The sequence below is a fragment of the Neovison vison genome, chromosome 1 (genome assembly GCF_020171115.1).
Source record: "Neovison vison isolate M4711 chromosome 1, ASM_NN_V1, whole genome shotgun sequence".
Lineage (NCBI taxonomy): Eukaryota > Metazoa > Chordata > Mammalia > Carnivora > Mustelidae > Neogale > Neogale vison.
Genome location: NC_058091.1, coordinates 270,463,086 through 270,535,174, shown reverse-complemented (window position 1 = coordinate 270,535,174; position 72,089 = coordinate 270,463,086). Strand labels below are relative to the sequence as shown.

General features: G+C 38.8%; 1 pseudogene; it reads right to left on the bottom strand.

The window, feature by feature from the left end:
• Positions 1-19,115: 19,115 nt before the first annotated feature.
• LOC122892827 lies at positions 19,116-20,180 on the bottom strand (annotated as a pseudogene).
• Positions 20,181-72,089: the final 51,909 nt, after the last annotated feature.

Below are 72,089 nucleotides of genomic sequence, written 5' to 3'. Positions count from 1 at the left end.
TATGTATATAAAAATAAATCTCTTAGGAGGCTTTAGTTGCAAGCTATGGAAAACCCTATGACACAGGTTTAAAATCCTAAATAAATTTGTTGATTCCAGTAACCAAAAGCCCAGGAGTATCTGGCTTCAGGTAAGGTTTGGTCTAGTAACTCAACAATGTGATGGAAGACTGTGTATTTTTTCTGTTTCTGCTCTTCCTTTTCCAGATTCAACCTCATCCTAAGGCTGATTTATCTTGGGGTCTCAGGATAGTTGTTATAAATTCCTGGGTTTTCACACATAGTCTTATATCCCCAGCAGAAAAGAAAGTCTTTGCCTCGGCATTCCCAGCAAATAATCTGTGATTCTCAAACTGATTGATCAAATTTACATGACCATCTCTGTGTCAGTCACCGTGGCTGGGATGATTGAATGTGCTCACGGGCTTAGCCCAGGTCATGAGTTCCACCCAGTCTTCCCTATACCATATTCAACTCCCAGTAGAAAAGAGACTTAATGTAATAGTGTTCCCAGTTCATGCTGCCCTTGGATCTAAGGTTTGATTTTGTCTATATTCTAAGGACAACAGAAAGGCGCAGAGATTTGTAATCTTTCTAAATCACTTCCAGTGACACCCAGATGGATGGATGAATGGAGTACTCAAAGTTTAGTGAAATGGTTTTGGCGGATGTGAAAAATGAGCATTTCTGAAGGTTAAGGGCAGTCGAAACCCAAACAAGAAAACTCACCTCTGATGTTCTAGCTCCTAAACCCATTTATCTAGATGAAACTCTGACTTGTCCTCAAGTCTACTCTATTGTTTGTCAATAAATTCACATGTACATCTCCTGAAGATACAGGTTTTCTTCTTTTTCCAATTAGGTGCAAGTAACAACAAACAGTAATGATGGTGATGAAGATGATGATGATGATGATGATGATGATGATAAGTTTATTAGCTTGAGCTATTTTTTGCTATAGTAATAAAAACCCTGATTAGCTTAAGAACAAAAACAGGTATACTGACTCACTTTTCCAGCAAGTCCAGTAATAGCCGGAGCCAGGTTTCTGCATCTTCTGCTCTTAAATGATTCCATCTGCAGGCAAGGCATGATCATCATTCTCAAGTCATGCATAGTGATTCTAGCTTGCATAACTCTATGAATAGTGGAACACTTTGCAGAGCTAGGGAACCAGGTTTGGGAGATGATCATGGATTTGGGTGTGGACTTGTTGACTTAGCAATACTTTAGAGACCTCAGGGAAGATACAGGTCTTCTCTAAGAAAGGGTGTCTAAGCTGAGTTTTGAAGGATGAGCTGAGCATCTGCAGAAGTGGCCTGGGAAAGAGAAGAAAGAATTCTGGGCAAAGGCCTTGATCAGGGTAGGTATTGAGGACATCTTAGAAACTAAAAGAAAACCTGTGTGGCTAGGGTAGTAAACAAGGGACAGAGTGGCACAAGTTGATGTGGGGGGAGGCACCTAGAACCTAGCTTATACAGAGATATTTAGGACTTCATATCCCAGTTTTCAATCCTTATAGAAAGAGAGTCTCTTCTCTGGGAATGTAGATAGAGAGGATGACTACAACTGGACCCATTTAGGATACATCATCATGCTGTCTGGTGGCAGGGGAATGAGACCCATTAATTGACTTTCTCTAGAATTTGCTCTTCATCTGGATGTGGGATGGTGGTGAGGAATTGATCAATAGTTGGTTTCTCTACATAAAAGACTAATTTCATTATTTTTTTTAAAGGCTAAGCCATGTGGGGCAGTCAAAACAAACATGCAAACTAAACCTCTAGAATGTTTTCTGCATTGATTGTATTTACAACCACAACATTTAATAATCATGCATTGCATTTTATTGGTTGTTAATAGTGTGTCAGAAACTATGATGAGCACTTACATTATCTAATTTAGAAGTCACAGTGACCATTTGAGTTAACCGTTACTATTATTCTTCATTTTATAGAAGAGGGGACTAAAGTCCAAAGAGGTTAATTAGCTTCCTGAGGCCCCAGAGCTGGTAAGCAGCAGTGCAGAACTACTATGCAGGTTTAGTCTTCGCACTGGAGTGGCAAACTCTTTAAACTATGGAACTGGTTCTTAGCAGGATTCCCACATCTCTCCAGCTTAACTTCAAGCAAGATCTCCATGACAACTGCAGTGCTAGAGTGTGGAGGCAGTAAAACATATTGCTCAAATCTCTGACTGTCCCAGTTGCCATGCTTTGAAACATATCACTGTTCTGGTGCTAATGCCATACTTCCCCCTTGGACTGCTCCCAGCTGATGACTGGGCATGGCAAAAACAATAAGACAGGCCCATTCCTGGGAGGCATGGGACTTCTCTGATGGGCAAATTTTGTTCAAGGACTCCATATCAGCTTTGCCTAACTTTCTTGGACTTGAAATGCAGTTTAAGACTCTTCCATTCAACCAACATTGGTTCATTCCTTTGTTCCTTCGTTCCTTCCTTCCTTGTCATATGGGACAGAACTGCATGTACTCTGATGGCTCTCCCGGCCACCTTTTTCTACACAGGTATTTTTCCTAATTAATCTCTTAATCTCTTTTAATTAGTTCTGATTTATTGTGTTAGTTTCCTAGTCCAAAGTCCCAACTGGGTGGCTTAAACAACATAAGTTTATAGTGTATCACATTTCTAGAGGTTAGACATATAAGATCAGGGGTGCCTGGGTGGCTCAGTCATTAAGGGTCTGCCTTCAGCTCAGGTCATGATCCCAGGGTCCTGGGATTGAGTCCCACATTGGACTCCGTGCTCAGCCAGAAGCCTGCTTTTCCCTGTCCCACTCCCCTTGCTTGTGTTCCCTCTCTCTCTCTCTCTCTCTCTCTCTCTCTGTTAAATAAATAAATAAAATCTTAAAAAAAAATAAAAGAAATACAAGATCAAGGTTTTGGCACGGTTGTTTCCTTCTAAGGGCTGTAAGGGAAGATCTGTTCTAGTCTTTTCTCCTGTTCCAGTAGCTCAGGTATTCCTTGAATTGTAGATGATCGCCTCCCTGTGTCTACGTCATCTTCTTTCTGTATGTCTGTTTTGTGCCCCAAATACCCCTTTTTAAAATCTTTTTTTAAAGATTTTATTTATTTATTTGACAGACAGAGATCACAAGTAGGCAGAGAGTCAGGCAGAGAGAGAGAGAGAGAGAGAGGAGGAAGCAGGCTCCCTGCTGAGCAGAGAGGCTGACGTGGGGCTCGATCCGAGGATCCTGGGATCATGACCTGAGCCGAAGGCAGAGGCTTTAACCTGCTGAGCCACCCAGGCGCCCCCCAAATACCCCTTTTTATAGAGATACAGTCTTAGTGGATTAGGGTTCACCTTAATGACCTCATCTTAATTTGATTGTCTGCGAAGATTCTAGTTCCGAAACAGATTACATTCGGAGGTATTAGGGGTTAGGACTTTATCATCTTTTTGAGTGGAGGGATCACAATTTAGCCGACAGCATGCATTTGAGTGTGTCATTCTTGGAGGACCTGGGCTAACATCCAAGGGAATTCAGGAATTTCAGTAAGTCTGTTTACATTTAAAATCCACATCACTTTTAGAGCTACCATTTGGCCTAGGTGTATTTTTGAGGATGGAATATCCTGTATTCTTTAAACCATAAAAGTGCTAGACATATTTAAATTAATCTAATGGAACATAATTATACTAATTAGATGCATTTAAACATTTCATCAGAAATACCCCACAATATTAATCTTAGCTATTTTAAGGTAGGCCAGAGATAGAATAATTTTCCTTTAAATTTTCCTTTTTTTGAATAGTAGGGAGAGTTTATTTGTTTTAATTTTGCTTTTGCACAAACTGTGTTCTTTGGAGTACAGGCTCTCTGTGAAATATAATAGATATTAAAAAAGAGGGGTGTCAGATTTGTTTAGGAAATAGAATAAACTGGGGATTCATTCATTCATTTAACAAACATTTACTGGGCATCTGTCTGTGTCAGGGATTGTGCTGACTAGTGAGTATAGTCATTACTATTGAATAAGGTAGGGTCTTTATCTATCTGGACCTTATGTCCTCATGTCCTCCAGGGCCTTTTATTTAGAAAAAGCCCAATAATCAAGTAAGTGAACACATGAACAAAATAAAAGAGGCAACAGGATAAAGAGAGCTGGGATTTGTCATCTGGGTTTCAGATGGGCTTATGGGAAAGGCTTTCTGGGAGAGCCAGTATTTCAGCTGAGACCTGAGAGGTGGGAAAGAGAAAGCTGTGTCAGTAGCTGGGCAAGTACAGGGAGCAGCAATTGCAAAGAAAGACTGAGGCAGCAAGGAGGTTGGCTGATTGAAAGATGTAAAGTTGGGAAAGTGTGGTTGTGGACAGGAATTGAATATGAGAGCAGTGGTTTGGGTTTGGGAAGGTCTGCAGAAACCAAATCACGGTGGGTCTGGTAGGCTATGCTGAGGAGTCAGCATTTTATTTTAAATGCAGTGCACATTGGCACATCGAAGGCTCTGAGGAGTCCTGCAATAGGGTAGCCCATTTGACAGCTATGTCCAAGTTTCCAAAATGTGTACGACCAGATTGTTCTGCTCATAAGTGATATCTGATGGAACATTTGTGTCCCCTGGTAGGCAGACTCAGAGATGCTGATTTAAAGTGATTGCTGCTTTAGGAACACAAATGTTCCATGAAAGTACGTCGTTGGGGCACCAGTTGCTGTAATAAAGGTGAAATTCAAAAATATAGGAAAGGATGTTTATATTTTCTGAACTTCAGTTGCCCGAGTTCGTATCCTAATTCCACTATTGAGTAATTATACCCTTGTGGGTAAGATACTTCTGTCTGTGCCTCAGTTTTCTCACTGTAAAATGGAGGATAATATTAGTTATTTCACATGGGTGTCAGAATTAATTGTAAAATTACATGTAAAGTGGTTTGAATGTGGTAAGTGTTCCATAAATATTATTTTTATTATTAATAGCCTAAATGTGTCAGTATTTTTCCCCCAGAATGTCAAGCTTTCTTTCCTGATGTTAATGAGCTCATGCTTAAGAGATAAGACAGTCTAGGGAAAATTTCCTTTTTTTATTGAGTCAACTCACTAAAACAAACACATGTATAGACATCTTTAACAAAATAATGGCAGGTCTCATTTAAATTCCACAGTAAAATAAATAAATGCCACTTGATTATCAACTTCTACACTTCCTGTCTCTGTTTTCCTTCCTTTTGCAAAACTACCAAATATAAAACATAACCAAGTTGGGAAATTGTGTGCTTATTCAGCACTCATGTGCAGATGAGTACTGAAGTGTCAGTGCCCAGGCATGGATCCAGGTGTTTCTCTTGAAAGGAGTTTGTGAAGCCCTAAAAGTTTCTTCACTCCATTTTTAGCAACAGACATGCTCTCTTCATTGGTCACTTGTCAAGGATGCCAAGAACTTCTGAGTTCTGCACTCTCTGTGCAGGCTGGCTGCTTTGACCTAAATGAGCCTCACTCAAGAGCTAGAAGGACCCACCCGGGCAGGTAGCTTGGGGAGAAAACTGAGTACATAAAATGATCAGAAAACCAGTCGATTAATCGTGATTTCCCTACTTTCAAACAGGAACCGAGAATTGTTGACATAATTTTGGTCCATTAAATTTTTTTTTTTTAAACCTGCCTTGCCTAAATGGATTTAATGTGGTTTTTTTCTCCTGACACTTATCAGCTTGGGAAAAAAAGGAAACTTAATTGCAACATTTATGTATAATTGCTGGGTGATGAATGCTTGAGGAATTTTTACTTTGCAGACATACCAAAACAAAAAATCATCCCACAATCAACATCTCTGGGTGAAATGAGAGATCCTCTCCCACATCCTGTGTGTGAGCATTTTGGATTTAATTGCTCCACTTCATTTGTCATGCTATAAAACAGGCCTCCAGAGAGATTCTCTTCAGACAAGATGTTCTCATGGCCAGGGGTACAGAGTGAGTGAGTCAAGTGAAAAAAATCCGTCTCTAACCCAACGTGTGTGCCACGTTAAGGCTTGCATCTTCATCTCAAGGGGATTAGATTTTGGGAGTAACACTAATAATGCATTTGAAGTAATTGTGGGCAAATACCAGAAATTTGAGATAATTGAGTGTTTCCTAGGGTAGCAAAGACTTCAGGTATTAATTGATTCCTAAAGAAGGAATTTTAATAGAGCTGAAATACTATCGAACAAAAAATACCATGTATTTTTTTTTAAAGATTTTATTTATTTATTTGATAGGCAGAGATTACAAGTAGGCAGAGAGGCAGGCAGAGAGAGAGAGGAGGAAGCAGGCTCTCCACTGAGCAGAGAGACTGACGTGGGGCTCGATCCCAGGACCCTGGGATCATGACCTGAGCCGAAGGCAGAGGCTTTAACCCACTGTGCCACCCAGGCACCCCAATACCATGTATTTTCAGTCAGCATTTATGATCAGTCATGTCATGGGTGAGAGGATGAAGTAAGGCAGGGTCTAGAGTGCTGGTCCACTGTTCTCACATAGTTTGCATTTGCATTTGGCTTGACTATTATACACGTGTAGTATTTTAGAAATCATGGTAACTGGGCAAGTGTTACTTTCAATTATACACCTTCATCCTGTCATCTTACATCCCGCACTTCTTGGGTTCCCTGCAGACATCTGAGTTTGCACCAGTTAAATACATAAACCACAAATTGGTGGAAAGAAGATGGGATTAAGCTAGATGACATTTTAAACAACTTCCTTGGTACTCTATGTTCTGAAAACTTGGAAGGGATCAGCGTAAACTGGGATGGCGAGGAAGACTTTGCAGAGTAGGTAGGTAGACCTGACATAGATGCTAAAACGGAGGCAGTATTGGGACAGGTGCATGTAGAACAGCCTGGGTGGCAGTAGCTGGTGGCCTGAGCACAGACAGGCTCTGCAGGAGGGTATGAGGGCATGTGGACTATATGGAAGGAAGCTGAGATGATTACATTTGAACCAGACTTGGGGATACCTTCAAGGTCAAAAAGGTTCCAGGACCACATAGTAATAATGAATAGAGCCGAGACCAGACCTGAGAGCTTTCTTTGCAATTGGTCTTGGTTGGATACCACTCTGCTTTTGTAGCACTAAAAGGTATTAAGTTTCAAGTTAGGAAGCCCAACAAATAACATTAGCACCAATTTTAGACCCAGGTTCTTGAAAAATACAGCAGGTATATGTAAATATATATGTGCATTGTTTTAAATTATCTGTCTCTTTTTACTAACATGGCAGATGATTTTCTTTTTTTTTAAATTTTATTTATTTGACAGAGAGAGATCACAAGTAGGCAGAGAGGCTAGCAGAGAAAGAAGGAAGCAGGCTCCCTGCTGAGCAGAGAGCCTGATGCGGGGCTCTCTGGGATCATGACCTGAGCTGAAGGCAGAGGCTTCAACCCACTGAGCCACTCAGGTGCCCCTTAAAGGTTAGGATAAGTTACATTTATTCTTTTCTTTTTCTCATCACATAGGTAGTTCCTACCCAGGCACATCCATATCACATTATGATGGGAACAGAAAGAATTATTTATTCTGGGAATCCTTCCCATTTTCTCAATACATCATTTTTATTTCATTGCTTGATTTATGTACTTGTGTAGGTAAAGGGTCCTGGCTATTCATTTCCATAAGCCTTTCCTTTTTCTGAGGTTCTGATCCTTCTTCTCCCATTTTATGCATATGAACTACATTGTGGAAACACCACCAGCAGCTGTGGACTTTTTCTTCCATCTTATGGCCAACGGCTTGACTTCTGAGTTTCTGTAATGATCAAAGGGCTTAATGGGCATTGGATTAGGATACTTTCCATGGCAAGTGAGAGCACAAACACGTTTAAACAAAAAATAATTTACTGGCTCACATAACTAATGAGTTCAGGATGTCACCTTAAGCATGACTAGCGCTCAGACGGTTTCAGCAGGACTTGGTCTTGCTCCATCTCTTGGCCCTGATTTGCTCTATGTTGGCGTCATTCTGAGGCAAGCTCTGCTTACACAGAGGCCAGATGGCTTGCAGCAGCTTTAGGCAGTCATCTTCCTAGCTTCAAGTCAATACAGAATAATTTCTCTTTCCCAGTGACCTATAATTGGGTCCCATCGGTCAGTCCTGGATCACAGTTTTCCACTAGAGTCAGGAATGTGTTCCACCACCAAGTCACTGAGAGTGAGAACGCATGTGAAAGTGCACCCCCTTCCCCCCCAGTGCTAACACCAGAAGAAGAGGGGTAGTGGGCAGGCTGAGGTGTGATGATGACTTTAGAAAGATGAATCAAGACTTGGGTCTGGGTCTTAGCCCTTCTGGAACATACAGCCAAACCCCAAATTTCTTTTAATGTTCACCATGTTTTACCTTAAAAATTCATGTGACTTCTCTACAGTATGTGTTTTAAAATAAAGATAATGTTTCGATTACCAACTGACTAGCTTTAACATTCTAGGAAGGGACATCATTCAATATCCTCTGGTTTCAGAGGTGCTTCCCTGCATTCCACAGGTTCCAGCCTGAGAACCACTACTTCATACAACCATCATATAATAAGATGGGCATTAACGTCTTTGCTGTTTCGAGTGAATTGCTTAAGACTAGAGAAATAACAGGTAAAACTGGCATACAGCGTAGATATCAAGAGAACAGGCTTTTGGTCACATGCCCATGAGTTGGAACCCTTCTTCACTACCAACAATCTGTATGACCTTTGATAAGTTACGTCTTTGAGCCATGGTTTCCCCATTGGTTATCACCACTCATCCTTCCAAATTGTGAGGACTGAGTTAATCCTCATGAGACCAGCATAGGGCCTGGCGGAGAGAAATTCTCGGGAATTGTTAGTAGTTAGTATCAGCATATTATAATATCATAACAAATACCATAATTAAAATTTTACATGAACTTATATACATAATAAACTTTCAAAGTGATTTTACTTCTACCAACAACCTCATACTGCAGTTTCAAATGGAAGCAAAAGATGGATGATAGATTTGTTATTTGTTTTTCCATGACCTGCAGCTAATTGAAAAAGACTCGAGATATAAAACAAGGAAGCAGAGGAGATTGCCTCTCGAGTGGAGAGGTTTTATTTTCATGCTATTAGCGTAGACTGGCTGTAATATTTTCCTGCTCTTTAATTCCTACACAGTTGTCATTAATTGCACACTTATCTTGCCTTTAATGCCAGCTCTTATTTCTTAACCAACTCTTGCACAAAGCGATTAGCCAAAATACATCTTTCCTTCAATTTTCAACAGAAAGTCCACCTGCTAAGCATTTTTTTCACACTCTGAATAAAAACAAGCGAAAGAGAGCGGCAGGAAATGGCTTAACTAAGGCAGATTATCAGTCAATCACTGGTGTCTTTTAACTCTAAGAGCTAATGATCATTTCTGGCTTATGAAAATGCCCACCACATTTGAGATGATAGCTACTATTAAAAAGAAGGTTACAGCACATTAAATTGTAGAAATTTAAAAAGGCTCCATAGGACTCCTTTCATTTAAGCTCTGGAGACCCTAATCTCCTCCAATTTTAAAGTGTATCTTTTCACTTGCCTCTCATACTTCAAATAGCTCCCTCCATTTGTTTGTCCATTTAGTGTGCGTGCACACAAACACATTCACACACTGCCTACGTGCTCCGATTTTAAAGATTTCAAGTGGCTTCTATAAGGGTGCATATGGGCAAAGTCAATCTGAGCATACAGAAAGTGTATGCGATGAAATCCTTCCCCAACTCCTACACAGTTCCTGCAATGAAAATACGAATGATTCAAATCAGAAAAGAGTAATTCCCAAGGGAGTGCTTTGTCTTTTAGACATGTTACCCTCAGAATTTCAATCATTTCAGGTGTCTTCTGAGTGAGGGGCATGGGGTTCTGAATGTTCAAAATGTGTCCGCCTTCGGCCCGTTCTTCCTCTTTTTTTTTTTTTTTTTTAGAAGAGAGGGTATGATGCCACAGTTAAAAGCTCTGGGAAGCTGGGAAGACTTCCCAGACTGGGAAGCCAGCTGGCTTGAGTCCAACTCTTGGGTGCACCAACTCCTAACGGTGTCTGTGGGTGAGTTACCTAATGCCTCTCTCCTTCAATCCTCACATCTGTACTGACTTCAGGGGGCCATTGCAAGGCCTAAATGGGTTCATCCCCGTCAATAATTGGAACAGTACCTGGCACACAGTAAGTTACTTTAAGCACAGCTGCTGATAATAAGAACAGGCACAGGCCTTCAGAGGACATGCTGGTGAATCAAGGTTTGGGTCTAAGACTGAATGTGCCATTTCCTAGCTGTGTGACCTGGAGCCTTCAAGTTTCTTAACTTTGCTGGGCTTCAGTTTCCTCACTGGGGAAGGAGTGTTCTCAGAATAACAATAATGAATTACAGTTTGGCCTGAGTCTGTAGTCAGAAAGAATTGGGAAAAAGTCTGGACTTCAGTTCTCATTATTCATTGATTTGGTCAAATTCTTCACCCTGAAATCCACATTTGTTGTGTAGATTAAATGAGCCAATACTTACAAAGGGTTTAAAATAGTATGGGGCACTTTGCCGGGGCTAGATAAATTTTCACTATTACTACTGCTTACTCATCTCACGTGAATATTTACATTTGGGAAATAATAAGAGGGTGCTTGCTTAATCAAGGGACCTGGGTGTGGCACACCTGGGATGTCCTTCCGAGGATTCACACCCTGTGACATTGTGGCCCCTGATAGGCCACACAGTATGATGTAAGCTGTTGTTAGGGTGTGGCATTCTTTGCCTGTGAGTTTCTTCTGCTGGCAATGTCCATGTGCCTGTCTCCTTGAAGGTCCTCTTTAAATGCCACATGCTTTTCCCCTGAAGACGTTGCTGCTGCTCAAAGCTGACTGTAATCTGTTACTGCATTAAACTGCTGCGGCTCTCAGCACTCCTCACCTTAAATTACCATTACTGTACATATTTTCCCCCCTCAAGGAGACTGTAATTACTGTGAAGGCCTGCTCTATGAATGATTCATCATTGTAATCTCCTCATTGCTGGAACAATGCTTGGAACATGGGGGAAATTGTGTCGATATTCGCCAAGCTAATGAATAAGTCAGTGAATGAATGAAACTGCTAATGGTTGGATGATTGTGGGCAAATTTAGCCTGGGAGGGAATGGCACTAAGCATTTGCCTTTTTCCCTTTTCGAGTATCAAAACCACAGGCTCTGAAAAAGTCCTTGCAGCTGGGAGGTAGGGCTGGAATCTGGGCTTGTGAACTGGGTAGGGTTTGTAAGTCCTCGACTTAAAAAAAATTCATTTGTTTAAAAAAATTCATCTGTTTTTAAAAAAATTCATGTGTTCAGTACATTTCATTTAGCACATGTTGTGGGCTTTAGCCCTCTTGCTGAGTGTAGAGAAGCCTGTGTTTAGCAGCTTATTTTACTGTGGAGTCAGGGGACATCAGAAATGGAAGGGGCCTTAGGATCAATTCTGGATCAAGACTTCTCAGATGGTATGATGAGGAATGGTAGTGCCCGTGAGAAAATCATAAATAAATGAATCAAAAATAAGACACATATATTGTACTTAGCTTGGAGTAGGCTATATTCTATACCCCTCCACTTTCTAGATGAATGATTATAATGATAATAGCCATAATAATTGAAGCTATTATCTATTTAGCTCTTAGAACTGACCTTATAAGAGCTTTATGGGGTAGACACTATCATCCCTTTTATTTATTTTTATTTATTTAAAGATTATATTTATTATTTTAGAGAGAGAGAGAGTGCACAAGAAAAAATATTCCTTCATTCTTGATTCTGTAGCTGGTCTAATAATTGACATAAAACATAAACTGGAGAAAAGGAAATAAAATTTCATACACACATCTGGGAGAGCCCCCCCCTCCCGCCCAAAGGTCTGAGATTCAAAGAAGTGACCAAAGCAGGACCTCGTCTAATCTTATCCCTAGCAGGTTGTAGAGTTGGGGCTAGAATTACCCTCTTGACCCTTCCTGAATTCAGTTCTTTTCTTCCCCCGCACCGCCCGATATCTGTTGCTGCCTTCTCTATTCCTCTATTCCATTCTTCCCTTCCTGCTTCCCTTCTCATCTCCTGTCCTCTTTCCCTTCTTACTTCCTCTATTTTGTAAAATAGCCATTAAACCCTCTGTTATTAGGTTACTTGTGAGTTTTGCTGGTGGTCCCTCAGTTCAGCAACCTCCTAATACTTCATACCAATCAAACCCCCACAGTCTTTCAACAACAGAACTCTATATGGTAATAGCAGCAGGTGGGCTCTTCCTGGGATCACGTTCTGTGTATTGTGTAGGCTGCAAATTGAAGCAAGTTGTCTATTGAAGAACCAGAATAATGCCTAATTAAACACACAAAAAAATTTAGTTCTTTCTCCATTTTCCTTCTCTAACCATATTTTTTCAAACAAAGCTTAGAGAAGCAAGGCTTGTTCTACAGATCCCTATTCACTGATTTATCTCTTTTTTTTCTCTCGAAACCCTCTGTGGTTGTTTTAAATTATTTACTGAAAAAGAGAGAGAGAGAGAGAGAGAGAGAGAGAGAGAGATGTTTTCTTAACTCTTCCCAAATCTTAAATTGGTATTCTGTAGACTTCTAAATGAATAATTACTCCATCCTTTTGGAATTTTTTTTAAAAAAGACTTTATTTATTTGAGAGAGTGCACATGGGCAGGGGCAGAAGGAGAGGGAGAATCCCCTAATGATAATGGGGAGGGGGGGCTTGATCCCAGGACCCTAGGATCACGACCTGAGCTGAAGACAGACACTTAGACTGAGCCAATCAGGCCCCCCCTTCATCATTTTGGTATTTGAAATAAATTTTTTGAGGAAGAATCTAAACAGTATTCAGTGAGAATCTATTCTTTAGCCTCATAAAAAAAGACGTATAAAGTCTAATCATAGCACCTGGCAGGTAATACAGTAAACAATACATTATAGTGGTGCTTTCCATAATTAGCAATGGTAGTAAGAGTAGCAGGAGCATTAGATTATCTAGACTTAACGTCAGACATTTTAACTTACTAGCTGTGTGACATAGAGCAAGGAGCATAATTTCTTTGAGTGTCAGTTGGAAGGACGGAAATCAAAGGAAGTTATTAGTCAAGTGTAAAGTACTTCATCAATGTTTTATAGTTTAAAAACTTTAAAATGTCATCCTTTTGCCTTGAATTACACCTTTCAACATTCCAAGAAAATCTCTTCTTTTGCTTAGATCATAAGTAGAATGCTGGGCTGACATTATATTTTAGGTTGCCAGATAAAATACAGGGCACCAGTTAAAATTCAATTTAATAACGATTTCTTTTAGTATAAGTATGTCTATGCATTAATACTCAAATATTATTTATTAAAAATTCAAATTCACAGGGCATCCTGTATTTTATTTTCCAAATCTGGCAACCTAATTATATTTTAATAGACAAGTTTACAGACTGCAGTACAATTCCTTGATCTGCTATTATCTGTGCCCTCTTAGAGATGAGGACACTGACTAGTGGCCTCTAAAATTCATTTCAAACCTGAGGATTTGATAACTGTGATAAGACAAGGAAGCTGGTGGAATCAAACCCACTTCTAATCCCCCAGTATCACCACTTCCTACCTGTGTGGATTTGGTTAAGCTAGCCTCTCTAAGCCTATCTCTTATTATGTAAAATTTTCTTCTTTCTAAGACAATTACTTTTCTCCTCAGTGGATTTGCATTATCCATTTTTAGTGCTCATTTCTGAACTGCGTTATCAAAATTCGAATTTTCTCTCTGTGAACAGAGCAAATTCAGGATTCTAGCTCTTGACCTTTATGGTTAAGAATACGTTCGTTCCTGAGAGATTCTTCTTTTTCTTGTTTACAGTTGGAACTCGAGGCTCACCAGTCACACTTGAGAATCTGATGCTGATGGAGGGAGAGGTTTCAGAGTCTTCCTGTATTACTTAAAAGGAAGAGGGAGGGGCATCTGGGTGGCTCAGTGGGTTAAGCCTCTGCCTTCGCTCAGATCATGATCCCAGGGTCCTGGGATCAAGGGAGCCTTCTTCCCCCTCACTCTCTCTGCCTGCCTTTCTGCCTACTTGTGATCTCTGCCTATCAAATAAATAAATAATCTTTTTTTTTTTTTTTTTTTTTAAAGGAAGAGGGAGTTTGGGAATTTGGAATAAATGTCTCCTCCTTTTCTCTCCCCTGGGAAGGGACTTTGCCTGGGCTTGGCTGAAGCTAGCTCCTGTTCATTAAACACCTCTGCTCTCCGGGTTTGGGGCTGGGCATCTAACATGTTGTACCTTATCCCACAACTCAGGTAACCCTGCAAAACAGACACATATTACCCTCATTATATTGAGTGAGAAAATGTCCCCAGGTGATATGTCTAGGCTGAAAACTCACATTCAATTCCTAGGTCATGGAAAGCATCTCAGGCTGGTTACCTGAATTTCTGGCTATTGAATAGCTTGTTAGTAGTCTCTAGTTGGCCTGTTTGTTTCTCTAGAAGCTTGCTTAAGGTGATATCTATGTAGATGTTTTCCTCCCAAAGATGGTGCTGTGTAATAGGGTTTGATGAAATGTGGTCCATCCTTTCCCTGTGGGAGCTGGCAATCTGGAGCTAAAGTACTTCTGAAATGTTATTTTTAAATAGTTTGGAAAACATACTACAAATAACACCTGTTTATTGTCTATGTTAGAATACAAAGCTATATGGAGGGAAAAAAACAGAACATAATCTGCCTGTCCTCTAGAGAGACACTGTTATGTTGATGTACTCTCTTGTAGATAGGTAGGTGGATAAAGATACACAGTTAAAAAATAGATGTTTAAGATGCTGTTGTTTCATAGAAATAGGATCAAATAGAAGAAGTCATTTTAGATTTTTTTTTAACACAGCAATATATCTGCACCAACAGATTTTGTGTTTTTGTTGGCCAAGATATATATAATAATTTTTAAAAGAGAATTAAAATTGAAATTGTGTGCTACAGATTCTATATTGTTAGGTTTTTTTTAAGTGTGTCTCTTCTGGAGATGTGAGTTGTGATCATTAGCAATCCCTATTTTACTTTAATTGGAGAAATCTTGGTGGAGAAGGAAACAGAAGAGAATGTGGTGTCCATAGTGGCTGTTTTTCAGTCCTTCTGAATGGGACCTGTAGTTTTTTTTTATAGCTGCCTCATACCTGGAGGACAGTTTCTGTTGGGATTCTCTGACTTAAATTTCCCTTGAAAGGTTTCTTGGGCATGTTGAAAGGCAGAATCTGACCTTACTCTGTGGATACACTGAGGCTGTGTGCTTTAACAATTTTATAGAGTGAAACAAAGCATTTGGACCTTGACATGAAATTAAATTCCAGAAGAACGTTGTACTTTCCTCCTCCAATATGACAGACCAAACTATTTGAGGCACCAGAAACTATTTGAACCACGTCGCCTGAGAAGTTACTCAGATTCTTGATTTCACCTGGTGACAGGTAGCGCAAGTTGGAGTGATGGCTTCATGGTAACACACAGCTGAGTGTTTGCTCTGAGGGTAGATTCCACTGCGGCTTGGTCTGTGGTCAGCTAAGGGAGCAGAGGAAATCATACCTTCTCAGTGAACAGGGCTCTGCATGTCTTGGTTGCCTCACAAATGCTTACCGATGGTCATGAAAGAAATGACTCTCCAACTTCCTGTACTCGGTTTTTTTGCCAGTGGAAAAATTCTTTTTCAGTAGGTAGCAATGATTAAACAAAACAAAACAACAAAAACAAACAAACAACAAACCAACCAGGCAAACACATTTCCTACTATGGCAAGTGTAGTTCAGTGAAAGTAGCAATGAATGTGCCTTCAAAGACTTGAATTGAAGTCCAACTTTGCTACATACTGGTTCATTAGTCCTGGACAAATGATCAGGCCTGGCTTCCTTATCTTTTAAAGTAGAAATAATGATCTTTCATTTCTTTAGCATATTCTTGTGAAACTAAAACACAGGAAATATTTTCTATACCATAAATCACTTATGATAAAGATTAGATCAAACTTTTCTTGATCAAGGCACTCAAGAAAACCAGGCACTGTGTTAAACACTTTGTATGCATTATCTTATCTAACACTCAAAATTTCTAGGCAGTAGATACTGTTTGCTATCCTCATTTTACAGAAAAGACAACTAGTGGCTACAGGGCTTATATAACTGACCAAGGCCACAAAGCTTCTCCCCTCGCCCATACCTGGAGGACGGAAACAACCATTAGCACCAGAGACAGAAGGTCAGCAGGGAAATGATAGAAAAGCCAGGACAGAATACTGCATAAATATACTGATTGTACCATTTTTTCCCCTCAAAGTAAGTTAGGTGTACTATTCTTGTATATAGGATGTCTTTAGGACAGGCACAAAGAGTTTTTTGTAAGTTATACATTTATTTTAACATTAGGAAAATATATACATCTAGCATAGCAAATCCCTGATTTTAGGGCTGTGACTTCCTAGGATGAGAGTGCAGTTCCTAGATACTCAGTTCAAAGAAATAAGGTGATTTAAAGACAAATATAAAATAATAGTACAGGTGTTATGCAGATATGGTAAAATCAGACGTATGATAAAACTGTTTTAAGTGTGAGACAGCTACGTCATAAAAGCCGTAGTTAAAGGGAATATTATGCATGGCATTTACCAAGGCTTTACATAATAAGATTTTGGTGTTTTGCACATATGGGCAATAGAAGGGTGTAAAAATTCAGATGTGGGCTTTTTTTTAAAGTAAGCTCTATGCCTGGCATGGGGCTTGAACTCCCAACCACAAGATCAAGAGTTGAATGTTCCATGACCTGAGCCAGCCAGTTTCCCCCAGATGTGGACTTTGACATAAGGCAAGCTGAATAGAGTCAATTCAAGATCAATAACAATAATATTAAACATAATAGTTATCATTTATTGGAACTTACCGTGTTTTAGAGATGCTGTGTGACACTTTATACTCTGGGCCTTATTTAAGTCTTCAGTTCATTTGCACTTGGAGAAGCTGCTGTGGGAGGAACACCAAGAAACAGTACATCTGTGCTGTCCCGTATAGTCACCCCTAGTCACTTGTGGCTCTTGAGAAGCTGGAATATGGAGAGTCCAAATTGAGATCTCCTGTGAAGGAGTTCAGAATACCACCCCAAAATACACCCCTTTGGCATAAGGATTATTTTGAGCTGATTGCACTTGAGAAATAGTAGCCATAGAGAGCTCTGTGCTCTCCCCATCTGCCAAAAGCTGGCATACACGTCATCTTATGAAATTGTTCCTTCTCCCCTCGCCCATCCATGGAGGATGAAAACAACCTTAGCACCAGAGACAGAAGGTGAGCAGGGAGATGGATCTGTACAAATCAACCTTACTATAAGAACCCTAATCTTCCATCTGTCTCCTCCATATATTTACCTTCCTACAATTTACCATGTCTAGAAGCCTGAACTCCTTTTCTTGTGTCTAGTCGCTTCTCCACAACTGATCAGCCTTGGTTAAAATGACATGTAAGTCCCTAGATCTAACCTCCTTTCTAGGTCTTCACTTCTTTCCTATGAAGACCTCTGTGCACGTAAAAATTAAAATACTAACATCAAATAAAATGTGTATGCCTTTCTTCTGTTAATTTGTCACCTGTCAGTTTAATTAACATGGCTTCATTACCAAATATAAGAAGGTGGAGGAAAAAAGTTTTTTTTATCTTCTATAGCTGTCAGTGTAAAATACACATTGGAACTCGAAGACTTAATATGGGAAACACAATATGAAATATCTCAACTTTTAAAATATTGATTACATATAGAATTCACAATATTTTAGATATTCTGGTCTAAATGATATGGTTAAAACTAATTTTACCTGTTTTTTTTTTTTGAAGTACTAGAAAATGTAAAATGACACATGTGGCTCTCAATTTTGGCTCACACCATATTTCCAGCAGACAGCACTGCTCTAAGTGAGGTGTACAACTATACTCGTGGCTTATACCTGGGCTGAGGTCCCGGGTTAGGTTTTCAGCTGGGAAGATAAGGTGTTTCCTTTGGTTTAATTAGCAGGTATAAATGCAAACATACCCAGGGTTCGACTACTCTGCTTCTGCATTTGCATTTTCCTACAGAGACCACCAGCTGCTGAAAAGCCAGAGAGGGATAACGAAGTCCGCTTCTTGCTGCTTTAGAGCCATTAAACTCTTAAGGCAGGACATTGCCCCTTGATTCTGTGTGCAAATAACAGAGTATTACAATTAGCATCTGTGTAGTTACACTGATATAATTTAATGGGGTCAGGGCACATCACATTATTCTGGGGCTGAAGTGCATTCATGATGGGTAATTTATTCATAGGTGAGATATGGCAATTTCTTAAGAAGTCTCTTAGAGAGTGAGTTCCAGCACCCAGAGTTTAGAGGGTGATTGTTATTGTAGCAATAGATGCCATTAAAAGAGGTAAACTGAAATTAAATATCCAACATGAGCTCTTTCTAGTTCTAACACAGGGTCACACAGCGAGGACCTAAACAAAGGAAACCTCTCTTGTGCCAAATAATCATGATCCTTCCCATTTTTGCTTTCTCTCTACTTAAGTGGATTAGCAATAGTGTTGTCTACAAAGCAAAGAAATCCGAAGTACCTGCATGTGCCCACGCGCGCACACATACACACACACACACACAAACACATACAAATAAAAAGTCAAAATCCTTAAACAGCCATTTTGTAGGACTGGGTAAGTGAAACCCAGTGCCCCATTTCCTGCTCTCTGGACCACTCCTCCTATAGTTTCTTATTTCCCCTCACAGTCTATTTGCTGGATTTAGGAGAAAGAGTGCTGGACTCAAAGGAGAATATCGAAGTTCAAGTCCTATTAAAGGTGATTCATGGCCTTCTGCCCTTGGAAAAGTCCGTTGACTATTCTGAGCCACATTTTCTTCACCACCCCAAAAATGTTATCAAATATAAGAAGCAATATGGATAACTGCCACATGGCCAGTAGTGTGACCTTTTTTTTTTTTTTTTTTTTTTTTTTTTTTGGTAAGGCTCTCTGCTTATAATGAATTATTTTAATTAGTTTTGTTACTCAAAAGAAACTTCTGCATCAAAGCCCCCCACCCTGAGATACTGAGGTGGCTTGGGGGGTTGGGGATGAAGGCAGGGTCCAGTTCATATTAGGAATTCTGGTCCTTGGGGTTGTACTTGAGCATGACTTTCAAGCCCAATCCCTTTCTGGCTGTTTCATAAGCCTCCAGCACTTTCTCAGAGGCAATCTATGGGTTACTAAGGGCTTTACTTTTATAGACTTGGAAGCATCAAAATCGCCATTGGCCATGTGTTGCAATATTGAAACATACCCTTGATATCCACCTCCTGGATGGCAGCATGCACTAGGGGCACAGGGCTCATCTCAGAGCCCAGCCCTTCGAGCACCAGGGTCCCATCAGAATGAGAAACATCAATGCCCAAGTGGATGGTGGGCCCCGCCCTGGGAACTCGATGGTCACTTTTCGCCTGTACCCCAGCAGATCTTTCACTTTACTGACAATTTCCTTAGGGCTGTCTTTCGAGATCTGGAGGATGATATCAGGCCCAACTTCCCTAGCTTTAGACAACTGAGAAGCAGACAGATGAGTCACCAGCACTTGAGCTGCAGCCATTGCCTTGGCCATGATCAGAATGAGCAGTCCCATGGGCCCAGCTCCACACACAAAGACCCTGTTCCTCAGGGTGATTCCAGCTTGCCGGTAGGCATGGATCCCCTCAGACAGTGGTTCAATCAGCGCCCCCTCTTCAAAGGTGACATTGTCAGGAAGCTTGTAGCAGAAGTCAGAGTTGTGTTTATAAAACCAGTAGAGGTTTCTGTCATCAGGGGGTGTGGCATAGAAGAAGATGGATGGTGACAGATTATACCAGCTAATCTTACAAAATTCATCCATTTCTCGCAGAGAGCTAGGCTCTGTGGCAACACGGTCCTCTGGCTTTAGGTGCTTGAACAGTGATCCCACTTTTATGACTGTCCCTAAAGCTTCATGCTCCAGCACCACTGGCTTTTCCACAATAAAATGGCCAATTCGACCATGCTGCCAGTAGTGGACATCTGAGCCACAGATCCCAACAGAATGTGTCTTCAGCAACAGTTCATTTGGGCCTGGTTCAGGGATAGGATAGTTGTCCAGGCTTAGGTCTCCAGGTCTGTGCACCACAAGAGAGAGTTTCTCAGGCTTGGCCACCTCCATGTCGTTTTCTCCCTGCTGGGAGGAGGCTACACTCCACAGGACACATGATAGATCTGGTCCAGTAATGTGACATTTTTATGACCAAAATGTTTCTTCTTATGGAAGGAGCTGAGATGTCCTTCAACGGATGAACGGATAAAGATGTGGTCCCTATATACAATGGACTATTACTCAGCCATCAGAAAGGATGGCTACCTACCATTTACATCAAGGTGGATGGAACTGGAGGCTTTTATGCTAAGTGAAATCAGTCAATCAGAGAAAGACAATTATCATATGGTTTCACTCATTTGTGGAATATAAGAAATAGTGCAGAGGATCATAAAGGAAAGGGAAGAAACCAGAGAGGGAGACAAATCATGAGAGACTTAATTCTGGGGAACAAACTGAGGGTTAAAAAAGGGGAGGTGGATGAGGGAAAAGGGTAATTGGGTGATGGGCTTAAGGAGGGCACATGATGTGATGAGCACTGAGTATTATCCGCAACTGCTGAATCACTGAACTCTACATCCAAAAATAATGATGTACTATATGTTAACTAATTGAATTTAAATTAAAAAAAAAAAACAAACCTTTTCCAGGTCTCATACCTTAGCTTTTGGCTGCTTATTAAACTTCTTCTTCATAAGAATAATGAGAGTTAAAATTTAATGAAAACCCCCTATTAATTTAGTGCCTTCCTCTCTCTTAGTTTTTCTACTGTGAAATATTATATACTTTCTGAAGAAAAAACAAACATGTGGATTAATAAATCATTATAAGGTAATTATCTGTTTAAATACAATCTAGATCAGAAAACAGCATTGCCAGCACCCATGAGAACCCCCAAAGGGACTTGGTTCTACAACAACTTCGTTTATCCCCTTAAGAGTAACCAGTATTCTGTTTTTATGATAGTCACATTATTTGCCTTTCCTTATATTTTTAATATTAACATATATATGTATAAACACTGATTTTGGTTGTTTTGAGATTTTAAATAACCAGATCCATGCAGACACTTGTTTCTGACTTCTTTACAGCATCACATTTGTGATAATCATTCTTGTTATTGTGTCTAACAAAGGTTGCTTCATTTTCACTGCTGTCCTCTGTTGTGTGAATACACAATGATTGGTTTGTCCAGTATTGTTGATAAACTTCTGGGTGTTTTCAAACTTGGACCTATTCAAGTAATGCTGCTGTACACGTTCTTGTCCATTTCCTTTGGTGTACATGAATATGCCTTTCTAATGGATCTGTCACTAGGAGCAGAAATACAAAGTCACAGGTAATAAACATGTTTAGCGTAAGAAGACACTGCCCAATTTTTGTAGAGTGGTGGTATCAATTTAGACTCCCTTCAGGAGAATTTGAGAGTTCCCTTGTTCTACATCCTTGTCAAAAGTTGGAATAGTTGGTTTAAAAATGTTCTGCTAATCTGTTGGGTGTGTACACCGGTATGTTTTTGTGGTTTTAGTTTGCATTCCCATGGTAACTAATGAACTCATTGTCATAGTCTGGTAGCCATTTGGATGTCTTCTCTGGTCACTGTTCAACTCTCTTCCCAACTTTCCTCCTGGGTTTTCATCATTTTATTGATTTATAGGACTTCATTTTATATTCTAGATATAAGCCCTTTATGTGTGTTACACATCTCTTATTCTATGCCTTAAATTTTCATTCTCTTAATGATATCTTGATGAACAGATGTTCTTAATTTTGATGTATTCAAATTTATCAAACTTTTATTTTATGTTACTGATATGTTCACTCTAAAAGTCTTCTCCTACACCTGAGGTCATGAAGATGCTCTCCCATATTATCTCCTCGGGGTTTTATTATTTGTCTCTCACATTTAGATCTATAATCTATCTGAAACAGATTTTTTAAAAATGAGGTATAGGTAAGGGTCAAATTTTATTTCTATATGGATATCTAGTTTTTCCAGCAACATATATTTCAAATGCTAATCTTATTCCACTACTCAGCAGTGCAACTGTCTTCCTCTGTGTTTTCCTAAAAGCAGAGCTCTGAGGGAAAGGGTGCATGGAAGTCTTTTATTTGGGGACCCCAGGTAGCAGAAGTACAATACTGGGAAAGTGAAACAAGAAGACAAATTCAATACAGGATGTATAATAGAACTGGCTACTACTATATGTAACTGGTGCTCAGTCTTTTTAAGGAGGCCTATGAAATGTAACTTAGAACACTCTGCCTGGGAACAAAAAGAAAAAGAAAAAGAAAAAGAAGAAACACTTCCTCATTGGGTCCAAAGTTGGCTTCAGAGATGTTAATCCCTCTAGATCTCCACATTGCAAGTGTATGAGTGCTGAATGTGGACATCCCATACCTGGGGCATTAGAGAAGTCTTAGGGCAGGGAGAAAGAGGTGTGCAGTGTGAGTCAAAAGCAAGGTGTGGTGACGAGCACATGCATGATGCTGGTGAATACCAACATGTTATTGCAGTAGCTGGTTAAAGTTAAAGTTGGAATGGAAAGGATTTTGATGTGATTCATAAAATGATCCTTATTTGAATCCATTGATCTATCTATCTCTATTTGAACTAATACCACACTTTACTAAAAATTGTAGATTCATACTAAGTCTTTTCACCCAGTGGACCATGTTCTCCCCACTGTTCTTCTTCCAGAGTGTTTGGATGAATGATGGTTGTTTGCATTTTATGCACATTCTAGAGTCAGACTATCACTCACAAACAAACCCTAGGGACTTTTATTGAAATTAACTTGACCAAAAAAAAAGAAAGATGAAAGAAAGAAAGAAAGAAAGGAAGAAACGACCTTGAATCTATAGATAAGTTTAATGAGAAATGCCATCTTGATAGCATTAAAGTTTTCATGAATATAGTTATCCTTTAATTATTCTAAATAATGTTTTTTAACTTTTCTGCAGAGAAGTCTTATAACATCTTTTATTAGATTTCTAGGTATTAGTTTTTTTTCTTTTTAATTTTCTAACTTAGTCACTGTTATATAGAAAAGAAATGGATTTTTGAATGTCCAGTGATGTTACAAAACATATTAGTTCATTGTCATAATTTATAGATAATTTATATTTTCTACATGTTGTAGTCAGGGCATTTGTGAATAATGATAGTCTTTTCCCTCCTTTCCATTCTCTGCATGATTATATCTCTTTTGTGCCTTACTGTCCTGGCTGAGACTACCAATACGGTGTGGAGGGAAGGATGACAGTAGGCATGCTTACCTTCTTCCAGTCTCAAAGGGAGAGTATTAGTATACACAATTAAATTGCTAATTAGACTGTAAAGGATGTTCTTTATTAGATAAAGGATATTATATTTTTACTTGTAGATTGCTAAGAGTTTCTGAAAATCACAAATGGATTTTGAATTTTATTTAATAGCTATTTCACAACTATTAAAATACATATTTTTTTTCTTTATCACATTAATGCAATATATTACACTGATATTTTTTACTGTGTATTTCAGAATAATTTTACATTTATAGAAGAGTTGGAAAGATGGTACAAAGTGTTTCCATATGCCTTCACCATTTTCTTTTTTTTAATTGTTTTATGTTATTCACCATACAGCACATCATTAATTTTTGATGTAGTGTTCCATGATTCATTGCGTTTAACACCCAGTGCTCCATGCAATCCGTGCCCTCCTTAATACCCATCACCAGGTTCACCCATCTCCCCACTTCCATCCCTTCTAAAACCCTCTCTTTGTTTCCCAGAGTTCATAGTCTTTCATGGTATGTCTCCCACTATGATTCCTCCCCCTTCATTTTTTCCTTCCCCTAAATGTCCTCCATGCTATTCTTCATGTTCCACAAATAAGTGAAACCATATGATAATTGACTTTCTCTGTTTGACTTATTTCACTTAGCATAATCTCTTCCAGTCCCACCCATGTTGATGCAAAAGTCGGGTATTCATCCTTTCTGATAGCTGAGTAATATTCCATTGTGTATATGGACCACATCTTCTTTATCCATTCATCTTTTGATGGGCATCTTGGTTCTTTCCACATTTTGGCTATTTTGAACATTGCTGCTATGGACATTGGGATGCATATGGCACTTCTTTTCACTACATCTGTATCTTTGGGGTAAATACCCAGTAGTGAAATTGTAGGGTCATAGGGTAGCTCTATTTTTAATTTGTTGAGGAACCTCCACAGTTTTCCAAAGTGGCTGGGAATTTGCTTTCCCACCAACAGTGTAAGAGGGTTCCCCTTTCTCCACAACTTCTCCAACATTTATTGTTTCTTGCCTTGTCAATTTTTGCTGTTCTAACTAGTGTAAGGTGGTACCTCAATGTATTTTGATTTGAATTTCCCTGATGGCTAATGATGATGAACACTTTTTCATGTATCTGTTCACCATTTGCATGTCTTCTTTGGAGAAGTGTCTGCTCAGGTCTTCTGCCCATTTTTTGACTTGATTGTTCTTTGGGTGTTGAGTTTGAGAAGTTCTTATAGATCTTGGACATCAGCCCTTTGTCTGTAGTGTTATTTGCAAATATCTTTCTTTTAATGTTAAAACCATGGTATGTTAACTAAAATTGGATATTTAAGAAAAATTAAGCAAACCTATAATATTGGAATTAACCTCAAATTGGTTATAATTTTTACCCTTTTTTATATTGCTGGACATGTGAATTTAAAAAAATATTTTTTTGTATTTATGAGTAAGATATGCTTAAATTTTCCTTTCTGACACTGTCATAGCCAGGGTTTTGTATCAAAATATAATCAAAGGAATTTGGGAAATTTTTTTTTTTTTTTATTTGACAGAGAGAAATCACAAGTAGGCAGAGAGGCAGGCAGAGAGAGAGAGGGGGAAGCAGGCTCCCCGCTGAGCAGAGAGCCCGATGCGGGACTCGATCCCAGGACTCTGAGATCATGACCTGAGCCGAAGGCAGCGGCTTAACCCACTGAGCCACCCAGGCGCCCCAGGAATTTGGGAAATTTTATTCTTTTTTTGATTTTTGGAGGAGTTGGTAAAAGCTTAGTACTATAGTTCTTTCACTATTTGGTGGATATAGTTCTTTCACTATTTGGTGGAAGTCTTTGTGAGTAGGCTGTTAAATTATGCATTCCATTTATTTGGCAGTTACAGAACCATTCAGGTTTTCTATTTCTTTTAGATTCAGTTTTCTTAATTTGTATATTTTCTAGGAATTTATCTGCTGAACCATAGTTTTCAAATGTATTGCCTTAAAGTTGTTTGTAATACCCTCTTGTCTTTTTAATTGTTGGTAGATCTGTAGTGATATGCTCCTGTTTCTTCTTGATAGTATATTTTTGTTCCTTCTCCTTTCTTTTCTTTAACCATCTCATCAGAGCTTTATCAATTTTATTATTTTAGTTAAAAGAATAATACTTTGTTGATTCATTTTCCTGAATATTTATCTCACTGATTCTGCTATAATTTAAACATTTTTTTCTTCTATTTCCTTTGGGTTTTTTTTCTTCTTGATTTAACCTCTTAAGACAGATGCTTATTCATTAATTTGTAGTCTCTTTTTTTAAATACAATATATGTTTGTAAGCTGTAATTTCCCCTCTAATTGCAGTTTTAACTTAATCTCACATTTTGATAAGGGGCATTTTAGTTATTATCCAGTTAATATATTTTCTAATTTGTGTTTCAATGTCTTCTTTAATTCATGGGTTGTTTAAAGTATATTTCTTAATTTATAGGCATGAAATTTTCTGCTTACCTTTGTTTCTTGTTTGATTACACTGGGGTCAGAAACTGTGTGTTTTTAATTAATTGAAATTTGTACCACCTTTAGGGTCAGGACCTGATCAGTTTTTGTAAGTGTTCCATGAGTGCTTGAAATGAATGTGTGTTCTCTTGTTCTTGAACACAATTTGCTATATATGTCCCCTAGGCCATGATTGCTACCTGTGTTCAAACTTCTGTGTCTTTGCTGGTGTTTTGCCTGTTATGTCAGTTACTGAGAAGGGTGTATTTGAATCTATTCTGATTACCAACTGGTTTATTTCTCCTTGTAAGGGTACTAATTTTTATCTAGTATATTTGGGGGCCATATTATTAGGTAGTTCACATCTTCCTCATGAATTAATCTTTGCTTTTTACTTGAGGATTTTCAGCCAGTCTAGTCAGGAGATGACTTAGGTTTGGGTGCAGTTGCTGTGGCTGCATTCCATGGACCATATTTTATATTTCTCTAATTATACTTTGTATTTAGGAGAAGGCCTAGTTTGCTAGATGGTTTTCCCCAAGGTCAGATCCACCACCAACTTGAGGTTTCATTTTGCACTTTGCTTTAGGGAGGTTTCTCTCTCACACACACACATTTTTGTCCCTTTGATTCTCTCCTTCCTTCTCCCAGAAGTTTCTGTTATTGCTGGTTACTGGATGCTCATTGATGTGGGTTGCGTGAGGAGCATTCTTTGTTCTGATTAAGCCTGAGTCTTTGGCAAGTATCATGTCTATTGGTCTTGTGAGCGTGGTCTTTTCAGAGTTCCTGCCTCTTCCCCAGCTGTAGTTCTGGACTCAGCTATATCTGCTTCCTGTTCAGGGGTAGATAATTTTTTTCTGTTCCCTTCCCTCAGTTTCAGTGGGGTTTCACTTGAGTAATGGGTGTGTGTGGGGAGGGGCAAGATTGTTTCCTCCCTGCCCAGTTTTGTAGGCGAGAAAGAAATAAGGGTCTGGGTAGGTTTTCTGGCCCTGCAGCTATGGCTACTGTTCCCCTTCCCTAGGTCTGTACCAGAAGGGATGTCCTCTCAGGAGCCTCACCAGTGTTTTGGCCGGGGACCAGTGAGGGCTGTGGATATAACTACAATTGCATCATATAAACTCCATCTGTATTTGCAACCCCAAAGAACTCTCCACATTCACACCAGGCCTCACCTTGCCTTTACTAATTCATGAACAATTCTAGATGAACTCTTCTTACCAGTGTTTTGTCTATCCAAGTAAGAAGTATTCACATCCCACCCTCTCCTGCAAGCATCTGACTCTCCTTAGTTTTGACCTGCTCTTTCCCTAAGACTTCAGCTTTCTGATAGGTTTAAGAATAGTTATGACCCTGAAGTTTTTCTGATTTTTGTGTTGTTATTGCAAGGAAGGAATGTTTTTGTGCTCTCTATATCCCAAGCAGACTGGAAGTTCATTGGGTTTCTTAAATCTGTACATTGTTATCTTTCTTTAGTTTAGGAAATTTCTCAGCCATTATCTGCTCAAATATTTCTTCTATTTCATCCTTTCTCTTTGCTTCCTCTGGGTCTCCAATCAATATGCCATGTTAGACCTTCTTTCTGTATTTCTTCTTTTTCTTTCTAGAGGTAATACTGTTTGGGATGCCTTCTTATCTGCATTTTTTTTTTTTTTTGCTAAATATCTATCTATCTATGTGTGTATATATATATATATATACACATATATAGCCAATAAATATTATGTGATATTCGTTTGTTTTAATTATAGCATTGTAAAATCTCTTTATAGTATTTCATCTGTGAGAGTACTAGAATTTATCAATTTTTCTATTAGTGAAGCTATAGGTTGTGAAAAGCCTTTTCCTTCCATTATAACTTTGCTTCAATAAATGACCTTGTATGAACTATCTAGTACCAGGGTTTCTCTGTGGTATACACCTAAAACCAGAATTGCTGAGTTATAGATTATACTACATAGATTTTAAATTTCACCAGATAACACCAAATTGGTATCTGAACTGATTACAATAAAGTATAATCCTGTCTGTTTTCCCACATCCTCACCATATATATCTATCTATGTGTGTATATATATATAAACTATATAATATATATATATATATATATATGTTTGGTAATATTGTACCTTTTGATTTATTAATCCAATATGTGTGAAATGATGCCATCAAATCTTAATTTCTCTGATGTGAAGTTGTACATTTTTTTATATTGTCGTTTTGATTTCCTCTTTATATCATTTGCTACTTTTTCTATTTTATTTTTCTTAATAATTTGTAAGTCTGCATATAAATTATTTTCACTAATCTTTTTTCTGTGTTGTAACTCGTCCTAGCCAGCTACTTACCTTTCAAATTTGTTTATGGTGATTTTATCACCCAGAATTTTAAAAGGTCATATTTAACAATTGTTTCCTTTATTAATTGTGCTTTTCTGTTTTGTCTAACAAATTATTTCAGATCCCAATGTCAAAAAGACTTCCTTCTACACTTCTTCAAATAGATCCAAAATTTTTTCTTAACATTTCAGTCTAAATCATCAGAAATTCTTATGTAGAGTGTGATATAAAGATTTAATTTTAGTTTTTTTCCAAATAAAGATACCATTTATTGAATTATCTTGTTTTGCCTTCAAAATTTGTGATGTTTTATTTCTTATATTTCAAGTTGCTAATGCATTAGTCTGTTTCTAGGTTCTCTATAGTTTTCATTAACCTACAGTCTTTCTATACATGAATGCCTCACTCCTTGTTATTGTTTTAATAGGAATTCTTTTTTGTTTTAATTGTAGTAGTCTTAATTCAGAGAAAATCTTCAATATCTAAGGAATTTAATCTACAGAACTTCCATCTACAGACCTGATTATTTCTCCATTTATTCAGATCTTATTTTTAATTTTTTTATTATGTTCATTTATTCTGATCTTTTTTGAAGATTTTTTATTTTTATTTTTATTCTTTTTAAATAGTATTTTATTTTTTCAGTGTTCCAAGGTTCATTGTCTATGCACCACACCCAGTGCTCTATGCAATACGTGGCCTCTTTAATACTCACCACCAGGCTCACCCATCCTCCCACCCCCCACCCCTTCAAAACCCTCAGTTTGTTTCTCAGAGTCTATAGTCTCTCATGGTTTGTCTCCCCCTCTGATTTCCCCCAATTCACTTTTCCTTTCTTTTGCCTAATGTCTTCCATGTTATTCCTTATGCTCCACAAGTAAGTGAAACCATATGATAGTTGACTCTCTCTGCTTGATTTATTTCACCCAGCATAATCTGTTCCAGTCCCCTCTAACCTTTTTTTGTGACTTTTAGTAACATTTTCCTCAAGGACACCTTCAGCATCAATTTTAGGTTTTCTTTTGCATTTTGCCTCAGTGCAGCAGGAGAAGGGGACACAGTCTTTTTCTAACTTTTGTCCCTTAGATTTCTCCTTTCTTCTCTCTGTAATATATTGAACACATATATTTGATAATATCTCCTTGAGATGCTAAGCATCTTTTATTAGATCTATTTGTTTTCTTGGAATGATTCTTATTGCTAATGACAAGTTTTCCTCTTATATTTATTAATTGGTTATTGATAATACATAAATAATTATTGATTTTTATAATTAGTTTTATATCCAGCAATCCTGCTGAATTATTTTATATGTTCTGGCAGTTTCATTTTTTCTTTTAATTTTCTATATAGACAAATCATTAGCAAATGACAAAATTTCTAATCCTTGTATTAGTTTTTTTCCCCTGTCTTATTCCATAGGCTAAGCTCCTCAGCAAAATAATCATAGACATTAAAATGAGAATCTTTGTCTTGTTCCTAAGTTTAATGGAAATGCCTCTAAAGTTTATCAAGTGTGATGTTTGTTGTAGGTTTTTGAAAGTTTTTTAATTTTTTTATCAGAAAAATAATTTTTCTTGCTATTATTTGATAAAAACTTTTATTAGGAGAATGTGTGGAGTGTTGGGTATTAAGGAGGGCATATGTTGTGATGAGCACTGGGTGTTATATGCAACTAATGAATCATTGAACACTACATCAAAAACTAATGATGTACTCTATGCTGGCTAACTGAACATAATAAAAAAGGAAAATGTGTGAAATATTAGGAAAATGTGTGAAATATTGTCTGTATGCAGTGAGGTGACCGTATGCCCCCTTCCCACAATACTTGTCTTTAGTGTGGTCACTTTTATAGATAGTCTGATATTGATACAGTCATGCATTCCAAGGATAAACACTGCCTAGACGTGATTTATTAGATTTAAAATATAGCTGAATTCAACTAATGGGTATTTTATGTAGGAGTTTTACATCCATATATATAAATGAAGTCAATTCCTTTCTATTGTTGACATAAAAATATCCCAGTCTTAGAAAATAAGTTGGAGGGGCTCCTGGGTGGCTCAGTGGGTTAAAAGCCTCTGCCTTCAGCTCAGGTCATGATCCCAGGGTCCTGGGACTGAGCTCCACATCAGGCTCTCTGCTCAGCAGGGAGCCTGCTTGCCTTCCTCTCTCTCTGCCTGCCTCTCTGTCTACGTCTGACTCTGTCTGTCAAATAAATAAATAAAATCTTAAAAAAAAATAAACTTATAAAAAAAAGAAAATAAGTTGTATAGTTATCTTCTTTTTCTAATCTTTGAAGCACTTTACATTAAACATTTAAATTAGAATTATAAATGTTTTTGACCATTTGTTAAATTCCTTTCTAAAGCTGTCTGGGCCTGGAAATCTTTATGAGAGGGAGCTTTTCAAAATATTTCTAATTATTTGATGTAGGATGGAAAATTTGCTATGTCAGTTTAGTCTGCCATTTGAGAAAAAGAATCTCATTTTTCTGTACATTGTATTTTTTTCCACCAAGGGTAAACAAAGATTCTTCTTTCTGAACTTTTAAAATTGCATATAAAGAATCCCTAATCAACAGAGGATTGAGAGCATGATCTGTGTATATTCAAGGACTTATTTTAATATAGAAAAATTTTGCTTTTCCTTCAAAAGGGGGTACTGCCATTTGATCTCCACCTAAACACTGGGTACCATCATGCCTGCCCTATACAATAAATTATTAGAGTTACATCTAGTGTACCTATTTGCTGTCCTTTACATAACAATAATAATCTTATGAGAAGTTTTTTACTATAAGTTACACAAGAAGGAAAAAGATGATTGGAGAAATTAAATAACTTGGCCAAGGTTTCTTGGCTAAGAAAGCGGCAGAAGAGGCTTGGGAAACCATGTGTATCTGATTTATTACATCATAGTTGGCATTCAGAAACATTTGCTATTTCCCTTTAATCGTTGCTTTAATACAGTCTCTAGCAGAAGAATTATTTGTCAAACCAGTTTTCCCTCAAGTTTAATTTGATTTCATTAACTCCTTTCACAACTTCTTTGGCAAAAGCAATGCTTGCAATATTTTGTTTAAGCAAAAGCAATGTTAATATTCCCCATACCTTCCCTAATTCTTTTACTCCCTCACCTAAATTATCTGTGCATAATCTTTTGTATCTTTGGCTAGATTTATTAATACAGCCTCAACAGATCCATTTAGTTGAACAAAAGATATGAATAACTTTTTTCTTTAATCATCATAAACTGGCCATACAATTGAACAAACAACTTTTTATCAAAGTAGCAGAACCACCAGAAAGGCTTGTTTCATAGTTTCTGTTTTCTAGTCGACCTCTGCCTCAGCTCATGTGAGAGTCAAGGTCAGTAGAAGGTGAAAAGCCCAGTCTATATCAGAATGACCTGATCTTGAATTCTGGCTTTATCATTCTTAATGATGGGCAAGGGGAAACTTAGCAAATTGCTCATTGTCTCTAAGCTAAGTACTCTCTAACGTACTTTCCTTCCTTTCTAAAATTTTTATTTTTTGAGATATTTATACCATAAGAGTCATGATTTAAAGGTATTCCAATTCAGTGATTTTTAGTACAGAAAAGGTTGTGTAGTTATCACCATGATCTGATCTAGAACACCCAAATCAGAATTTTTTAAATCTAATTTTATCACCGCAAGAACAAACTCTGCCTTTGTTAGAATCACTCCCCATTTCTTTCCAGCACCTGGAATCACTAATCTGCTTTCTGTGTCTATTTTAGACATTTCTTTTTTTTTTTTCCAATTTATTTATTTTCAGAAAAACAGTATTCATTATTTTTTCACCACACCCAGTGCTCCATGCAAGCTGTGCCCTCTATAATACCCAACACCTGGTACCCCAACCTCCCACCCCCCCGCCACTTCAAACCCCTCAGATTGTTTTTCAGAGTCCATAGTCTCTCATGGTTCATCTCCCCTTCCAATTTACCCAAAAGCACATACCCTCCCCAATGTCCATAACCCTACCCCTCTTCTTCCAACCCCTCTCCCCCCAGCAACCCACAGTTTGTTTCGTGAGATTAAGAGTCACTTATGGTTTGTCTCCCTCCCTGTCCCATCTTGTTTCATGGATTCTTCTCCTACCCACTTAAGCCCCCATGTTGCATATAAGTGGAACTATGTGGCATATGGACTTCTGTGTCTGACTTCTTTCACTTGGCATGATGATTTCAAGGCTCATCCATGCTGTAGCATGTGTCACTATTTTATTCTTTTGATGGTTGAATAATATTCCATTACATAGCTATAGCCGATTAGGTATCTATCCATTCATCTGTTGATAGTTATTTTGTTTCTACTTTTTGGCTCTTGAAAATAATGCTGCTATGAGTATTCAGGTAAAAGTATTTGTGCGAATGTATGTTTTCATTTCTCTTCCATATTTCCAGGAGTGATATTAGTGAGTCATAGGTAATTCTATGCTAACTTTGTGAGGAAGGGTCAAACTATTTTTTACTTTAGTTGCCTCATTTTACATTATCACCAGCAATGTATAAAGGTTCTAATTTCTTCACATCGTCCTTAACACTTGTTAATTTCCTTTTATTGTTTTAATTATGGTCATCCTGGTGAATCTGAAGAGGCACCTTATTGTGGTTTGATTTGCATTTCCATTGTTTAATTTTTCTCAAACTAATGATGTTGAGCAACTTTGTGCATGCTTATTGACCATTTGTATATCTTTGAGAAAATTTCTATTCAAATCCTTCTGCCCACTTTTAAGTTGGGTTGTTCTTTTATTGTTGAGCTGTCAGAGTTAATACACTAGATACTGGACCTTTATCAAATATATGACTTGAAAATGCTCTTCTTTCCCATGTCTGGGTCATATTTTACTTCCTGCATAACTGACACACATTAGATGCAATTTACTATTTAATCTTAGAGCATCCTTGTGAAATAGGCAATATTATACCCATTTTATAGCTGAGGAAACAGTCATGGAAGTTATATGGCTTGTTTAGGTTCATACAGCTAGTACGAGGCAAGAGCTAAATTCAAACCAAATCTTAGGTTCAAAGTCCATGAACTTACTGACTGAATCAATGTATGATTTATAATTAACCAAGAAGTACAAATATGGCTATGGGCTCAGAGGAAACAGAAACTTATGGGAGTCATAGTGGTCTGGAGAAGATTCAGGGAATCAGAATTTCAAAAGAATACATAGAGAAGAGTTTGGCACATGGTCCGGGAAAGTCATATTGTTAACAAAGGCCTTGATGTGGGAACACAAAGTTGATTAAAAAACCAGTAGGTGAAAAAAAAAAAAAAAACCAAAACCAAAACCAAAAAACCCAGTAGGGGCAATTGGGTAGCTCAGTTGGGTAGGAGTAGACCTTTGGCTCAGATCAAGATCTTGGGGTTCTGGGATCAAACCCCATGTTGGGCCAGCTCAGTGGAGAGTCTGCTTCTCCCTCTCCTGCCCCTCCCCCTCACTCACACCTCTCTCTCTCTCTCTCTCTCTCTCTCTCTCAAATAAATAAATAATTAAATAAAATCTTTTAAAAAAAAGCAACCAAGAAATAAATAAGTGGGGCTGGAGTGGAGGATATTGTAGGCAATCAAGGGAGTTGAGACTAGAAAATTAATTTAATGTCAGATAATGAAGGGCCTAAGTGTTACTACTTTTTTATTACAGGCAGGCAATGGGGCACCATGGAGGCCTATAATAGGGAAATGGCAGGATAATGGTAGAGTTTTAAGGAAATTAGGCAGAGTAGATTAATGGAAACAAGGACCAGAAGAAGACATTATTGGAAATTGGATGTAGATTTGTCATGAAATGACAAAATCCTGGTGAAAATGGTAGGGATGAAAAGTTTTAAAAAGAATAGAGACAAAAAATACATTTCATAGGAAGAATCTACAAGCCATTTACTACATGATGAGTAACTACAGTGAGTTACCACAAGTGTAAAAAAAAATCTCCACGTTAATGTTACAAGTTAAATTTAGGAGTAATATTAATAAAAATAATGCCTGACACCAAATAAGTATTTTTTATTTGTGAGGGAAAAGAGAAACACAATGGGCAATTAATCTTAACTAATGGGTAATAATTTAGTTGGAGGACAAATATTCATGGTGGACAAAAGGATATGCTGTGTCTTGAAGATGTTATGTAATGCCCACAAACAACCCTACTTAATAGATGAGAAAATTGTGACTCAGGTAGGTCAGGTAACTTGGTTGCTTTTTGGTAATTACCAAAATTATACAACTAAGGGGATGGTTAAATTTATGTGTGAACTTGATGGGTGATGGGGTGTGCAGATGTTTAGTTAAACATTATTTCTGGGTGTGTCTGTGAGGGTGTTTCTAAATAAGATTAGCATTTGAGCCAATAGACTTAAAAACAAAACAAAACAAAACAAAACTTGTTGCTGTTCCCAGCCTGGGTGGATGACATCCAAATCATGGAGGGTCTGAATAAACAAAAAGATCCAAAAATGGAGAATTTGCCCTTTCTCTGCCTGAATACTTGAACTGGGACAGGGAATTTCTGTCCTGAGACTGGGCATTACACTACCAGCTCTCTTGGTTCTCAGGCCTTTGGACTCAAATTGGGACTTACACCATCCGTTACGCTGATTTTCAGGCTTATTCTAAACTACACCATCAGCTTTCCTGGGTCTCCAGTTTGCAAATAGTATATTGTGGAACATTTCAGCCTCCATGATGACATGAATCAGTCCTCCATAATAAACTTCTGTGTGTGTGTGTGTGTGTGTGTGTGTGTGTGTATGTGTGGTCTCCTGTTTGTTCTGTTTCCCTGGAGAACCCTGACTAATAAACCCAGTCAGATATTAAGTGGGGACTCAAGCTCAGATTTGTCATAATGCAGTGTGAAGAGTCTAAGAAAATCCAAGCTTTTAATCTTGAAAACCTGAGGAAATAGTAAGATCATTAACTGAAATAAAACACAGGCTTTTGAGTGGAAATTGAGGGAGGAAGAAGGTATTTTGTTTTGAGCTTCGTGTAGAAAGGGGCCATTTACTTGGAAATACTTAAACATAGGGAGAAAGAATGAGAGAGAAAGGCAAGGGGTGTGTGTGTGTGTGTGTGTGTGTGTGTGTGTGTACCTGTGTATATGTGTGCACGTACACACAAGAAAAAGAAGGAAAAAGATTCGGAGCATATGCATAGCAGGTGGGGTGAAGCCATGGAAGATAATCCAGTTGTGGAAGTAGCATGGACAGAGTGAAAAGGAAAATGCTAGACCTTAAGAAAGGGCCCGATGAGGGAGGAGAAGATTGAACTAAGAGGTGGAAGAAGATGAGCTGCCAGAGAATTAGCAGGAGAACAAAGAACTGAAAGGAGTGTGCAGGAAAGTCGAGAAAAAAAGAAAGAAAAGGCAATGCCTTGCCATATGGCGTTTTGTGGTGCTTTCAAAACCCACTTAAGACAGATGTGGTATAGACTCAGTCCAGGGACTGGAGGCATCAGAGAACTATCAACAGAAAAAAAAAGAGGCCATGAGTTTAATTATGTAAGTTGGGCGGTGTTTAGAAGGAAAGGGGGCTGAAGTTAGAGGAATGCTAGATCTAGAGATTATTTGGAGTTGATGGGGCTCTGTGTATGAATGGAGAGAGAAGGAAGAAGGACAGGTGGAGAAATAAAACCTTTAAACTGAAGAAATAGATTTCTAATGGCTGTGCTAAATACCTACTAGTGGATTGGAAAGGTTTTTGTTATTGTTGTTTAAAGTAGAATGTTAAAATTTATTTTCAGGCAGTGGAATAGGCATTTAATTCTCTCCACCTAGTAAGATAAACAGAATCACTACTAATTTTTGGAGACATTGAAATTTGTCTTCCCTTTAGGGGTATTGGGTCATTTACCTATCCCTAAATCACAGAGAGTGGATAATCACCCATGAGCTTATATTTAAGAACAGGTTTTTTTTTTTTTTTTCTGTGAGTTTTACTTATGGGAATTTGGATGACAGAAGTAGAGTAGTGTCATCTCTAATAATAGCAGTTAACACTTCCTGTGTATTTACTACAACCCTGGCACTGTTGTATGTGTATTGAAGTATTAATTCATTAAATTCCCCCAGATATCCATAAGCTTGGTACTATTAAGGATGAGGAAACTGAGACCCAGAGAATTTAAATGACTAGCCCCAAATAGCAATGGCCATGGTGGTGTCAGAACCAAAACCCAAATAGGTGGTCTTACTCCAGGGCTGTGCTCCAGTAATCTCTACATTAGACTGCCTTAATACTGTACTGTCCTTGAAGATTTCCAAAACTCTTTTTTATTTCTCCGATTATCCATCACCCATGTGGGATGGGTTTGTACTTTTTAGCAAAGTGGAAACTGAAACATAGGAAAGTTTAAACTGCCGCCAGTAAATAAGGGATTGAATATGAAATGATGTCCTGGTCTCCCTACTTTTAGAAATGTGTGCTTCTTCTTAGGAAATGGTAGAAGATAAAAGGAGTCAAGACTAGACATCGGAAGTATGGAGAGTCATCACAATTCTCACTCAGCAGCTATGGAACAACCACCAAGCTACTTACATAATAAGGTTCTTGGTTTTTCTCCCTGTGAAATGAAGGGGTTGGGGTTTGATGATACTTTGACTCTAGAGTGGTAAGTGCCAGTATAAATATAATGCAAGCTTTGTATATAATTTAAAATTTTCTAATAGCCACATTAAAAAAGTAAAAACCACCAAGTAAAATTAATTTTGATAAATTGTATCCACTATATGATCATTTTGGCATCAATCAATATTTTATATATATATGTATATATGGCTATATATATATATATATGGCTATATATACATATATATATATATATATATGGCTAGTGTGTGTGTGTGTGTGTGTGTGTGTATGTGTATATGGCTAGTCCAAACTGAAACGTATTATGTTTATAAAGTATACAGCAGATTCTGAAGAACATATATATATATGAAATGCGACATATATATATGTCCCATTTCAAGTGCTCAATGACCATATGTGAACAGCACAGAGCTCTACCTTAAGTAGCAAGCAGCATGAAGTCTTTTTTCTGAAGACAGGTAGGTAGAAACATCACAGCGAGCAGCAGATGCTGAGATATTTTCCTGCCCATCTGCTTAGCTTCAAGTCCTCCTTTTTCTCAAGCTCCAAGGCATCTGCCTGCCTCAACTAAGTAGAGTGGGAAATTATGACTGATGGCCTTCTTCCTACAGCCCCAGCCCCTGAACAGGCAGTACCTGTGAAGCCCACACAACAAGGGCATCATCTTTCCAGGCTGACAGCCCTGGGAGATGACACCCGTGGTAAATTAAGCAGAATGCTGATGAAAAATGAAGTGTGGCCACAATCTAGCAGTCCTAGCAGTAGACAGAGCCTGCTGTGGTCCTTGACAACTGCGTTCTCTCTTAGATCTTTCCATGGCATTCGAGTGCTGGGTCATCTATTATCCTGCATGTTATGTATGAGGAGAGAAATAAAATGAAATGGAACTCACATAATCATCGTAAAGGCAGATTTACTAGATACCATCACAGTTCATCTGGGGGAGGAAGTTCCCTTCCTTGCAGAGGGCATGCTTGTTAAAAACACTCTTTACAGTAAATGAAGGGTTTTTTTTTTTTTTTACATTTCAGAAGTGCAGGTCAATCCTTGAAGAGTGGAGGGAGAAAAATTTCCCTTTTGTTAATCTGGCAGGCTAACTAAATCAATACATTTATAAGAACCTAAAGGACAGATTAATTTTGAACAATTATTTAATTTTAAAGGGTAAAGGTCCTAGACACCCACCAGTCTGCTTCTGAGAGCACTAATTAGTGCAACTGGGTCCATGATTTTCAACTGTCATAATAACCCTCCACAACAGAAAACAGATCATTGATATCCGTAAATAATTGACAATAACCAATACGGTAATACATTTAAAAAAGAGTGTAGCCTCCCTTTTTGGTCAAGGATTGTTTTGAAAGCATACCTCTTTGCAAATTAAGTGATGTGACTCTGACATTTTGTTCCAGAGCTAGGAGGAATCATCCTGATCATCTGATCCACGGCAATCAGAAACATGGTGACTCACCTCTCTTTCTCTTATCCGTGTGTGTCTTGCTAATCAGTGCATCTCCCCACTAAACCTGAATGTGGCTTCAGAATTCTTCTGAGCAAGGAGTTCCAGACAGCAAATACCAAGCAATCATCATTATCAGGGTGAACCTGTTCACCCTCCCTCATCCAGTCTGACCTTCTCATCTTGTGCATGATAACACAAGACTCAGCTACGTTCCTGTCTACAATCTCATTTACAGAGAATTGTTGGTGAGAAGACTAGAATCCAGGCATCCCTTCCAGTCCCTAGGCCTGTTATTGTATTCTACCCATGGAATGCAAAAACCTGTTTCTTGAGTGTGTCTCTGTCTAGACAGACAGAACTGTGCCTGTCCTTTGTGAACAAGGACCACATCCCATAAAGAACCATCAACATGATAGTACTTTAGATTCTTCAGAGAAATCCTTAGGCCCTGGTGCAGAGGCTTCTATTATATTCATGTTCTTATGCTATGGTTATTGTTTTATGCTTTGTTCTAGTCATTCTTTGGTTACTTTAGATGGCTTGATGGTATCTACATCTTACAGATTGGTCTCTGAAAACAGACGTGATGCTCCCTGTGTGGACGGGCCCCTGAGGGATAGGACACTGATCCAAGACAGACTATGAATTGTTGGAAGGGTTTAGAAGAAGATTCAGCTTTGGTGACTTACCCACCACTATCACAGGTTTTTGCCATACATGTATATGACCTTTATAACTTTTTATGCAATAATTCTTTAAAACATTTACATTTTTCTTACATAAATTTACTTTGAAAAGAACCTTTTATTACCACCAATAAAAAATAGTTGACATAAATAGAAGGCAGGCATAAAAATGAACACAATAAAAATGAAAGAACGTTATTCACTCCTAGTTAAACGCTCTATTACCTGCCAAAGTCTCTTTATTGAAAGGCGAGGTTCTAGGTGTCAAGAGAGTTGTTAAAAACATACTAGTATCAAATTAAGACCTTATAATAATTAAAAGAACAGAAAGGAAAATGATAGAAGAATAATTCTTTCTCTATTTAAATAACAATGATTTGAATTATTCTCTCCCTGGGTTATTTAAAGATGTGCCCACGCACTCCTAACAACATCTCCTGTGTCACCTCATATGATGCGTCTCCCTGCCGTGGGCAGTGAGGGTATGCGTCCTATACTCAGGAAAACAAGAATCCTATATACTTCCATCACTGGCTTTCCTCTTGGATGCCTCAAGAAACAATGCCTTCTTTTCTTTCTTTTTTTTTTAAATTTTTTAAATTAACATATAATGTATTATTTGCCCCAGGGGTACAGGTCTGTGAATCATCAGTCTTACACAATCCACAGCACTTACCACAGCACACACCCTCTCCAGTCTCCATAACCCAACTACCCCATCCCTAACCCCCACCCCCCAGCAATCCTCAGTTTGTTTCCTGAAATTAAGAGTCTCTTATGGTTTGTCTTCCTCCCCAGTCCCATTTTGTTTCATTTTTTTTCCTCCCTACCCTCCACAACCCCCCACCCTGCCTCTCAAATTCCTCATATCAGAAATATCATATGATAATTCTCTTTCTCTGACTTATTTCGCTTAGTGTAATATCCTCTAGTTCCATCCATGTTGTTGCAAATGGCAAGACTTAATTTTTTTGATGGCCACATAGTATTCCATTTTATATATATCTCATATCTTCTTTATCCATTTATCTGTTGATGGACATCTAGGTTTTTCCCATGGTTTGGTTATTGTGGACACTGTTGTTATAAATATTGGGGTGCACATGCTCCTTCAGATCACTACATTTGTAACTTCAGGGTAAATACCCAGTAGTATGATTGCTGGGTCGTAGGGTAGCTCTATTTTCAACTTTTTGAGGAACCTCCATACAAAAACACCTTCTTTTCAAACTCATATTTCTCCCTCCAGGAGCCAAGAGCCTTCTCCTTCTGTGGGTCTTCATCTGCACAGCCCTGTTACTTCACTACTGTGCCATAAGTAAGGATGTTTCGGTGCAAGTTCTCTGTGATGTTCCCTCTTGTCGCTCTGAGTCATGTATTTTTCTCCTTGATGATTTTGAGGCTCTCTTCTACCCACACTGATCTCTGTCAAAATTGGGGGAACTTCATCCCATAAGTAATCAGTCTCCCACAAGGGCCTTCCTGCTCCCATAGTTGCAGAGACCACTCCATAGTTGGAGTCATTAGAGAGATGTGGAAGATCTCGCTGACAAGTTCTCTCTGTCTTACAACCCTCGTTTGTCAGCCTATGTCCTACTGTTGGAAATGGGGTGAAGGGCTAAGGTTCTTAAGTTAGATTCTTCGAGTTTGAACCAAGGCTTCGTTATTTACCACTTGTATAACTTTGAGAAGTTTAACATTTCAGTGCTTCAGTTTACTTATGTTTAAATTGGAAATTATACTAGGTCCCATTTCATAGGGTTGTCATGAGAAATCAATGAATTAATTCATATTGGGCACTTAGGAAACCATGCCCCCACATGTAGGACTCACTCAATGAGTGCTAACAGTGATGATGACCATCAGAATATATTTCTTCAAAGACATATTTCTTGTTTGCAATTTTTTTTTTTTTGGCCAGGACTCAGGGAGAAAAAGTTAGGAAACAAGTTATCCAAGGAAAGAACACAGACTAGAAATTCAGTTCCTAAATTCTACTCCTATCTGTGTGACAGGAGGCTTAAAAACAAACAAACAAGCAAACAAACCTGTGCTCTTGTTATAAAAATGAAGAACATATTAATACTCATAAGCATCAGTACTTGTAAAGTGATTCTCCTAGCCAAGTTGTGAGACAGTTCTTGATAATTAGCTTAGTTTTACAAACAAGAAAACTGAGATTTCAAGAGATTAAATGGCATATTGAGGAAATTACCTGTTTGTAATGTGTGTGCTGGGACATTCAGGCCATTGTCTCCTTTGCCTACTGCAGAGGTAGGAATGCAATGAAGACCTAGAAAATAAACATTAAAAAAATAAATATAAGAATATACACTTCAGAGAGTGATGGTAGCTGGGGCAATCTCTCCCACTCTCAGAGATTTTCTATCACCCATATGTTGATGATGTCTCAAACTGTATTTCTAAGTCGTGACCTCTCTCCTAAGTTTTAGGTTTTTATTTCCAGCTGCCTTTTAAAGTTCCCATGGCCACTGCCAACTCAACCCAAATTGCCCTCTGCTCCCAGTCCTCCACTCTTGTTCTCTTGATACCAGTTAATGGTACCACCACGACGCCCGCTTCAGCATCATCCTAGTTTCCCCTCTATCCTTCATCCCATACTATGATCAAGTCATGCCAGTCTTTCCCTTCAAGTATTTCTGCAAATACTTCCTCCTGGTACTTTCTACCACAAAGGCTTGGTTCAGATCCTCTTTACTATTTTGTGGGTGATCACCATGGTCCTTAGGTGCCTCTCTTCATTCTTGTCTTGCACTGCAGTCAGAACACCATCTCCAAGTTGCACAACACCCCCCATTGCCAGAAGAATAAAGCCCGCAATATTTGTCATAACAGGCCTGCCCCGATCCCTGATTTCTCAGCCATCCTTTCAGCCTTACCTGCAACATGGCCCCAACCCCAATGCCATGTCTTGCCCTAGGCATTCTGAGGAGCAGATTCTCTGAACATTTTTCTCTCTTTTTTTTTTCCAATTTATTTATTTTCAGAAAAACAGTATTCATTATTTTTTGACCACACCCAGTGCTCCATGCAAACCATGCCCTCTATAATACCCACCACCTGGTACCCCAACCTCCCACCCCCCCGCCACTTCTGAACATTTTTCTCTTAGCTCTCACCACTGGATTGTGGGATTCTTGAGGGGTGGGTGTTGTCTCATTCACCCAAGAGGCCATCTGGTGTAGTGGTTAAGAGCAGAAGCTTTAAATCATACTACGTGGGTTTGAATTCCAGTGAAGCTCTCTCATTATGGACAAATTATATAATCTCCCTATGATGCTATTTTAGGGGTTCTCAAAGTTGGCCACACTTTGGAAATACAAGGAAAAGTTTTTAAAAAGAACGATGCTTGGTTGAGTCCTGCCTCCAGAAGTTCTGGCTTAATTAATCTGGAGAGCAGCCAGACTATCAAGAATTATAAAAATTTCCCAAGTGGTCTAATATGCAGCCAAAGTTGTGAACAAGCACTACATCTTCTTGTCCCTAAAATGGGGAAAATAACAGTACCTCCTAGAGTTGTTTGATGCTTAAGTGAGTTAGTTAATGTAAAGGTCTTAGTACAGTATCTGACACATTACATATAATCAATAACTGTGGCTTATAATTTATTTTACAATAAATGGTTTTATTGTTAACCTTTCTGTTGTGAAATCACACAGAGAAGTCATATAATGTACAGTATATACATACAAATGTACAGCTTAATTATTATAAAACACCAGCTATGTAATCACCCTCCACATCAAGAAATGGAAAATTTGGGGGTACCTGGGTTGCTCAGTCAGTTAAATATCTGCCTTTGGCTCAGGTCATGAGCGACTTATTTGGCTCCCTATTCTGTGAGGATCCTGCTTCTCCTCCCTCTGCCCGCTGCTCCCACTGCTTGTACACCAGCTCGCTCTCTCTCTCTCTGTCAAATGAATGAATGAATGAATCAATCAATCTTTAAAAAAAAAAATAGGGGCACCTGGGTGACTCAGTGGGTTGGGCCTCTGCCTGCAGCTGAGGTCATGATCTTGGAGTCCTGGGATCGAGCCAGGCATCGGGCTCTCTGCTCAGTGGGGAGCCTGCTTCCCCCCATCTCTGCCCGCCTTCTTGTGACCTCTCTCTCTCTCTTTCTCCCTGTGAAATAAATAAAATCTTTAAAAAATAAAAAAATTAAATAAAAATAGAAAATTTCTACCACCTCATAAGGACTCCATATTCCTTTCTAATTATAATCTTCATTCCACAAAGGTAAGCACTGTCCTGATTTTTACCGTCTACACTAACGTTTTATATAGTTATCACCTACGTATGTATCCCTACATGTTGCAAGCTAGTTTTTTGTTTTGTTTTGTTTTCAAACTTCATTTAAATGGAGTAACTTGTGTCTTCTTTTGCTCAGAATTGTGATTGTGATTGCAAGATTCAACCAAGATAGCCATGTATCTTTATCTTCATACTGTGTTGTTTGGATACACCACACTGTATTTTTCCATTCTGTTGGTGGTGGACCTTCAGGTAGTTTCTAGCTTTTAGCTATTACACATAGTGCTGCTATGGTCATTGTTGTTAATTTCTCTTAATGCAGAGGTACAAGCATTTGAGTTGGATAACTCACAGAGAGAAAATGCTAGATCACAGGGTAGATGTTTAGCTTTCATGGACACCCGCAATCTTTTCCAAAGTGGATTTTTTCCCCTTCATTTTATTTTTATTTTTTTATTTTATTTTTTAAATTTCTTTGCAGTGTACCAGAATTCATTGTTTATGTACCACACCCAGTGTTCCATGCAATACGTGCCCTCCATAATACCCACCACCAGGCTCACCCAACCTCCCACCCCCTACTCCTTCAAAACCCTCAGATTGTTTTGCGGAGTCCATAGTCTCTCATGGTTCATCTCCCCCTCCAATTTCCCCCAACTCCCTTTTCCTCTCCATCTCCCCATGTCCTCCATGTTATTTCTTATGCTCCACAAATAAGTGAAACCATATGATAATTGACTCTCTCTGCTTGACTTATTTCACTCAGCATAATCTCTTCTAGTCCCATCCATGTTGATACAAAAGTTGGGTATTCATCCGTTCTAATGGAGGCATAATACTCCATAGTGTATATGAACCACATCTTCCTTATCCATTCGTCCATTGAAGGACATCTTGGTTCTTTCCACAGTTTGGCAACTGTGGCCATTGCAGCTATGAACATTGGGGTACAGATGGCCCTTCTTTTCATTACATCTGTATCTTTGGGGTAAATACCCAGTAATGCAATAGCAGGGTCATAGGGTAAGTCTATTTTTAGTTTCTTGAGGAATCTCCACACTGTTTTCCAAAGTGGCTGTATCAACTTGTGTTCCCACCAACAGTGGGAACACATCCTCTTTTCTCCACATCCTCTCCAACATACATTATTTACTGTCTTGTTTATTTTGGCCATTCTAACTGGTGTAAGATGGTATCTCAGTATGGTTTTGATTTTAATCTCCCTGATTGCTAGTGATGATGAACATTTTTTCATGTGTCTGTTAGCCATTTGTATGTCTTCATTGGAGAAGTGTCTGTTCATGTCTTCTGCCCATTTTTTGACATGATTATCTGATTTGTGTGTGTTGAATTTGAGGAGTTCTTTATAGATCCCGGATATCAGCCTTTTGTCTGTACTGTCATTTGAGAATATCTTCTATTCCATGGGTTGCCTCTTTGTTTTGTTGACTGTTTCCTTTGCTGTGCAGAAGCTTTTGATCTTTATGAAGTCCTAAAAGTTCATTTTCACTTTTGTTTTCTTTGCCTTTGGAGACATCTCTTGAAAGAGGTTGCTGCGGCCCATGTTGAAGAGGTTACTGCCTATGTTCTCCTCTAGGATTCTGATGGATTCCTGCCTCACACTGAGGTCTTTTATCCATTTCGAGTTTATCTTTGTGTATGGTGTAAGAGAACGGTCGAGTTTCATTCTTCTACATATAGCTGTCCAATTTTCCCAACACCATTTATTGAAGAGACTGTCTTTTTTCCCCTGTATATTTTTTCCTGTTTTGTTGAAGATTATTTGACCATAGAGTTGAGGGTCCATATCTGGGCTCTCTACTCTGTTCCACTGGTCTATGTGTATGTTTTTATGCCAGTACCATGCTGTCTTGGTGATCACAGCTTTGTAGTAAAGCTTGAAATCAGGCAACATGATGCCCCTGGTTTTGTTTTTCTTTTTCAACATTTCCTTAGCAATTCGGGGTCTCTTCTGATTCTGTATAAATTTTAGGATTGTTTGCTCGAGCTCTTCGAAAAATGCTGGTGGAATTTTTATCAGAATGACATTGAAAATATAGATTGCTCTAGGCAATATAGACATTTTAACACTGTTTATTTTTCCAATCCATGAACATGGAATGGTCTCCCATCTTTTTGTGTCTTCTTCAATTTCTTTCATGAGTGTTCCATAGTTCCTTGAGTACAGAACCTTTACCTCTTTGGTTAGGTTTATTCCCAGGTATTTTATGGTTCTTGGTGTTATAGTAAATGGAATCGATTCCAAAGTAGATTTTATCAGTTTCAACTCCTACCACCAGTACACAAGAGTTCCCACTGCTCTGTATTCTGTCCAATCCTTGGTATGTTCAGTTTATTTTTATTTATTTATTTTTGTTCAGTTTATTTTTTTTTTTTAAGATTTTATTTATCTGACAGAGAAAGACATAGTGAGAGAGGAAACACAGGCAGGGGGAGTGGGAGAGCAAGAAGCAGGCTTCCTGCCAAGCAGAGAGCCTGATGTAGGGCTCGACCCCAGGACCCTGGGATCATGACCTGAGCCAAAGGCAGACACTTAATGACTGAGCCACCCAGGCACCCCTGTTCATTTTAATTTTAGACAATCTAGAGACAGTATAGTGGTTTCTTATTGTAGTTTTTATTACATTCCCTTGATTACAAATGAGGGTAAGCTTTTTTTTTTTTTTTTAGAGGTTGAGAGGAAAGAAAGTATGGTAGGGATGGGCAGAGGGAGACGGAGAGAGAATCTCAAGAAGGTTTTATGCCCAGTGCTTGATCTCACAACTCCAAGATTGTGACCCCAGCTGATACCAAGACCGTGCTGCCTAACCAACTGAGCCACCCTGGCATGCTGAAGCTGAACATATTTTTATATCTTACTGGACATTTTATTAATCCCTTTTGGTCAGTGCCTGTTCAATTTACCTGTTAATTTTTCAACTAGTCATTACCTTAGGGATTTGTAGTTTAAAAATATATGTATATTCAAAATATGAAACCCTTGTCAATTAAAGTGTAAAACATGTCTTCAACTTACTGCTCACCTTTTCACTCTCTTAATAGCATTCTTTGAGCAGAAAATTCTAACTAAATGTAATCCCATTTATCAGTCTCTTTCTTTTGAGTGTATTTGAGATGTCTCTTCCTACCTTGGGACAGGGAAAGACATCCTCCTATGTTATCTTTCTAGAAGCTCTATTGTTGGGCTTTCATATTTAGATGAGGTATTTGCTTCTGGTGTGAGGTAAGTTCAAGTTTCATTTCTTTCCAAAGATAACTATTTCACTGACGCAGCATCATTTATCCTAAACTCTCTATAGTGCAAACTTGATAATTACCAAGTGAAATGTCCTTTTAAGCATGGGTCTGTTTCTGGGCTCTCCTTTCTCTCTATTTGTCTACTGCACTGTTTTAACTACTTAAGTTTTAAAGTAAGTCTTGATATTTAGTATAGCGAATCCTCCCAACTCATCTTCATCAAAAATTCTTATCTATGCTTTGCCCTTTGCATTTCCAAATGAATGTTTAGGTAAGCTTATCAACTTACAAACACACATACATCAGTTGGGATTTTGATTGGAATTACTTTGAACCTATAGATCAAATAGAAAATTAATTGCATTACATTATGAGACTTTTTATCTAAAAATATAGTATATCTCTCAATTCATTTGTCTTCTTTAAGTTCCTTCAATAATGCTTTTGAGTAGAGTTCCTTAAACCTCAGCATGCCTCAGAATCACCTAGATTGCTTGCTCGGGTCCTGATTGGTGGGTCCTCATCCCAGGGTGTAAGTACATCTGCAATGGGACCTGAGTATATGCATTTCTAAGAAGTTCCCAGGAGATGCTCATGATGCTGATCCTTGGACAATACATTGAGAATCACTAATTTGTGATTTCCAGAATACTGGACTTGTATAAATTTTTTAAAGCTAATTCCAAGTTATTTGGAATTTGGGAAAGTATTTTAATTTTGTTTAAATTTCATTTTCTCTCTACTGTTGGTATTTTTAATATTAACTTTGTATCCATGGACTTGATATTCTCATTTGTTAATTTTTAAAAATGTATCCATAGGTTGTTTGGGTTATCTCTGTAAACACTCCCCAGAAGAGTGTCAAAGTGCTAATTAGCCTCTCATTTCTATTCTAGTTTGTAAATGAGTGAAGGTCAGGGGAGGCTTACATGTCTGACTTACCTCTGGACTTCTTCTTCCAGCATCTTGGTCTAGTACAATTCCACAATCTTACTACCTCTCTGATGCCTTTAAGCAGATGCTTTATATTTTGTCCATATGTTCTGACTGTCCTCAGCAGGAAGGTTTCTCTGAATTACTTTGCTACCTATACCAGAACATGCCTGCTTCCCATAACTGGAAACCAAGGTCTTCTAATCCTTCTCTATAGACTAATCTTTATTTCCTTCTTGAATACTCTTCTATTAAACCCCTCACATCAACCATTGCCTGGGATTAATAAAATACTCTATTTAAAATTCCCTCTAGAGATCAGTTAACAGAGTATAAAAGGGAATTAACTAAGGTGGTAAAGATAAATTTAATGATTCAGTTTTGGCTGATATTGGTGTTAGAAATGACTGGTAACCAAATACATTTTCAAGTGATTACATCTTCTGTATTAAATATTTTGCCTACACCATTCACTGAACAAGAGTCTTGGGTAAGTCCCTTAAGTTAAGCCTCAGTTATGACTTCTGTAAAATGCAAGACAGAAAAGAACTAATATGGCAACTTCTAGCTCTACATTATAAGCCCTACAGAATAAGAGCAAAAACCTACTCTAGGACCTGGAGAGATTCTCTTTATATGGTGGTACTCTTATAAATGTTGGTTGAGTAAAAAAAAATAAGTATTTTAATCGATAAGTGAATTTTTCTAGTTTATTGTCCTTTCTGAGAACTGAGAGATCTTATCTCCAGAGCCTTCTATCTAAGAATGGTAGTCCACTTGCTCCCAGCTGCCCCTCCCCCATAGAGAATTGTAAGACATGGAACATGTAAAGGCATACATTGGAAGGGAATCATGAGGAAGGAATTTCTTGTGATTTTTTAGAATCTGGGGTGACACTGTATGCCAGTGTTTCTGCAGTTTGAATTTGTTTACAAGGGCTGGAAATATGATACGAGTTTCACCGTGTCTAAACTTAAATATCAGTTACATTACTGAGTGTTTAATAGACTGGTCATAAAAAACCTTTTCATGAGAAGGTGAAGATGGTATGATAGGAAGCAGAAACAATATTAGGTAGAGCAATTCATGTCACATGCCCCCATACCCTTGCACCAATGCACATGAAATAGACATCACTAACTGGATCCCAGTGTAATCAGCAACATTCAGTATAAGCCTGCTACAAATCTTAGAGGAGAAATGCCAGGCCAGGAATTAATTGTTCAGTAGTCCTCCAAGACCACATATTCCTAGCACTATTTGGATGAAATCTGTTTAGGAAGGTGGCTGGGAAACGAGTGATTCCAATCTGTAAATGAAGGCATGGCCCCAGATGTGCTAATACTAATTTTGAGATTTTTACTTTTCCAGGTGTTTCTGGCTACAATGATTTTTAGGGGTCAAAGAGTTCAAAGAGATAACCATGGTATAAAATAACCTTGAATCCTTGATTCTAATGAAGGGATGGGTAAACTCCTAACTGCTCCCTCGTATCGAATTAAATCCTTCATTGGTCTCTAGAAAGAAAGAATAACTCTGACTCAGCTTTTAGATTGTCATTAGAAAAACTGATTGGTAAGGTATCTTTCCAATTCAGTTCAAGACTAACAAGTAAAACTGAACTCTTGGCCAAACAATCTTCACTATAAAAGTGCAAAAAGGTTCCACTATTGGCATGACTTAGAATGCTCTCAAACTGGGGGAAATTGGTTTAATCTGGTGAACTTTTGGCTCATTAATGCCACACATCAATAGGATGAGTCTTACTGGTAAGTGAAATCTAAATTCTTACACCCCCTTTCCTCTATCTTTACCACTAACCAAAGATTAATTTATTTGCTTGGGTCTTTGGAGAATAGTCTTCTTATTGTATTATGTAAGAAGGTTGAGGAAGGAACACCATAAAGTTAATTTCACAACAAGATACATGCTCATTGCGTATCACTGAGTCACTTGACACATAAAAGTAGAAGAGGACCATAGTTGTCTAGAGAGAGAGAGATGCTCCAGAACTTTGCATTCAGTAGTATATAACGTTATTGATGAAAATTTCTATAAGTATCAAGACCATGTTTTTTTTTTCCTTTCTCAAAAACCTGTTGTATAAATTGCAATGTGAAAAGTAGTAGATAGAAGACATAAATAACCCATGAAACAAGATGGGATAGGGAGGGAGACAAACCATAAGTGACTCTTAATCTCACGAATCAAACTGTGGGTTGCTGGGTGGAGGGGGGTTGGGAGAAGGGGGGTAGGGTTATGGACATTGGGGAGGGTATGTGCTTTTGGGTAAATTGGAAGGGGAGATGAACCATGAGAGACTATGGACTCTGAAAAACAATCTGAGGGGTTTGAAGTGGCGGGGGGGGTGGGAGGTTGGGGTACCAGGTGGTGGGTATTATAGAGGGCACAGCTTGCATGGAGCACTGGGTGTGGTGGAAAAATAATGAAGACTGTTTTCTGAAAATAAATAAATTGAAAAAAAAAAAAGACATAAATAAAGAACCATGTGAATATAGAAAATGGAACAACTTATTTATTTCTGAAACTTTTAGGGAATTGTTCCCAGGACTCTTGAGTTGCGTCTTAAAGGATGAATTGAATTTTCCCAACTTGGGAGGAAAGAAGATCATTTTATACAGGCAAACTGCATAGTCTCCATGGCTTCTCGGCACATGTCCTAAATTTCATTGCCACTTAAATGCTTTATCCATTGTTTGTAATCATGCTTGGGAGCTGAAGAAGCACTGGCTTGTCCATCCTCACAATTCATTTGATATAGATAAGCACACCTTGCCTTGCCAGTTACTGTCCTTTGCACTGTCTGCTGGAAAAGCAGGGCCATCTGTTCTAACAGACGTTCCCCAGATAACGTCAACAACGCCAAGGGCTTTTTCTTTCTCCTCTGACCTACTTAGTCTTCCACAATTCAACATCTTCTCCTCTTTGTTACCATGTTGTGTGAGCACTCATAGTTTGCTCCCTTCTTTTCTGCTCAGCATTGTTCTCTTTTCTTCTAGGAAAACTTAGCCATGGAGCCAATGTCAGTTATTGTGCTCCTACATCCTCTTGTAATCCATATGCAATCATCTGCTTATTAAGGTTAAATGAGTTCAACTGATATTATAAAACCTGATTAATAGCAACATATGGATAACACTTCTGGTTAATTGAATTTTCAGGTTAGCTGAGGGTTAAATGGGAGATTTAATAAAATTGCTTAGCACTTATCTTTATCTGTTTTATGGCACTTATCACATATAGCTGACTTGGCATTTTTCAAGTTTGTGTCCTATCTTTCCTAATAGACTGTGAACCCTCTGAGGGTAGAGTCTGGGCCCTGTACTTGTCTGTGACTCGATGTGACCCAGCAGATAGTGTTTTTAAGACTGTTACGTTGTCTTCATTGTATCATCATCTTCTTCAGCATCATCACATTATCACAGTTGTGTCATAGCTACTAGCACAGACTCTGTAGCTAGCCATCCTGAACTGGGATACTGCCTCTGTCATTTACTAATTCTTTTCTTTAAAAAAGATTTTATTTATTTATGAGAGAGAGAGAACGTGAGGGGAGGAGCAGAGGGAAAGGGACAAGCAGACTCCCCACTAAATGCACAGCTTAGTGTGGGGCTCAATCTCACAACCTGAGATCATGACCTGAGCCAAAACAAAGAGCCAGATGCTTAACTGGCTGAGCCTCCCAGGCACCCCAGTCATTTACTGGTTCTATGGGCTTAAACAAGTCTTTTCACTTCTTAGTGCCTCAGTTTCCTCATCCATGCAATGGGGATGACAATAGTAATTCTTTCACAAAGCTGTTAGGAGAATTAAATAATTATAATGAGATACTTTATAAGCAAGCACTTTACTAAGTGTTCTATATGCACAATCCCATTTGATATCAAAGGAAGATGCCATTGTTAGCCCGTTTAACATATGAGAAAACTGGTGGGCAGAGAAGTAACTTTCTCAGGATCATGTGGCTAGTAAGCAGGAGAACCAGGTTTGAATTAAAGAAACTTGATTTGGTAACCTACCTTCTTAACATAAAGCTCTTTTGGAATCACATTTTTGCATCTTCAGAATGATCATACTCTTGGATCTGCCTAACTGTGGGGAAACCATTTACTAACAGTGTATGTCCAACATGGAAGGGAGCTCTGCTCATCATAGTAAATGAGGAAGCCAGGCAGACAAAGGCTTCATTGTGACCTCTGGCCTATGTTTCTAAGACTGTCAAAGTAGAGAACACCATGAATCACTTATTAGCCTTAAAAATTAAGCATGTCACTTGCAATCACATTTCACTGGCCAAATCCAGTCACATGACCACACATAATTCAAAAAAGATAGGAAAGGACAGCCCTCCCATGACTCAGAAGGCAGAGAGCTAGAGATACTGTGAACAGCAGTAGTTACCATACCCAAAGACTCTCAAATTACCAGGCAAAACCTGGGCACTGAGGCATAGAATTAAATGGGAAGGTGCACCAACTAAAGAAAGTTAGGTTCTTACTCTGGAGCAGACTTTTTCAACCTTGGCCCTGAGTATACACTGAACCAGAGGATTCTTTTTTGTGGGGTGGGGAGGGTATCCTGTACATTGTGGTGGTCTCAGCAGCATCCCTGATCTCTGTTCACTAGATTCCAGCAGCACCTTGCCTCCTCCAGTTGTTACATGTGAAAATGTCTTTACTTATTGCCAAATGCCCCATGGGAGGCAAAATCACTCCCAGTTGAGAACCACTACTCATCAGTGACCTATTTGTGTACACAGCTGTTGAGTCCCAGAAAAATTCCTCATACTATGACCCCATTATATAAATGAAGGATGTATGGAAGATTTTACAGATGGGAAAATAGCCGCAGAGGGTCAGTGGCTTACAAAATAAAGTCATGGGTTTCAAGTTGGCACAGGAGCCTACATCATCAGGATCTTTGTCAAGGCTTCTTTTTGCTATACCCTATTTCTAAATCCCCTGACCCCCCCCTTTTTTTTTCAGTTTTCTGCAGTGACTTTAATACTCTGCAAAGTTCTTCAGTGAATCTACCTCAGATTGTCAGCCCCTATAATTTTCATCCTATTTATCTTTCTTGGTTCTCTGTGGAAGTAGGGAACAGCTGGTCATCATGTTCTGTGTAATAACTTTTCATATATTTGAAGACTATTATTAAACCATCCCCAAGCTTCTCTTTGCTGGGTAATTGTTATGCTCAGACATGCTCTAGGAATTGTGCAAAGCCTGGGAGAAGATAGAGTCTCCAAACTAACGTTTGTGTATTAAATTTGAAGAAAAACAAATTTTGACTGAAAATATCAACTGAAAAATAAGGCTAAAATCTGAAACTATCAGGTTTAGTTTTCAGTGTTTTTTTTTCTTTTTTTTCCCTGTTTATTTATTATAGTTACTGTAGCTTATCTGGAAATTTTGATTTATTACTGTGGAAATTAATGTCCTAATTAAGATTTTATAGTACTTTTAATCTTAATGACATTTTAATAGAAATCCAATGATGGACAAGATAGTGCATCTCTGCTTGTCACATCTCAGGACATGACCAAACATAATCCAATTAACTGCAATGGCACTGATGAGAGGCCGTGGTTTAAAACAAGGCTTTCCCACAATAATATATAACTTGGACAATCACTGATAAGAAGACTACCATTTTTTCCATGCCTTCCATCTGTAAGGCCAGATGCTAAGAGGTTTACAAGAATTATCTCATTTAATCTCATTAACTCTAAGAGGTAGTTGCCATTATTATCCTTATTTTTCAGAATTAGAAACTGCAGATCAGAGAGGTTAAGTAATGTGTCCAACATCACAGAACTGTTAAGTGGTAGAGTGAGAGTTTAAAATCAAGGAGACACCAGAGCCCATGGTTTTAACTGTAATAACACATGACCTGTGCAAGCGGGAGCCATCTCTTATTAATTTGTCTATCCTCGTGTCCAGCTTCTGGAGTCAGTTTTCAGAAGCATTTATTGAATGAATAAGGAAGTCATGAGTGACAGAGCAGAAATGTGGAACAGCAATGTGGGCTATGGTTTAGAGTATTATGAGAGCAATATGTTCTCAGGCATCACTATTCCACTTCACCCCAGCCCACCCAGGGTAGTTTAGATGCCATCTCTAGGATTCCATACTAACTTGTGTGTGTCTATATCCAGGAAATGACCTCACTGCATTATAATGATATCTGTGTGCCTGTTTTTCTTGCTAGAGCACTGATTCTCAACCTGGGGCAAGTTGGTTTCCCAAGGGACCTTTGAAAATGTCTTCAGACATTTTTGGTCATCACACTGGGGGCTGCTACTGCCATTTAATGGATAGAGGCTGCGATGCTGCTGAATATCCTACAATGTACAAGATAGCTCTTTATCATGATTATTGACTCAAGATCTCATTATTGCCAAGAATAAGTAGCTCTGTCCTACAAGGGAAGCTCCTTTATGAAAGCTTCCTTGTGTTCAGGATCACTTTTGTGTCCTAAGAGCCAGCCACAGTGTTTGACATATCACTGGAGCTCAATATACATGTATTAAAGGAGTAGAGACCAAGAAAATTCATGACTGGATGACAGAAGGAACAAGGCAGACTGGGTCTCATTTTTGAAGACTGTCAGTAATCACCTGGGTCCTACAAGAACCACTGTCAGTTAATGTGAGACTCTACCAGGCTAGAAGAACGTGGGCATGATGAGTTCTGATACAGCCCATAGGCATTTGGTATAAGGGAAGAGTAGTGAGTTACTACTTTGGTGTATTAATCTATGTTTTCCCCCTTTGTCTTATTTTATAATCCTTCCATTTATATAACTGCTAAAATATTCTGTAACTCCTGCCCTCAAAGGGGCAAGGCAACCAGAACCAGAAAATAAAATTATAAAGTTTGTAGCTCTGGGATTTCAAAAGCCAAGGTTCAAGTATAAGATAAAAAGACTTAGAAAAATATAGTCAGTCATGTTCAGTTTCCTTGTTTCTGACACTAGATTCAGAAGTCCTCTGAGTAGAAGGAGAGAAAAAAGTATCAGAATGGTCCTAGGAGGTTAGCAGAGCCAGACCTGCCAAGGCACTGGGACTGAGGAAAGGAGGATACAGCAGTGATCTCAATGAGACTAGATTAGAATGAAGTTATCTCAGAAAGTGCCAACATGGATGGATGATAATGATCCTTATCAGTTTCTCCCCTACCATGATCCATGTGACCCTGGGGGAAAGGAAGTGGGGGGGGGCATTCTGCATTGAGTGAGTTCAGTTTCTACTGAAAAAAGAAAAGTTCAGAACAGAAATTAAATTCAATTTAACAAAAACATAATTACACTTCTTTTCTCCAGTCTTGTGGTCTACCATTTATAGTTGCTACAGAAGTTGATCAGATAGCAATAGCATCTCAGCAGCAATCCTGAAGTCAAGGGCAAGCTCTGTATATCGAAATGGGTTATTTTTGGAAGCAAAGCCTGACTTCACTATTGAGGGGATGGTATACAAAAAAAAAAAAAAAAAAAAAAAAAAAAAAAAAGATCAATTCAGAACTTTATTCCCTAAGAGCAAGGCAGGATTCCTGACACCAGAACTGCACTGCAAGGAGCTGACAGAGCCTGGGAAGTGAATGAAGTTGTTGAGTTCCCAAACTCAGGGACAAGGTTAAGCTAAATTAGCAAGGGCAGAGACCCCATATGGTGCTCTGAGCATGGAATGTAACCTGCTAAAGGTCTCCTTCAAGAATCATCCTTGGCTGGGTGCCTGGGTGGCTCAGTCATTAAGTAAGTGTCTGCCTTTGGCTCAGGTCATGATCCCAGGGTCCTGGGGTCGAGCCCCACCTCAGGCTCCCTGCTCCATAAGAAGCCTATTTCTTGCTCTCCCACTCCCCCTGCTTGTGTTCCCTCTCTTGGCATGTCTCTCTTTGTCAAATAAATAAAATCTTTTTTAAAAAAATCATCCTTGACTATAATGAATGAGAAGGGCAGAGTTTAGAGAGAGGGTGACATGGCCTCAGTCCTGGAGAGAAGGACTACAAGCTTGAGAAAACTTGTCTAAATGATTCAGTCTTTGACAAATGAATCTTTAAAAAAAAAAAAAAAAAAGTGTGAATTACCAGATAAAAAGTGCCCATAGTATTCAAATTGCATTTTAAAAATCTAGTTGTTTTTTTAAATCTTTATTTAAATTCAATTTAATTACTATGTACTATATTATTCATTCCCAGGGCAGAATTAAGAGATTAATCAGTTACAATACTCAGTGCTCATTACATCATGTGCCCTCCTTAACTCTCATCACCCAGTTACCCCTTCTCTCCCAACCTCCCCTCCGGCAACCCTCAGTTTGCTCTTTTGTTTTTTTAAGATTCACTTTGAGAGGGGTGGGTTAGGGGCAGAGGGAGAGGAGAGAGAGAAATAATCCTCAAGCAGAATCCCCACTGAATGCAGAGCCCAACATGTGACTCAGTCACAGAACCCAGACATCATGACCTGAGCTGAAATCAAGGGCTGGCCGCTTAACTGACTGAGCCACCCAGGCACCCCTCTTGCTGTTTTTATTTATTTTTGTTTATTTATTTATTTTTAAAGATTTTATTTATTTGATAGAAACACAGCAAGAGAAGGAATAGAAGCGGAGGGAATGGGAGAAGAAGCAGGCTTCCCGCCAAGCAGGGAGCCTGATGCGAGGCTTGAACCCAGGACCCTGGGATCAAGACCTGAGCCGAAGGCAGAGGTTGAATAACTGAGGCACCCAGGCGCCCCACCCACCCCCTTGCTGGTTTTAAACTAAGAGTCTTATCATTAAAATATTAATTTTTCTGTCAAGTATTTTTGGTACTTAATAATTATTAAGTAATCTGACATTGGGGGAGGGGACTCCGGGAAGCAGGACTGGAAAAATATTTCTGGAGTCCCTTTTGGGCTGATCCAGTCATGTAAAACACATTCTTTTACCTTTTCTTTTCTTTTCCTTTTTTCTTCTCTTTTCCTTCCTTCCTTCCTTCCTGCCTGCCTGCCTGCCTTCGTATCAAATTACATGACAATATCCTTTCCCACCCAGCCCTCCAAAAAAGGGTTAGAGGAATTTCCTCTATCATTGGCATGTCCTTCAAGGGCCCCTAGCATTGATCCCATTTCAGTCACTCAAGCCTCATCACTTGACATTCTTCATTTCTCATCCTATATTCCTTTGTACTGGTCTTTGTGAGTTCTTTGACTACTACAGTTTTTTGAGTTTGGACCCACAGAATATATGTCCATGTAGAACTTAAAAAAGTGGACTTGGGGCCTCTGTTGCTCAGTCAGTTAAGTGTCTAACTCTCGACTTTGGCTCAGGTCATGATCTCAGGGTCCTGGGATTGAGCCCCACATCAGGTTCCCTACTCAGTGGGAAGTCTGCTTATCGCCCTCTCTCTCTCTGCTCACTCTCAATCTCTCTCTCAAACAAATAAATAAATCTTAAGAAAAAAACCAATTTGGACTTACTTAAACTGAGGGTCTTTGTAGATATAATGGAAGCAAGGATCTTGAGATGAAATCATCCTGGATTAAGGTGGGTCCTAAATTCAACAACAGGTGTCCTTATAAGAAACAGAAAAGGATAAGATTCAGAGACACAAGGAGGGGGTGCCATGTAAAGATGGGGGCAGAATTCAGAATTATAGATCTACATGCCAAGGAATGCCAATAGTTCTTAACAGAAGCCAGGAAGGTGTGAATGGAACTTTCTTGGAACCTCCGGAAAGAGCCAATCCTACTGATCCCTGTATTGACATAAGTACTGTAGACTTATAGCTTCCAGAATTGTGAGAGAATACATTGCTGTTGTTTTAAACCACCAAATACATAATAATTTGTTACAGCCACCCTAGCAACTAATGTGATTTTTGTTGCATGTTTTCACTTCTCAGGGCCAGGACATATTGCTCTAACTTCCATCCCTTTAATCCCCTCTCTTCAGGGACTTTTAGTTAGTTTTTAGCAAACTTTCTGTAAACGACCAGATTACAGATATTTTAGGTTTTGTGAGCCATGTAGTCTCTATCACAATGACTCATCTCTGTCATTGACTCAGGAAATAGTCATAGGTTTCATGTAAACAAATGAGCATGGTTGTGTTTCAGTAAAACTTTATTTTTAGAAGTAAATGCTTAGCTGGATTTGCCTGTGGACAGTACCTTGCTTATGATTGCTTTTGGTTATTCCTCAGATCTCAGCTTAAATATAATTTCTTCAGGGGGTGCCTGGGTGGCTCAGTGGGTTAAGCCTCTGCCTTCAGCTCAGGTCATGATCTCAGGGTCCTGGGATCGAGTCCCACATGGGGCTCTCTGCTTGGCGGGGGGCCTGCTTCCTCCTCTCTCTCTCTGCTTGCTTCTCTGCCTACTTGTGATCTCTCTCTGTCAAATAAATAAAATCTTAAAAAAAATAATTTCTTCAGGAACCTCACCTGATCTCTTTAGGTCTCTATATATCTTATCCCATTTGTGAATTTTTTTTTCCAGCTTTACTGCAATATAACTGACATATATTGTGTAAGTTTAAGGTATACAATATGATGGTTTGATACACATATATATTGGGGAATGATTACCACAATCAAGTTAGTCACACCTCTATCATCTCACATGATTACTTTTTCGTTTATAATGAGAGCATTGCAAATCCACTCTCCTAACAACTTTTGAGCATACAATATAGCTATGTTAACCATAATCAACATGTTGTACATTAAATACCCATAACTTACTCATAACTTGAGTTTGTACCCTTGGACCACAACATTATAAGTGGTGCTACTGAATGATACACTTAAAATGGCTAAGATGGCAGTTGCAATTTACAAATATGCAAGAGGAATTAATCAGATGAGATGTGGAAAGAGACTAAGCCAGGCTGGAATAAAAGAGAACAGAAGATAATGGATCATAAAAAAGGACCTCAGAGATCAGGAGGTTCAATACCCCTGTCCCATTTTATGGAGGAAGGGACCAAGGACCAAGGTGGCTCTGTGGAAAGCAAACTGGATATCAGAAGACCTGGGTTCAAGCCTGTCTGGACCACTGATTTGCTGTGTCCTTAGACATGACTTTGGTCCACATCTCTGACTAAAATTTGTGAGTATGAACTGCGGTTGCTCTATTGTCCTGGCTTTTGGTTTCAATCTGCATTTTCTTCTGGGTCTTCTAGGCAAATGTATTGTTTGCTTTTCGTGAAGGGGCTTTTCTGGCTAACCTTACTGGTTACTTCCCTCTGCTTAATCTCTAGACTCACTCCAAATTCCTGTGCAGTTTTATGTAAGGTGACTTCATTAAGAAACGTTTGCTTGGCTCATTTTGCTTCACACATGTTTCAATTCTGTTTTATGGATGCAGACATCTAGCTTCAATGGAAGAAACCAGAAAGTTTAGCATCTACCTAAAGTCTGACTCAAACTCACCTTAAAATACTCAGTCAATTGACTTCTAGGGGCTTCAGTTTTCTTAAGAATTATGGACACAGCAACCTCTCTCTCTCTCTTCCTCTCTTTCTTTCTTTCTTTCTTTCTTTCTTTCTTTTCCTTCCTTCCTTCCTTCCTTCCATCCTTCCTTCTCTCTCTTTCTTTCTTTCTTTCTGTTAACCCAGTAGATTTTTGTGAGGATCAAATTATTAGGTGAAATTGAATCTACTTTAGTGGACTGATGACAAAACAAAACGAAACAGTGGTTATGTCTGTTTGGTATTTTTCTATCAGAGGGGATGCTTCAGAGGACAGAGACTCTCTCTCTCTGCACGGGCAGGCAAGGAAAATGAGTAAAAATTCATGTAGATTCAGAGTGAGGAAGATGGCTCCCAGTTCTGGTTCTGTCACCATTTGCCTTATGATGCTGGGCAAATCACATGTTCTGCACTGACTTGTTTCCTCATCTGTAAAGTGAGGAGCACCGAATGGGATCATATTATCAGTTTCTTTTTCACTCTGACAGCTCATGATTTGTGTACTTCTCATGCTTAGCTCTGTGCCTTACACATATTAAAAAATTAATAAATGTTTACTGAATTGAATTTAGTTAATTGCTATTTATTATTAGTCAAGTGTCATTAACTCATCATATCATTTATGTTTCTGGAAAGAAGTCTGGTACTTTTTTATTATTCTTAGGAACGTGCAGATTAGTCAGAGTTGGTGGTTGTAAAGATGACTGGAAATAAGAGTCATAGTGATAATAATAAACACAGATCAAGTGCTTTTTACGTTCTAGAATTAAAGTTTTAATTCTCAGCACACATGAGATAGATATATATGCAACTAATGAACTGTTGAACACTACATCAAAAACTGATGATGTAGTATATGTTAGGTAATTGAACATGATAAAAAATAAATAAACAATAAAAATAAAGAAGATATAGACATTAACTCCATTTTACAGATGAGAAGACGGGCATGTTTATATAACTGGACATGTTCATATACAGGTTCACAATAATTGACCAGAGGCAGCAGCTGGTAGAGCCAGACACTGAACTTTGTTTAATTGGGCTCCAAATGGGGTTGCTACACTCAACTAATAAAAATACAGGATGCCAAATTAAATTAGAATTTTAGATAAATTATGAATAATTTTTGTAACCTAAGTATATCCTATGGGTAATATATTTTTTACCATTAGCTTATAGACTCAGCAGGTAAAATAGGTTCACCTGGAGAAAAATTGAAACAGAACTCTTGTTTTATTTTTATCAGAAACTGTCAGACTGATGGGCAATCAGGGTAGAATTCAGTAGTAGGTGGTTAAAAAAAAGACGTAAAATGAGGAAGATGGCCCCACATGTTGTGAAACTTTCTTTTATCCCATATCTCTTACATTGAAGGGTTTTGTGTCTTTCTTTTCTTTTCTTTTTTTTTTTTTAAGATTTTATTTCTTTATTTGATGGGCAGAGATCACAAGTAGGCAGAGAGGCAGGCAGAGAGAGAAGAGGAAGCAGGCTCCCCCCACCCCCCCCAGCAGAAAGCCCAATGGGAGTCTCGATCCCAGGACCCTAGGACCATAATCTGAGCCGGAGGTAGAGGCTTTAACCCACTGAGCCACCCAGGCGCCCCTTAATTTTCTCTCTTGAACACCATCTCTGCTTCTTAGCTTTTCTGTTTAAATTGAAGGATGGAACAAATGGGAATTTTTTTTTTAATTCACACAAAATCTGGAATGATGACTCTGAGCAGACGCACGTGCTCTTGGGGATCATTTGAGAATGTTGCTCCCGTGTGCTGGAGCTGGAGTATCTGATCTGTCTGTTGCTATGACAATGGATTCTTGTTAGTGGTAATGTAGAAATTCGATCTGTACATTCAGAATGAGGGCCGTGTTCCAGCCTCTTTGTTACAGTTCCAAATCTCATCAAGTTGGAGGTGTTCCACCTTAAATCTAAGAAATTGAATTTACAGCAGGAGGCAGTGTATCTCACTGATTGACGCTGGGGCTCTGGAGGAAGTTGGGCCTGGGCTCTGGTCCGCTAACCAACACTTTAACTCAATTTCCATCCCTGTGAAATGGGCATCATAATATTTTGTACTTCCCAGGCTTCTGTGAAAAGGATTCAGGAGGGGATTTATGTAAAATATTTAGCACAGTGTCCGGCAGTCTTCAATAAAGGCCTCCACTGTGGTTATTTTTATCATTATTCCTCAATTCAAATAGTCTAGTCCAGGGAATCTTAGTGAAGGCTCATAAAGCCATGCAGTTTATCCACCACAGGAAGGAAGCAAAGTTAAAACCGGAAACCGGAAACCAGGGACCGGAACCGGGAAAAGGAGGGATCTCGCACTAGGTTACCAATCCCATTGCGGGAATTGGGGCCGTTTGTTTGAAAACTTTGAACCTCATTGTCTTTTCTGTCAAACCGTAATGATGAGTAACTTGGCCCTGCCCTGCCCTTCACCATGTTGAGATTAAATGAGATCATATATGTGCACTACCTTAGGTGTCAGGAAGTGCTAGACAAATGTAAAGAATGCCTCCTTATAAAGAGCCGCCACTTTTCACTTCTGTTAGCCTGTGCTCCATCATTCTAGCATTTCTTTCCTCAGATTCGGGAACTGATCCTTATCTGTCATGAGACAAGGCTACTCTTTGCCCTAGCCAAACACAGGCACCATAGTTTTTGTTTGTTTGTTTTCACGAGAGGTTGGTTTGTTTTGCTAGTTTTGTGGTTTGGAAAGTTCTGTTCTTTTTTAGGTATGTAAGCTTGGACTAGGCTCTTTGTGACTCAGTTTCTTTAGCTATAAAATGGGCTGAAAAATGTACTTAGCTCATGAAGCTGTGGTCAAAGTTGAATAAGATAGCATGCCGAAAGGATTTAACATGACAGAGAATACTCTAAAATCTTAGATATTAATCATTATTCAAGTTCTTTCTCTACTTCCATCTATTTCTTACAGTACTATTCTAGTATAGTACTATCTATCTGATCTCAGGTTGGTTTTTCTTGCTCTTTCTTGCTTTTTAAGCTGCAAGAATCTGTAGCTATAACTTGAGGAGGCTACCAATAAATGCCATGCTTTTCAAAAAACTCTGCATCTGCCCTCCACATCTAAGCTCCATAAATCAGGAACTGTTACTCCACTTTTTAACACATAACCATATGCTTTATATCAATGCCTACCTACATACATTAAAACAAAAATCTTATTTTGAGAAAAACTATCTTCAGCAAGCAACAAGACAAAGAACTGTATACACAGACAGTGTTCTCATATATTAGATTTAAGACATATCATTATTTTTCCATTTTCTTTATTTGGGACCTCTGTCTAAAACTGGGTGCTCTCCACTTGGATTCTGCCCCTGGTGCCACTTGCTTGTGATTATTGAGCTGCCAGCAATTGAGAATATTTAGTTTAATTTGGTTAATTGATGGCTCTTGGCTATTAAATCAAGTCCTTTCTGTTTCATACTATTAAGAGAGAAATTTCTGATTCCTGTTCAGATCCTGACTGTTTCTCACTGCATTCTGCAGGGACAATGGAAGTTCATTTTTTATTTTGTAGTCTTTATTTATTTATTTTTATTGTGTTATGTTAGTCACCATATAATACTTCATGAGTTTTTGATGTAGTGTTCCATGATTCATTGTTTGTATATAACAACCAGTGCTCCATACAATACATGCCCTCCTTAATACCCATCACCAGGTTAACCCATTCCCCACTCTCCTCCCTTCTGAAACCCTCAGTTTGCTTCCTGGAGTCCATAGTGTCTCCTGGTTCATCTCCCCCTCCTATCCCACCCCCCTTCATTTTTCCCTTCATTCTCCTAATGTCCTCCTTAGGATACACCTTGCTTCCTTGCTTTCTGGCTCCCTTGTGAGAACAGAACATGGAGTGCCATTGTGGGGACAGACTGAGTTTCCCGAGCTTTATCCTCAGTTTTCAATCTTCTTCTCCTCTCATGCAGCAGTTCCCATGTATTTATGATGTCCTAGAAGCAATCAGGCCTAGTCTGAGTGCCCATCAAAGGCAGACAGCAGGCATCAGATGGTGGTTTGAGGTGGGTCATGTTTTAAAATCATCCGTAATCCCAAGTTGCTATAGTTCCATGGCCAGTGCCCAAACAGTAGTTACTTATTCAAGTCCTGTCTCTAAGCAACAGGAAACCCAAGTCAATTTAATTTTTTAAAAAGATTTTATTTATTTATTTGACAGAGAGAAATCACAAGTTGACGGAGAGGCAGGCAGAGAGAGAGAGAGGGAAGCAGGCTCCCTGCTGAGCAGAGAGCCCGATGCGGGACTCGATCCCAGGACCCTGGGATCATGACCTGAGCCGTAGGCAGCGGCTTAACCCACTGAGCTACCCAGGCGCCCCCAATTTAATTTTTACAGACTGAATTTTGAGTCATATTCTTTGAAAACCTGTGAGCATTCTTTCTCAGAAATTAACCAGTAACATTAGGTTTGTAATAGTTGAGGTGATATTATTTATCTTTACAGCATCACCACAATTGGCCCATTGGGGATAATTTTTCTCCTGGTTCAAAAGTCATTTTTCTAATGGTAAAGCCCTAGACTATCATGAAGTTAAAATCCACTAACTACCCAATACATACGATCAAGACATTAGGACTATCACACGTTACTGGTGGGAATGTAAAATGATACAGCCACCTTGGAGAACTGTATGGCAGTTTCTTATGAAACTGACACACCATATTATCCAGCTGTTGCACTCTGAGGTATTCATACAGAGAAATCAAAATATATGCCTATCCAAAGATCTGTATACTGATGTACAGCTTTGTTTGTAACCACCCCAAACTGGAAACAGCCAAAGAGTGCACAGCACATGGACAGATAAACAAATTGTGGCATATACATAACATAAACACTACTTAGTAATGAAAAGAATAAATTACCAATGCATGCAACAACATACATGAATCTCAAAGGCACCATGCCAAGTGAAGAAATCTGAAATAAAAGAGCATATATTCTGTGAGTGCATTGGTGTGAAATTCTACAACAGTCAGATCTAATACCAGTGGTGACCTGGGTGAGGTTCATGGGGGAAACGACTGCAGAGGACCCTGAGTCAACTTCATGGAATAAGAGATAAGTTCTTTATATTGATTGAGACGGTGTTTACAAAGGTATATACTTGTGTCAAAATGCATCAAAACAGTTGTATTTTGTTGTAGGCAAATTATTTCAGTAGAATTAACTTAAAAATAAAAATGTCATTAAGACACCATAAGCACTGTAGAGTGAGTTTTCAAATAATAATGTTACTACTTCTATATTCCTTATCAGATTATAAACAGGTTAGGTATGTGGTTGGACTCCGAAGCATAGATTTCTGCAATAGATTTGAATAAACTCTAAAGAATGAATATGGAAGATAATCCATGTCTTCTCCCTGCTTGTGTTCCAATAACACAGATGTGGCATGCTTTTGTTGGTTGCTAAATCCCTAAGGAACAAGAAACACCCTAGCATGTCCCAAATCTATCATTCTCATCTTAGATAAAACATATGTTATCATTCCACTGCCCAGAGCAAGCCTCGTGGAAAGAACACTTCATTTTTTAGTCCTTTTTTTTCCCGATTAGGAACACCAAATCTCTTTATTATTTTTGTATGACTCAAGTTATTTATCTTTCGCTGGGAAGATTCTGGAAAAGGGACCTTGAATGATCTGTCAAAGTAAAACTTGGGCAAAGCAAGGAACTCTATATGGATTATAGTTTCTGAGAGCAGTTTTGGGGTTAGAACTTCTGGGTTCAAACCCCAGGTATGTCACTTAAAAGCTAGGTAAATCAAGGCAAATGACTTATTTTCTCCAAGTGTCAATGTATATACTTGTCAAAGGAAGAGGAAAGATACACAAGGTGGAATAAGGGTTAAAAGAGATGATACATATGAAGCAGGCAGTATACTTTTTTAGCATATGATGGGAAGGGTACTTTTTTGTATGTTAAAGGGCTAGGAGAAAATGAGGGGCTTATTAACAAGACAAAATATGGAGGGGAAGGCAGGTAGACACAATGAGTGTTTCTGATTAGGGAAAGACTCATTAGGTTTCAAACACCAGCAGCCCAAAATTTTTACATAACTTTTCTCTCTTTAAAGCAGAGATCTAGCCTGGCTCTCTGAGAAGGAGAGACAGATCAAGAGCAAGCAACTTGGAAGGGCATTTGCCAGTAGTTTGCTCACTGACAGGCATCTTTTGACAGGGAGGATCAAAGGCTAAAAGGAAAATGCCTGCCAAGGCTTTTGAGAGAGAATGGTCCAGAAAGCCTGTAAGGTTTTTATTTTCTTTACATATAAGATTTCCATGTGTGGAGATGGAAATCTTCTCAAGTGTGAAGATATAATCAAGATTATATTAATTACTGGTGGAAAACTCTAATGCTTAGTGAGAAGATATCTCTAAGTATTTATGGTTGTGTTTCTTTAAATTGTGCCTTAGATCAATTTTTCAAATACAGGAATGTGATATTAGTTGATGATTCTGGTTAACACTTTAGTAAAGAATTTCTACTCAAATTTTAGCTAAGTAGCCAAGTGCACATTATTCTCTTTGTTTGATTTACCTCAGGGTGACAGGTGGGATGACCATGCAGTCCTAACCCACGCATCACAGCTCAGCTAGGGGAAGGGCCCACTAACTAGCTCCAGAAGAGATACCAGAGGGAAAAATTAACCACCAGCCGGGACTTTGAAGTCTTGTCAAAAGAAACCTGAATGTAAATAAGAAGAAATATTAACAGAAGGGCAATTTTGTTAGTTCTAGTATAGTCAATTCAGCTGGTTAGAGCAGGGGTCGGCAAACTTCTGAAAAGGGCCAGGCAGTAACAGTTTTCAGCTCTGCAGGCTTTCCTCTCTCTTCCGCAACGGCTCCGCTCTGCAGGCTTTGGAGGAAAACAGCCGTGGACACTGCATAAACACATAAATGTGGCTGTGTTCCAATAAAATGATGTATCTACCCTGACATTTCAATTTCATATTATTTTCACATGCCACCAAATTCTTCTGATTTTTTTTTTTCAACTATTTGAAAGTATAAAGACTGTTCTTAGTTCATGGGCTATGCTGAAACAGGGGGTGGGCTCAATTGGGTCATCGGCTGTTGATCGCCCACCCTTGAGCTGGGTTTTAGAAAGCACAATTCATAGCCCTAGCTGATGTGTTACTGGGGTGGTGGAGGACAAAATCTTTTTTTTTTTTTTTTTTTTTTAAAGATTTTATTTTATTTATTTGAGAGAGAGAGACAGTGAGAGAGAGAATGAGCGAGGAGAAGGTCAGAGAGCGAAGCAGACTCCCCATGGAGCCGGGAGCCTGATGTGGGACTCGATCCCAGGACTCCAGGATCACGCCCTGAGCCGAAGGCAGTCGTCCAATCAACTGCGCCACCCAGGCGAAGGAGGACAAAATCTTTATCTCCATTTACAAAGAAATGTCATCTGCCTTTCCTGCCTGATGCTTTTCAGTGAAGCTCACTATGTCATTCAGAAAACCATCTTCTTAACTGTAATATCAAGGGCAAGTTTTCCAGGAGTCCTCTGATAATTTGAATACTTCAAAAGTCTTCCCCAAAACACTTGCCTTGTAAGAATGTGGCTATTGGGAAAGAATTTTCCCACTCTCCCAGGGGAAAAAAATTCTATATAGCTTAATACAGTTTGTAACCAGGCAGCTCTCGCTTAAAGCTAATTTTTCTTCCAGAACTTTAAATTTGCAGTAAGTACATGCAATTTAGCTGGAGTGGCAGAAAGCTTATAAATCAGACCACATCACTCTCTGGCTAAAATCCCTCCAATGGCTGCATTCTACACTTACAATAAAATCTAAGCTTCTTACACTGACCTGCCAGGTCCTACATGAGCAAACCTTGGCTCACTTGTCTAATATTGTTAATACTCCTCTCTCCCTCTGCTTGGTACTCTCCAGTCATGCTGTCCTTTTTCCTCTGCACATCTGGGCCTTTGCACATGCTCTGCCCTATCCCTGGAATGTTCTGTCTCTCATCTGTACATTTCTGCTCCTTTTCAGCTTCTAGGTCTATCTCAATACCGGTTTTCTTTTCTTTTCTTCTTTTTTAATTTAAATTCAATTAGCCAACATAAAGTACACCCTTAGTTTCAGATGTAGAGTTCAGTAATTCATCAGTTGCATATAATACCCAGTGCTCATTACATCAGGTGCCCTCCTTAATTCCTATCACCCAGTTACTCTCTCTCCTCACTCCCCTCTCCTCTAGTGACCCTCACTTTATTTCCTAGAGTTAAGGGTCTCTCATGGTTTTTCTCCCTCACTGGTTACTTCCCATTCAGTTTTCCCTCCCTTCCCTTATGGTCCTCGGTGCTGTTTCATATATTCCACATATGAGTGAAACTGGAGTATTATTTTTCTCTGATTGACTTATTTTGATTAGCATAATAGCCTCCAGTTCCATCCCTGTTGATGTAAATAGATAGGAATTCATCCTATCTGATGGCTGAGTACTCTTCCAGCATGTGTATATGTGTGTGTGTGTGAGAGAGAGAGAGAGAGAGAGAAAGAGAGGGAGAGTGTTTGTGTGTGTGTGTGTGTGTGTGTGTGCATCACATCTTTATCCATTCATCTGTTGACGGACATCTGGGCTCTTTCCATAGTCTGGTAATTGTGGACACTGCTGCTGTAAACATTGGAGTGCACATGCCCCAGTACAAACTACATTTGTATCTTTGGGATAAAATGCGATGGCTGGATCAGAGGTCGCTCTATATTTAACTTCTTGAGGAACCTCCAAACTGTTTTCCAGAGTGGCTATACCAGCTTGCATTCCCACCAACAGTGCAAGAGGGCTCCCCTTTCTCCTCATCCTTGTCACCGTTCCTTGTTTCCTGCCCTTTTCTCTTTTTTTAGAAGAGAGAGGAGAGGGAGAGAGGAGGGCACAGGGAGAAGAGGAGAGGGAGAGGGAGCAGGAGAATCTTAAGCAGGCTCCACCCCCAGTGCGCAGACCCCAGGCAGGGGCTCTTGTCTCATGACTCTGAGATCGTGAGCCTAAATCGAGAGTTGCACACTTAACCGACCAAGCCCCTGTTTTATTTTCTTGATAACATGTGTCACTTTTGAAATAATCTTGTCATTTGTGCATTTGTTTCCTTGTCTGTCACTCTCCATGTACATGCCAGCTCCTAAGAGGGCGGAGCCTTGTCTTGTTCACCCCCTAGCCCTGAGGCCTAGTGCAGATATTCAATAAACATTTATTAAATGGAGAATGAATGGCTATTCTGGAAAGCCAAAGAACCAGGCCTTACCTTACCGTGACAATGCAGACTAATTTTATCCTTTGATCACATCTTGGGTAGAGCAGACAGATGAGAAAGTTGTGGAGGTCTTCTTGGTCAACAAATGTCAACTCAGATTTATACTACTTTCTTGTCCAAACCTCAAATTCATTATTAATGTACAACAAGTTGACAAGTTTCAGTTTTCTCAAATATGTCTATGGCCAAGAAAATGGACAATATATTGTGCAGTGAGCTATTGATTTATAAGCCCCCAGCAGACATACACATTATTCTGAATACATAATTACATTGCAGGCAGCACATTTTTCACCTGGGATGTGGCACATCTAGGTAAAAACTAAGTATGCTAAGCTGAGTGCCTTGTCTAAATCTGGGTATGGAAAATGCATATAAAATTAGCAGTCCATTAAAAAATGAGCAAAATGTGGGATATGGTTATAAAGAGGTGCTTGCATCATTGGAGTAGGAAAATGACAGAGGCAGAACCTTGAAGCTCTGGCTTCTTTGGAGCATTAAGGTATGTGTCAAAGCTATTAAGGTCTTAGGCTTCAGTTGACTTTTCAGAGGTAACAAAGATGGAAACTATTTGTTTATGAAAAGCACATAATGGGGGCTCCTGGGTGGCTCAGTTGTTTAAGGCCTCTGCCTTTGGCTTTGGCTCAGGTCATGGTCCTGGGGTCCTGGGATCAAGCCCTGCATCTGGCTCTCTACTCAGCAGGGAACCTGCTTCCTCCTCTCTCTCTGCCTGCCTCTCTGCCTACTTGTGATCTAAATAAATAAAATATAAAAAGAAAAAGCATATAATGATCGAGTAATTAAGAAAGAGTCTTTTAAGTCAAGTAGCTATAGAACTTGGGTCAAATCCCTTAACATATCTGGCGCTCTGTTTTTCTCAACTACAAAAAGAGGAGAGCAATAATATTTATCTAATGGGTTAAATGAGATGATACAGGGAAGGTCTACTACCAGAACATAATAAGTAGTTAGGTAATATTAAGTACCAATACCTTTGTGTTAGTGCACCCTCAAAGTAACTAAACTCACCTACTATACTGATGAAAGAATATTCAAGTGAAAGACACCCGGGGTGTGAGTGCTCATTCTTCCAGTTCCCATGTTACGTGGGAAGGTTTCTTGCCCTCTGTGGGTTTGAATACAGAATCTATTTTGATTCAGTCTACAAAATCAGTTGACCAGCAAGTATTTTCTGAACATCCATGCTCACAAAAATAAACTTTTTGTAAGCTCATGCAGTCAGTTGCCCTCCATTTTCAGAAAAGACTAACACTACCCCCTACTTTGTGTAGTAGAGTTTATTTTTTAAAAAAAGCTTAAGATTTGTTTCTCATTCTCGATAAAGGTACAGTGCAGCTTGGAACATAGGACAGACAGACATGAAATGGTTAATATGATGAAGGAATGTAGGAAACCAAATCAGAAACGACCTGATACATACTGTGATTTTTTCTCCATAGAGAAAGGGGAGGCTGATGAAGGCTGGAGGAATTATGGAGGACTCTGTACATAGCGAGACTTAAGTTTTGAAAGGTATAGGATTTAGGTAGAATAAGGACAAAGCAAAATACATTCAGGAAAGAAGGAACGTTATTACTAAAATTGAAATGCATTTATCGTAGAGAGTGACAAGTAATACAGATACAGCCAGTCTTAATAATGCAAATGATCACAAATAACATTTTTAAATGGAGTCAAGTTTAATGTCTGTTCCTATGGCAAGAAAGGCCAGAAACAAAATATCTGGGGCATCTGGGTGGCTCAGTCTGTTAATCTGCCTTTGACTCAGGTCATGATCCCAAGGTCCTGATCAAGCCTTTTGTCAGGCTCCCTGCTCAGTGGGGAAACTTCTTCTTCCTCTCCCTCTTCCTCTACCCCCTGGCTCCTGCTCTTTCTCTCTCTTTCACTCTCTCCCTATCTCAAATAAATAAATAAAATCTTAAAAAATATATATCCACCAGACACCCTGCTGAGCTTATTATTTTTAGCATTATCTCATATAGGCTTTCCAACAACTGAATTCTTCAGGACTCTTTAGGTTTGTGAGTGACACTGAAGACAAGCTAGCTAAGCCATTAAAGGAAATGTATTGACTCTCATAACTAAGAGATCTGTGGAGCTGAGTTTGTGTCCAGCTGGATGGAGGGCCCAGACACCATCATTAAGACTCTTGTGGTTTTTTTTGTTGTTTTTTTTTTCTTTTTCTCTACCTCAGACAGGCTTTCCTTCTGAGGTAAGAAAGATAGATTCCTGCAAACTCACACTCACCAACGACAGATGTTGTAGCCCCAGTGTAAAGGAATTGCCTTCCTAGGTATCTTCAGGAGTAAGATTCGAGGGAGAATTCTGATTGGCTCAGCTCGAGTCCCATGGTGGCCAATCACTGACAACCTGCCAAGAAACCTGCCCAAATAACATGTGAACTGGACAGTGATGGGTCAGACCTCAGTCTGCCACTGTGATACTATGGTATAATAAGAAACATGTACTTGGTCTTCATCCCTAGTTCTTGGCACAGAGCTTCTGAAGTCCTTAGAATTTCCTGAGAGGTGGTATGAGAGGAGTGTCTTTCCTTACTCATAGGTCTCTTTCAACCATGCCTGGGTTTATGTTAGTGAGATTAACTGGGGACTGGGAGCCCCTAGGTAGGTTCAGGATGAAGGCTAGTTGCCAGAAAAACTGACCCTGTGATTAAAAGGTTGGGACTTTTGGCCCCAATCTAGACCTCTAGAGTTAGGAGAAAGACTAGGGATCTAGTTAACTTACCAGTGGCCAGTGATTTAATCAATCTACCTATGATATTGAACCTGTATTTAAACCCTAGATGAAGGGGTTCAGAGAACTTCTGGGTTGGTGAATGCATCCATATCCCAGGAGGCTGATGTATTTCGTACCCCATGGATACAGAAGATCTTGTGCTCAGGGTCCTTCTGGACCTCACTCTATGTACCTATTTGTATCTGGCTATTCATTTGTATCTCTTATAATATCCTTTATCATAAATGGCTAATGGTAAGTAAAGTATTTCCAGAGTTTCCTGAATTGTTACAGAAAATTGTGAAACCCAAAGCACAGATCATGGGAACCCCCAATTTGTAGCCAAGTCAGATAAAATTATGGGTAACCTGAGAACTCACTACTTGTGATTGGTGTCTGAAATGGGGGGCAGTCTTATGGGACTGTACCCTTAACCTATGGGGTCTGTGCCAACTGTCCACTTAGTGTGAAAATTCAGTTAAATCATAGGACACCCAGTTGATATCTATAGAGAACTGGAGAATTGTCTGATATGGAAAACCCACAGATTTGGTGCCAGAAGTATTGTGTATAGAAGCAGATTGTAGTATCCCCTTAAGTGACCGAGGACAAGTTGAGCTGGTCCATCGGATTACACGACGAAGGTTCTCCATAGGAAGGAGGGGCCCTATTAGCACAAAAGGATTGAAAAGAAGCTCTAGGCAGGCAAAGACCACAGCCATTACAGCAGATGCTGTGGCATCAGTGTTGACAACTTATTGTTAACCCAGTTTTGCAGATTGAGGAAACAGAAGCTTGAGGTGGTTAAACCATAAGAAGTGCTAAAACCAGGAATGAACCTACGTCTCTCTGTCTCCAGAACCTGTGCTTATCACCATTATGTCCAGTTGTGGTTAGAACACTTGGTGGTTATTTCTGAGGGCTGTGGTATCTTTTTCTTAGTTTTTTTCCTAGTAAATTTTTGTCTTTTTTTTTTTTTTTTTTTTTTTTTTTTTTGCTTTTCTACCTGTACTTTCTCCCTCTATTTGAGCAATTTGTCAAACCCAAGTCTCATCTCTGACTGGAGAGGCTGAAAATGCCAGAAAGTTAATTCTCCAGCTGGGGCACAGGCCCAC